We start from the raw sequence: 65,857 nt of genomic DNA, 5'->3' as shown, positions 1-65,857 counted from the left end.
CTGGTACAATGTTGAATGGAAGTGCTGAACGAGGACATCCTTATGTGATCCCTGACCGTAGAAGAAAAGTGATGTCTTTCACCACTGTATTTAATGCTAACTGAAGGTTTTTCATAGCTGTCCTTTATCAGGTTGAGGGAGTTCCCTTCAATTCTTAGTTTGCTAAGAGCTCCATTAGGAAGATGCTGAATTTAATCAAAGGCTTTTTCTGCACTGAGGTGATCATATGGTTTTTCCTCTCTTGATTTTGTTAATGTGATCAATTATCTGAATTGATTCTTTAAAAGTGTGGTAAAAAATGACATAAAATTGATCATTTTAATCATTTTATAGTGTGCAATTCAGTCTTTGTATTGATGAGTAGTATTTCACTGTATGGATATACCACATTTTGTTTATACATTTGTCAGTTAATAAAAGTTTGAGTTGTTCCCACATTTTTGCTATTGTTAATAGTGCTATTATGAATATTTGTAAACAACTTTTGGCTTGAGCACCTATTTTTGATTCTTTTGGATATATACTTAGGAGTAGAATTTCTATGTCATATGGCAATTTTATGTTTAACCTTTTGAAGAACAACCAAACTGTTTTCCACAAAGACTGTCTTATTTTACATTCCACCTGCAATGTATCAGGGTTCCAATGATGCAACATCCTGGCCAACACATTTTCCTTTTTAAAAAAATTATTGCCATTCTAGTGGCATCTCATGTGGCTTCAGCTTGCATTTCCCTAGTGACTAATGATGTTGAGCATCTTTCCATGTGACTGTTGGTTATGTCTTCTTTGGAGAAATGTCCATTCATGTCCTTTGCATATTTTTTAATTGGGTTGTTTGTCTTTTGGTTGTTGAATTATATGAGTTTATTATACATTCTGGATATTAGATCCTTATCAGATGTGTGATTTGCAGGTATTTCCTCCCTTTCTGTTGGTGGTATGTTCCCTTTCTTGATAGTATCTTTTGATGCACAAAAGATTTTAATTTTAATGAAGTCAAGTTCATCTATTTTTTTCTTTTGCTGTTTGTGTTTTTGGAGGTGATCTCTAAGAATTTATTGCCAAACACATGGTCATGAAGATTTATATTTAGGTTTAAGAGTTTCATAATTTTAGTTCTTACATTTAAGTTTTTGATCCATTTTCAGTTACTTTTTCATATCTTATGAAGCAAATGTCCAGCTTCATGCTTTTGCACGTGGATATCGAGTTGTCCCAGCACCATTTGTTGAAGTTAGTCTTCGCTTATTGAATAGTCTTGGCACCCTTTTCAAAAACAATTGATGATAGATATATGGGTTGATTCCTGAACTCTCAATACTCTTCTGTTAATTTATCTTTATGCCAATACCTCGTTCTTTTACTGTAGCTTTGTAGTAAGTTATAAAATTGGGAAGTATGAGCCCTTCAACTTTGTTTTTCTTTTTCAAGATTGTTTTGGCTATTTATGGTTCTTTGAGAGTCCATCTGGATTTTAGGATCAACCTTTCCATTTCTGCAAAATAATCACTGGGATTTTGATAGTAGTAACATTGAATCTTTAGACCACTTTGGGCTGTACTGCCATCTAACAATATTAGGCTTTTCAATCCATGAACACTGCATGTCTTTCCAGTTATGTAGGACTTCTTTAGTTTCAAAAATATTTTGTAGTCCTCAGGGTACAAGTCTTGTACTTCTTTTGTTAAGTTTGTCCTAAGCATTTTATTTTATTTTTTTTATTCTCTTGTAAATGAAATTGTTTTCTCAATTCCATGTTTGGATTGTTCATTGCTATGGCACCCCACTCCAGTACTCTTGCCTGGATAATCCCATGGATTGAGGAGCCTGGTAGGCTGCAGTCCATGGGGTTGCGAAGAGTCGGACATGATTGAGCAACTTCACTTTCACTTTTCACTTTCATGCATTGGAGAAGGAAATGGCAACCCACTCCAGTGTTCTTGCCTGGAGAGTCCCAGGGACGGGGGAGCCTGGTGGGCTGCCGTCTATGGGGTCACACAGAGTCGGACACAACTGAAGTGACTTAGCAGCAGCAGCAGCGGCAGCAGTGTATGGCGATACAACTTTTTTTAAAAAATTTATTTTAATTGAAGTATAGTTGATATACAACTATTTCTTGCTTGTTGACCTTGAACCCTAAAACTTTGATAAATTCATTTATTAGCTCTAAAAGTTTTGATGTGTAAACTTAAGGATTTTTGATATATAAAATCATTTCAGCTGTGAATAGAGGTCATTTCACATCTTCTGTTCTAATTTGAATGTCTTTTATTTATTTTTCTTGCCCAACTGTTCTGATCAGAACGTTTAGTTCAATGTTGACTAGAAGTGGCAAAAGCGTGCATTCTTATATAGGAAGATTTTTAACTACAAGTTTTATTTCTTTAATAGATATACGGGTATTCAGAAAGTGTGTCATTCAGGGAAATTTGTTTATAGACTTAGATATAAAACATAAAACTAGAGAAGGAAAACATCAGACAAAAATCTTTGTGGAGCTTCCCTAGTGACTCAGTGGATAAGAATCCACCTGCCAATTGCAGGGCACATGGGTTCAATTCCTGGTCCAAGAAGATTCCACAAGCTGAGGAGCAGCTAAGCCTGTGCACCACAACTAGTGAGCACAACCTGTGCACCTACACTCTAGAGCCCATGAGCCATAACTACTGCAGTGTGAGCCCACACTGCAGCCCTCACTTCTCATGCGCCAGTGAGCACACATGCTGCAACGCACATGCCCCAGAAGCTGTGCTCCACAACAAGAGAAGCCACCGCAACGGAAAGCCCATGAACTGCAACAAAGAGTAGAAGCCACTGCAACGGAAAGCCCATGAACTGCAACAAAGAGTAGCTCCTGCTCGGTGCAACCAGACAAAGTCCAAGCAAAGCAATGAAGACCCAGCACAGTCATAAATAAATAAGATTCAAAGTGAAGAAAAAAACGTTGTGATCTTGGGCTAGGCAAATATTTCTATATATATATAAAATACAAAAGTATGATCCATAAATAAACTGATAAATTATAATTCATCTTAATGTAAAATTTCCGCTCTTCAAAGTACTGTTAAGAAAATAAGAAGATATAGGACTTACCTGATGGTCCAGAAGTTAAGACTCCATGCTTCCAAGACTGGGGGTGGGGGACCCAGGTTTGATCCCTGGCTGGGCAACTAAGATCTCACAGCCAGAAAAAAAACCAGACTGGAAGGACATATTTGCATACTACATATCTGATGAGAGGCTTTAGTTAGAAACTATAAAGTATTAGGTTGATACAAAAGTTATTGTGGTTTCGGACCATGAATTATAAATCATTATAACTAGGCTTGAACACGTCTTTATTAGTTAAAATAGGAACCATTACAATCAACACATTTTTGCCAATGAGAAATAAGTTTGTTTATTTCTGTAGTGTAACAAATCCATGCTTCAGGATTTGACAAACTCTTGGAAAGCATTTTCTGCCTCCTGCTGGTTGTGGAAGCATTTTCTCTGCAAAAAGTTGTCAAAATGTTTGAAGAAGCAGTAGTCAGTTGGCAAGAGATCAGGTGAATATGGTGGATGAGGCAAAACTTCGTAGGCCGATTCGTTTAACTTGCGAAGTGTTGGTTGTGTGACATGTGGTTGGGCACATGCGCTGTGCCTTATCATGGAGAAGAAATGGGCCCATTCTGTTGACTGCAGGTGTTGCAGTTTTCAGTGTATTTCTTTCATTTGCAGAGCATAATTCTCTGATGTAGTGGTTTTGCCGGGATTCAGAAAGCTGTAGTGGATCAGACCAGTAGCAGACCACCAGACAATGACCATGACCATTTTTTGATGCAAGTTTGGCTTTGGGAAGTGCTTTGGAACTTCTTGGTCCAGCCACTGAGCTGGTCATCGCCGTTTGTCACATACAATCCACTTTTCATTGCACATCACAATCCAATCAAGAAATTGTTGTTTCATAGAATAAGAGAAGATGACACTTCAAAGCGACATTTTTTTTTTTTTCGGTCAGCTTATGAGACACCCACTTAACGAGCTTTTCACCTTTCCAATTTCCTTCAAATGCTGAATGACTGTAGAATGGTTGACATTGAGTTCTTTGGCAACTTCTCTTGTAGTTATAAGAGGATCAACTTCGATGATGGTGCTCAATTGGTCATTGTAAACTTCTGCTGGCTGACCACTGCATTCTTCATCTTCAAGGCTCTCATCTCCTTTGCAAAAGTTCTTGAACCACCACTGTATTGTATGTTCATTAGCAGTTCCTGGGAAAATGTATTGCTTTGTTGAGAATCGTCTCTGCTGTTTTACAACCCATTATGAATTCAAATATAAAAATCGCTGGAATCTGCTTTTTGTCTAACATCATTTTTATAGTCTAATATAAACAGCAAGTAATGTCATGAGCAAAAAAACATGAAGTGAGAAATATGCATTAAAATGATGTATAACATCATCACATTTATTTATGAACATATTCCAACATCAGGCTTCCCTGGTGGCTCAGATGTAAAAATCTACCTGCAATGCAGGAGCAGCAGGAGATTCAGGTTCAATACCTGGGTCGAGAAGATCCCCTGGCGAAGGGCATTGCAACCCACTCCAGTATTCTTGCCTGGAGATTCCCATGGACAGCTGAGCCTTGCAGGCCAGTCCATAGGGTCCCAGAGTCGGACATGACTGAAGCGATTTAGCATATGCACACAAAAAAATAAGCAATCCATTTTCAAAAAATATTTATTTATTTACTCACTTGACTGCACCAGGTCTTAGTCGCAGCATGCAGGATCTTTAGTTTCTGCATGTGAACTCTTAGTTGCTGCATGTGGAATCTAGTTCCCTTACCAGGGATTGAATGCCTCCTGCATTGGGAGTTTGGAGTCTTAGCCATTGGGCCACCAGGGAAGTCCCTCAAACAGTCCAACATAAATACCAGGTAAAAGCTTTAAATAAAATATAATAATATTATACTAATTTTATTTAATAGTATATCAATATTATTTTATTAACTGTGACAAATATACAGTATTAATGTAAAACCTTAATGGGGGTAACTGGGTATGGCATATATGGGAACTCTCTGTATTACTTTCACAATTTTTCTGTAATCTAAAACTCTTATAAAAAATAAAAATTTTAAATGATAAAAATAAAAGTTGAGCCTCCTCTTATCCTATGATCCAATCATTTCACCTCAGGTATTTACCCAAGAAAAAAGAAAACATGTATTCATACAAAGCCTTGTGCACAAATCTCATAGCAACTTTATTGGTAACATCCAGAAACTAGAAACAACCCAAATATCTGTCAACAGGTGAAGGGATGAATACATTTTAGTACTCAACACAATAAAAAGGAATGAACCATTGATACATGGAACAACATGGATGAATCTTTAAAGAATTATGCTGAATAAAAAAAGAATGAATATTGCATGATTGCATTTATATAAAACTCAAGACAATACATAAAACACATCAGTGGTTGCCTGGAGATTGGAGGCAGGCTGGGAGTTAAGGCAGAGAGGAATTACAAAGGGCACAAATAAATCTTTCACGTTACTGGAGATGTTCATTATCTTGATTGCAACGAGGATTTCCTAGCTGTACACATATGTTAAAATTTCTCAGACTGTAAACTTTAAATATGTGCAGCTTATTACATGCCAATTATACCTAAATAGAGGTACTTAAAAAGTATAATGCCTACAATGAACTGAAACACATCAAAAATATATAAATCCAAGAGTTTATTATGCTATCAAAAAGAGAATAAACACAAACCCATAGCTCATTAACTGCTTTTGGAGATTGCCAGCACAGCACTTCGTTTTTCTGAAAGCTGGTATATTAAGAGAAGCAATCAAACTTTGGTCTTACCTGTCCTCCATGAATTCTACCTATGGGCAACCAAATTGATAACAAGTGAAAGTTCTTTAAGAACTTCCAGCTAATGCAGAAATATTGAGAGGAATAGAACCACCACAACTTCAATTCCAAATAAAGTAATTGATTTAGATAAAGATCACAATGGATGCTAAAACCTGAGATGAAAAGCTGATTTGAAACTTTGTTATTAAAGAGTTGAGCTGACCAACACCTAAACCTGCTGATCAACATTAATGTCATTAAGAGGCAACTAGATGTGATGTGATATCTAATGTGATACACTGGGAATTTCCCAACATCATGTATGAAATATTCTTGCAAAAAAGTCATGTGGAATCTACTTAAGTCTCTAGATTGTGGTTTCTCGACTTGGGCTTTACTAAACTTTTTTGGGTGGATGATTCCTTTTGTGAGGGAGTGTTCGGTAACTTTTAAGATATTTAGCAGCATCCTTGGCTAAGTTGCATCAATCATGTCCAACTCTTTGTGACCATATCGACTGTAGACTGCCAGGCTCCTCTGTCCATAGTGTTCTGCAGCAAGAATACTGGAGTGGCTTGCCCTGCCCTTCTCCAGGGGATCTTCTTCAGCCAGGGATTGAACCCGCATCTCCTATATCTCATGCATGGGCAGGTAGGTTCTTTACCCCTAGCACTACCTACCTACTAGTTATTATTAGCACCCTGGCAAGTTGAGACAATACTTTGACCACCTGATGGGAAGAGCTGACTCGCTGGAAAAGATTGAAGGCAAAAGAAGGTAGCAACAGAGGATCAGATGGTTAGATAGCATCACTGACTCAATGGACATGAATTTGAGCAAACTCCAGGATATCATGGAGGACAGAGGAGGCTGGCGTGCTACAGTCCCTGGGGTTGCAAAGAGTTGGACACAACTTTAGCGACTGAAAAACAGCAAGTTATGACAGTTAAAAAAGGTCTCTAAACATTGCCAAATGGTCCCTGAGGAGTAAAATCAAGCCTGGTTGAGAACCACTACTGTAGATCTGACTACTAATCTGAGTAATAAAAGTCCCCAAGAGCAAGTTAAAAACCACAGGAATGCAAATGGATAAACCTACACCGAGATAAACTCTACAAAACAATACAATTCCTTCAATGACAACAAATTGCAAGGCAACAAATGGAGGGGAATGTGTCAATTAAAAAAGATTTAAGAAACATCCTTATAGCCAGTGAACTAGTAAGCTCCCCAAAGTTAAATTTCACAACATATGGATGGAGTGAGACCCTAAGACACCCCAAACCAAGAGAACTTCAAGTGTAAGTAAGATATGGACCTCTCATACCATAGAGACCAGCTACTTTCCCAGGATGGGATTAACTGAGAATCCTGTGAAGGAAATACTCTAGTTTGCATTAGAGAAAGGAAAGGAAGGCTCCTCCAAAATGCTAACTTGGAACGGACTCAGGTACAGGACAGACTGGTGGTTGCCAGGGGTGATGAGAGGAGGATAAAATGGGTGAAGACAGGCAAAAAGAAAAACTTGCAACTATAAATTAAGTCAAGGGGACGTAATGAATAGCAAAGTGACTATAGTTAATAATACTGTATTGAGGTTTGAAAGTTGCCAAAAGAGTAGATCTTAAAAGTTCTCATCATAGGAAAAAATTTTGTAACTAAGTGCTGAGCCACTTCCCTGATGGCTCAGCAGTTAAAAGAATTCATATGCAATTCAGGAGATGCAGGAGACATCAGTTCCATCCCTGGGTTGGGAAGATCCCTTTTAGGAGGGCATGGGAACCCACTCCAGTAATCTTGCCTGGAGAATCCTCATGGACAGAGGAGCCTGGTGGGCTCCAGTCCATAGCGTTGCACAGAATCGGACATGACAGAAGTGACTGAGCATGCGTGCACAGTATACAAATGTTAATAGATTTATTGTGGTGATCATTTCATAATACATACAAATAGTGAATCATTATGCTATGCACTTGCAACTAAGATAATGTTATATGTTTTACTTCAATTAAAAAAATAAAAGGAACTAGGACTCAAGATTTGTTTCACTGGTTTTCAACCCAGAGGAAAGGCAAAGGGTAGACCATCTCTTGTACAAGCCCTGTCAGCCCAGGCCCAGGAAAAAGGAGGGGTACGTTATGGGTAGTCAAGATGCTGAAAGTCAGGAGAACAAGAAAGGCATTGGGTGGATCTTAGAGAAGGAAATGCTAATTTCACATTTGAGCATAAGGAAAGGATCATTGGCACAGGCAGCTCCTTTAGCTGGATGATCCTCAGCCTTCAGTGGCCTCTGAGGGGCTGAAATTTTTAAGCAGAGACAAGTAATTCAGAGACAGAAACAGACATCCCAGGAAAATGGTGCATTCCCAAGATCAACAATAGTGAAGGTCTCCTTCCTTCCATGGCCTCCAGGGACCCTGTGTCCCATCCAGCACCAGCCAGGATGCACCAAGAATGCCAGGAACTTCAGGATGCCATCTCCATCTTTAGGACTGTCAACCAGAAAGCCTTACTCCAGTCCCTACAGAGTAGACAATTTTGTTCTAAGAAATGTCTCTGTTCAGTTTCAGTGACTCCATTAAATCTCAGAGAAGCACATCCTCTATTGAAGATTAACTGCTTTTCATTGTTGTTGTTCAGTTGCTCAATCATGTCTGACTCTTTGCGACCCCATAGACTGCAGCACGCCATGCCTCCCTGTCCATCACCAACTCTCAGAGTTTACTCAGACTCATGTCCATTGAGTCGCTGATGCCATCCAACCATCTTATCCTCTGTCTTCCCCTTCTCCTCCTGCCTTCAATCTTTCCCAACATCAGGTCTTTTCTCATGAGTTGGCTCTTCGCATCAAGTGACCAAAGTGTTGGGGCTTCAGTTTCAGCATCAGTCCTGTAAGGTATAGTTTGGGCCGAGGCAGAAAGAGGAAAGACGACCTCAACAGAAGTAGGTTACCTTTATTCAGGCAAGGAGGGGCGACAGTCGGCCTAACGACCAGGCTGAGCGTGGAGAGGGATCAGGGAGGCTCTATATTTATAGGGAGGTTTGTGGAAGCGATAAGGGAAACATTAATCAGGCGGGATGTTTTGGGTATTCTTTAGTTGAGATGGTGTTTGTAGTTGGGCAGGGGGTGATAAGTCTTCTGGACAGGTGTAGGGGGTGGAAGATTTCCAGACAGGGGATGATAAGTCTTCTGGGCAGGTGTAGGGGGTGGAAGGTTTCTGGACAGGGGATGATAAAGTCCCAGATAGATGCAACGAGCCTGGAGCATCAGGGCGGGACCTAAAGTTCTGTTTTGTTTTCTCCGAAGTTAGATGATTCAGCAAGGGCCTTTGAGACTGTTGTTTTCTTTTCTAGGCCCAAAAGACTCCCTCACAGTGGATGTTGGCACTTTGATCTCTGGTTCCTCTGCCTTTTCTAAAACCAGCTTGAACATCTGGAAGTTCACGGTTCATGTATTGCTGAAAGATTGTAGCTTTTGCATTATAGCAAAAACTTGGAAAACAACTCTAATGACCATCGACAGATGAAAAAATACATGTGTGTGTGTGCTCAGTCATGTCTGACTCTTTGTGACCTCATGGACTGTAGCTCACCAGGGTCCTCTATCCATGGAATTTTTCAGGCAAGAATACTGTAGTGGGTAGCCATTTCCTCCTCTGGAGGATCTTCCCAACCCGGGGATCAAACCTGCATCTCCTGCATTGGCAGGTGCATTCTTTACCACTAAGCCACCTGGGAGAGATCTGGAAAGATACACAATTTATGTTATATATGTATTACAGAGTATATAACAGAAAGCAATCTGTAGTAACCGAAAGCAGTGCTTGCTTAGGGCTGAGGGTTGTAGGCAGTCACAGGAGTTGACTGAGAAGCAGAATAAGAGAACTTTTCAGGGTAATGGATTTGCTTCATATTTTGGTGCTGACAGTCGCACAGGTATACACATTTGTTAGAACTCATGGGATTGTACACTGAAAATGGACATACTTTATTGATTATAAAATTTACCATATAAAGCTGATTTTTCAAAGACTTAAGAGACATGAATGTAATACAGAGAATTGTTTAGATCCTTATTCTAACAAATCAACTGAAAAAAATAGGACAATTATAAAAATTTGAATACTTACTGAATATTTGCTGATATTATTAATAATAGTTTTAATTTTTATCTATGATAATTATATTGATTATATTAAGATGGTATAAGAAATTCCTCTATTTTAGATGAATTTTATTCATCTATTTATAGATGAATTTATATGGTATGTAGAATCTACTTTAAAAGAATTAAAGCACAGGGCAATGATGGGGATGTAGATGAAACAAGTTTGGCCAAATATTGATAATTATTGAAGCTGGCTGATGGGGACATTGAGATTTATTATAAGTTTATTATTGTATTATACATTATTATATTAATTTTGTTATCTCTACATTTGTATATAATTGAAATTGTCCATCATAAAAACATTTTTTTAAGGAACTTAGGAGTTATATCAATCAAATGCAATGTTTTGACCTTGTTTGGATCCTAAGTAAGCAAACAGACAATAGAGAGATATTTATGGCAACTAGCTGGGCAAATCTGAATACTATGATGGATGACATTATGGAATTTGGAGGAGAAATTTTTGATGTTTTAATAATTTTGTGGTTGCATAAAGGAGAAAATGAAACTCACTCAGTCGTGTCTGACTCTTTGCGACCCCATGGACTATAGCCTGCCAGGCTCCTCTGTCCATGGAATTCTCCAGGCAAATACTGGAGTGGGTAGCTGTTCCCTTCTCCAGAGGATCTTCCCAACCCAGGAGTCAAACCCGTCTCCCTCATTGCAGGCATATTGTTTATTGTCTGAGCCACCAGGAAAGCCCAAAGGAGAAGATGAGAATTAAGGAGGAAAGGAGAAGTTGCAGTCATAGCAAGGATAGCACCTGGCATGTGAATCTTGGTTTCTTCATTTTCCTCTCAAAAGTACCAGAAGTTTTTGTAGAAATGGCTTATTCTTTCCACTGTCAGCTTTACTGAGAAATGAAGGACATATAGCATTGAGTAAGTTTAATGTATAGAACCAGTTGATTTGATACTTTCAAATATTACAAAATAATTGTCACCAAAGCTTTAGTTCACACATGTATGACATTAATCACCATCATTTCTTTCTTTTTTCAGTTGAAGTATCATTGACTTACAATATTCTGTTAGTTTCAGATATACAGCAAGGTGATTAAGTCACATATTTTTCAGGTTATTTTCCATTATAGATGATCGCAGTTTAGTTCAGTTCAGTTCAGTTGCTCAGTCATGTCCAACTCTTTGCGACCCCATGAACCGCAGCACACCAGGCCTCCCTGTCCATCACCAACTCCCAGAGTCCACCCAAACCCATGTCCATTGTGTTGGTGATGCCATCCAACCATCTCATCCTCTGTCCAAGATACTAAATATTATTCCCTGTGTTACACAGTAAATCCTTGTTGATTATCTATTTTATGCATAGTGTATTTCTGTTAATTCTATGCTTCTAATTTATTCTTCCACCCATTTATCCCTCCTCTCCCCCTATCCCCTTCGGTAACCACAAGATTGTTTTCTATGCCTGTCTGTTTCTGTTTTGTATATAGATTCATTTGTATTGTTTGTCAGGTTCCACATATATGTGATATCATATAATTATTGTCTTTCTCTGTCTGACTTACTTCACTTAGTATGATATTCTCTAGGCCCACCCATGTTGCTGCAAATGACAATATTTCATTCTTTTTTATGGCTAATATATCATTATGTATCTATATTACATATATCTCACATCATCTTAAATCAATCATCTGTTGATACTTGGGCTGTTTCCATGTCTCAGCTGTTGTAAATAGTGCTGCTATGAACCTTGGGGTGCATAAATCTTTTTGAATTAAGAGTTTTTGTCTTTTCTGGATATATGCCCAGGGGTAGGATTGCTGGATCATATGGTAACTCTATTTTTAGCTCTTTTAAGGAAACACCATACTGTTCTTCATAGTGGCTGCACCAATTTATATCCCCACCAACAGTGTATGAGGGTTTCCTTTTCTCCACACCCTCCCTAGCATTTATTATTTATAGACTTTTTGATGATTGAGAAATGACTTATTCTTAAGCCTGAAATATTTTGTTGTGCCAGAAAATGAGAAAGTGCTCAAAGAATGATGTGGACATAGGAGAAGCAGTTTTGATTCCTGGGTTGGGAAGATCTCCTGGAAGAGGAACTGTTAAGCAACTCCTGTATTCTTGTTGGGTATATCCCATGGACAGAGGAGCCTAATGGGCTTGCAAAGAGTCGGACATGACTGACCACACACACACACACACATTAGAAACACAGGAGCCAACTCAAAGGGGCTCCTACTGACCCAATCTTGGACAATATGAGCACTAGAATAAATAATGATAGCAAAGCACTACTAATACAATTCACTCGGATCAAATGAATCTATGAGTCTTGCAGATGGAACAAACATCCTATAGTAGAAAGCCAACTAATAAATGTTTATGGAAATGGAACTAGAAGATTAGCATTTGTCAACTATCATTCTAATGCCTGAATCATGTTATTTCTGCCAAAAATGTTTACAATGAATCTAACCAGGAGGAAACAAAGACAACTCAAATTGAAGGACAAAATAACTGACTAGTAATCTTCAAGACATCATCTTCATGACAGAGAACCACTCCAGACTGGAGGAAATCAAACAGAGAGGGTACTGAGTGGAATACCTAAACACATAATTTGGGATTTTCTTTCCCTCTATTGTTGGGACATTTGGTGAAATCTGAGTAAGTTATGTCAATTTGATAATGGTATTATATAAAAATTAATACACTGATTTTGATAATTGTAGAGTGGTGATGTAAATGAATGTCCTTATTCTTAGGAAAACATGAAGTGAAATATTTAGGGATGAAGGTTCATGGTGTGTGCAACTTACACAGAGTAAGTTTAGTTTAGGAGAAAGAGAAAAAAAGAATAAAGCCAAGGTGATAAAATGTTATAATTTAAGGAATCTGGTGAGAATGGTGAAAAGCCTATGGGAATTATTTATAATTTCCTGTAAGTTGAAATATGTCAAAATAAAAACTTGAAAAAATGAAGGAAAAAAAAACCCCTTGAAACTGAAATCAACCAATCAAAAAAAAGGAGCTTATTAGTGGGAATGTAAAATGGTTCAGTAGCTCTGGAAACCAGTATGGTGATGCTTAAAAAAACTGAAAATAGAATTACCATAGAATCCAGCAATTCCATTCCAGGGTATATATCTAAAAGAACAGAAAGCAGGATCACAAAGACATATTTGTACATCTGTGTTAACAACAGCTCTACTCATAGTAACTAAGGAGGAAGCAATCCAAATGTCCATGGACAGATGGATGAAGAAAATGCAATATATATATCGTATGACAGAATATTATTTAGCCTTAAAAAGGAAGAAAATTCTGACCCATGCTGCATCTGTCAGAACTTGATGAACCTTAAGAACATTATGCTAAGTGGAATAAGGATACAAAACTCTATAATTTCACCTTTGTGAGCTATCTAAACCAGTCCATTCATATTAACAGAAAGTAGACTGATGGTTGCCAGGGCTTTGATGAGGGAAAAGTGAGGAATTGGGTAATGGATATAGTTTGTTTTGTAAGATGAAAAAGTTCTGGATATCTATCGTACAACCATGTGGCTATACTTAACACTACTGAACTGTACGCTTAAAATGGTAAAGACCGTAAATTTATGTGTTTTTTACCACAAGATTTTAGAAAAAAGTTACGATTTACTGATGAAATAATACATGGGAAGGAATAAAGGTTATGGATGAAACAAGACTGATTATATATTGGTAATATTGATGCTCAGGTGTTGGTATGTGGAGTTGTATTAAATCAGTCTTTCTTCTCTTCTGCATGCTTGAAACTTCCTATTAAAAACATTTAAAAAATATCTCCACTTCAGAATTTGTAAGTTGCAATTTAGATTCTGTGAGATTGCCTCATATCTTTACTCAACTGATGTCTTTTGACCATTGCTGAGTTTCATAATTAAGTGGAGAATTAGAAGACCAGACTGTGTTTGGAGATCTCCAAAGATACTTAGTTCCCTGAGAAGGGAATGGCAACCCACTCCAATATTCTTGCCTGGAGAATCCCAGGACAGAGGAGCCTGGCAGGTTATAGTACATGGGGTCACAAAGAGTCAGAAACGACTGAGCAATTAACAAAGATATTTAGTGAAGTGTCAAGAAACAGAGGATCTCCAGCACAAAGTGCTATATGACATAGTTCAGACTTTAATGATAATTTTTAATATTCATGCTTAAGAATAAGTCATGTATTAATACAGGAGCAAGCATGGCTGCAGAATGATCTGGACCAGTTCAGTTCAGTTCAGATGCTCAGCTGTATCTGACTCTTTGCAACCCCATGGGCTGCAGCACGCCAGGCCTCCCTGTCCATTGCCAACTCCCAGAGTTTACTCAAACTCATGTCCATTGAGTTGGTGATGCCATCCAACCATCTCATCCTCTGTCATCCCCTTCTCCTCCTGCCTTCAATTTTTCCCAGCATCAGGGTCTTTTCCAATGAGTCAGTTCTTCACATCAGGTGGTCAAAGTATTGGAGTTTCAGCTTCAGCATCAGTCCTTCCAATGGATATTCAGGACTGATTTCCTTTAGGATGGACTGGTTGGAGCTCCTTGCAGTCCAAGGGACTCTCAAGAGTCTTCTCCAACATCACAGTTCAAAAGCATCAGTTCTTCAGCATCCAGCTTTCTTTATAGTCCAACTCTCACATCCATACGTGACTACTGGAAAAACCATAGCTTTGACTAGACGGGCCTTTGTCGGCAAAATAATGTCTCTGCTTTTGACTATGCTGTCTAGGTTGGTCTTAACTTTCCTTCCAAGGAGTAAGCGTCTTATAATTTCATGCTACAGTCACCATCTGCAGTGATTTTGGAGCCCCTCAAAGTAAAGTCTGTCACTATTTCCATTGTTTCCCCATCTATTTGCCATGCAGTGATAGGACCAGATGCCATGATCTTAGTTTTCTGAATGTTGAGTTTTAAGCCAACTTTTTCACTCTCCTGTTTCACTTTCATCAAGAGGTTCTTTAGTTCTTCTTCACTTTCTGCCATAAGGGTGGTGTCATCTGCATATCTGAGGTTATTGATATTTCTCCCAGCAATCTTGATTCCAGCTTGTGCTTCATCCAGTAACTTGTATAAATTAAGCATGTAAGTAATTTTGCTGATGGCTACATTAGGAAGGAGCAGGAAGGAAGGAGGAACTAGTTGGGAAGAGTGCCGGCAGAGGCATTGAAGTCTCCAGGAACCAAGTAAGTACATCCACGGGTGATCACAAAGGGCACATAGTGTGTTCAGTAGTCCTTCTGTCTCTACAAAGCCTGGAGTTGACATTTAAGGCTGGTTTGTTAAAGTAGGGAACTGTACAGCTCTTTTCAGCACCTGAGGCTGCAGCTGGGGTAATGAGGAAGAGGAGTGAGATGAGTGATGGTGGAGTGCTGAGCTTGCACCAGATTGTGCAGGGCCTGAAGTTTCTCTTTTCCACACTACTGATAAATGATTATATTTTCATCATAAGAATGAAACCTACATCAAAGTATTCCTGTGCAAAACTGAGATTGCCCTTCAGTTTAACTTTGCTTCCACTCCCCACCCACTAAGGGAACCCACTGTTAGGGGCGGCTCATCTTTCCTTTCTTTTTTGACCTTCAAATTTCAAATCAGAAAGAAAAAATCCTAAAGATCCGATGGTGGTTCTTCCCCCGCCGCACCTCCCCCCCCACCCCCGACCCAAGCCTGTGTTTAAATGTCACAGCACCTATCACTCCGAGAAAATGTCTGACCATTTCCCATCTGTTGGGCTCCTAGATTGTAATCTCCCCATGGCCAGAGCTTGGGTTTTAATATGTTTTGAAGTCTGTTTACTTAGGGTGACTGAGTGGAGGAGTGGTAGGCTGCCTGGATAAACTGGGTTTGCCTTTCTCAATTTGGTTCATACTTGCTGCTACTGCTAAGTCACTTCAGTCCTGTCTGACTGTTTGTGACCCTGTGGACTATAGCCCGCCAGGGTCCTCTGTCCATGGAATTCTCCAGGCAAGAATATTGAAGAGGGTTGCCATGTCCTTCTCCAGGGGATCTTCCTGACCCAGGGATGGAACCCAGTTCTCCTTAATTGCATACAGATTCTTTACCGTTTGAGCGACCAGGGAAGCAAGGGACATTGAAGGGACCCAGCCTCCAAGTAGAGACCCCGTCACGTCACACAAACTCTGGTGGCCTGAGCTGAAGCCTCCAAATGACAGGAAATGCATAAGAAATGTACGGAAACAACATGGCCTTGTGGGGAAGACCCTGGACTGGCAAGAAGGATGCAATAAAGCGGTGGGTCTTAATGTTACCTCTCCAAGGCTACTGATAACGGGGCTTCATAACACCCGCCGAGCCTTGGAGAAGAAACTTGTGCAGAATGAATCAGGAGGAGCCAGGTTGCGCTGCGACCACCCGCTCGGTGCTCCTGAAATCCGGGCTGCCAGTCTGCGGTGACCCTGTACACGCGATGGTCCCTTGGTTCCATCTGCTTCGCCTCCGGACCCGGCAGGAGCTGCGCCAGTCCTGTGTCCTGGAGACGCGCCGCTGGTGGCCGCGAGCGGGTAGCGCGGCCCCGGGCCCCTGGGGCTGCGCCGCCGTCCTGCTGCCGCCCTCCTGTGGCCGCTGAGAGGCGACCTCCGGCCGTCCTGCGGGCCTCCTCCCTCGGCCGGTGACATCACCGCATTCCCGTCCCGGCTCCTCCCGCCTGCAGCCGCAGTGACAGGCGAGCCGGGCCCGGTGGCGGAGAGGAAGTGTGGGGCCGCCGCGCTGAGCCCGTCCCCGCCGAGGCCGAGCGGCTCCCCCCGGGGTGCTCGGGTGACAGTGCCGCGGCCGCCGGGCGCAGCGCGGGGCACGCGCCGGGCAGAGCCGAGCACCAGACGGACGCTTCGGCAGAGACGCGGGGAAAATGGCTGATGACTTTGGCTTCTTCTCGTCGTCTGAGAGCGGGGCCCCCGAAGCGGCCGAGGAGGACCCGGCGGCTGCCTTCTTGGCCCAGCAGGAGAGTGAGATTGCGGGCATAGAGAATGACGAGGGTTTCGGGGCACCTGCCGGCAGCCAGGGGGGCCTCGCGCAGCCGGGACCCGCCAGTGGGGGTGAGTCAGCGCGGTGGCCTGGGTACTGGGGGTTGGAGGGGGGGATCTGGGGCTCGCACCCGGGGTCCTCGGCCTCCGGGCCCTGCGGTAGAGCGAAGAAGGCCTGCTTTGGCCAGCCAGAAGCAGGCCTGGGGCTGTATGTGTACCTGAGGGGGACCTGGAGAAGGAAATGGGAGGGCGATCTTGTTGCGTTCCCTATGTGAGGCCCCGCCTGGGGCTGAGGATCTGGTGGCTCCCGGCATAGAAATTCGTCATGACATTTCATTCCCAAGCCAGCTCCACCACTGCCTGGCTCTGGAATCCAACGCAGCCCAGCCTTGAGCTTCCCAGTAGGCTGGCTGCCTCCGGCTGAGCCCTGCAGGTGGGCACAGGACCTCAGACCTCCCTGACCCTTGGACTTAGCTCCCTCCTTCAGCTGGGAAAGCAGGAGGCACTGGGTGCTCTAAGAACTTACAGACTTTCCTGGAGGATCACCTGCCATCCTGCGGTCACTGTTCTAGGCACTTTACTTAACATTTCATCATTTCGTGTGCATTATACACCCATTTCAGAGATGGAAGAACCGAGGCTCAAAATGTACACTACTGAAAGAACTAGCAAGTGGTGGAGCGAGGGCTAAACCGTTTCTCTCAGACTGAATCCTCTTCCCCTGGCCGCATCGCCTTCCATATGCCAGGCTCTGGGTCAGAGACACCAGTATGGGGCAGGGGCACAGAGGGCTTCAGTCAGATGTGATCCTGCCCTGCTGGGCTTGGAGCTTAGTGGTTTTGCAAAGGTGGTCCAGGGCTATTGGGGTTTGGGGCCTGGTCCTTGCAACAGCGTGTTTATCAACAATGTTCCTGCTTTAGTTCTGCCTGAAAGAACAATTTCTTAAAGTTAAAAACTAGCTATCATTTTCATGGCTGCATCCGAAACAGCCCTTGTTTCCTGTTAATGTTGTCATTTTAGTGGGGGTTTATGGGCCTGTCAGAATAAGTGGTAACTTACATATTAAAAAAAAAAATGTTTACAGGTAAAGCTCCTTATAGTTATATTTGTATTCAACATTTACTGAGCACCTACTGTGTGCCAGACACAGTGGGGATACAGATATGAATAAGACAGTTCCTGTGGCTTGAGGGGCTCGAAGCATCTCTGTATCCTCTTCGTGTGAGAAACATAACAAGCCCTTTGTCACATGTAAGAAACTGGAAGCCCAGAGAGCCTGAGTGTCTTGCCCAAAGTCACACAGCCATGAGTGACAGATCTGGGACTAGATCCCAGGCCTCTCAACTCTGGGCTCCACATTCTTTCAAATGCTGTGGCAGTCACCCTGGGAAGTGATGGGATGTGGAGGTGGGGGAATCTTTTGCTACCTAACCAAGTCAGCAGTGGATGTCTTCTGAAGGAGCAGCAGCTTCTAGCACTTTGGCACAAACCCTCACACACCCCAGGGAATTCCTAGAAAATATGGGCCTACATCTTGAGACTACCAGCTTCCCCAGTCAGGTTGGCATGGGAGAGGCCTGCTGGGAGAACCCATGTCAGAACCATCTAAGAGAGAAGCAGGGAGAAGTCAGGCAGAGGGCTGCAGATGTGGCTGGGGTTTGAACAGGCTGTGACCTCTCCTAGGACGGTGGGACTCCAGGGATTTATGGCCTGGATGGGAGGTTCACTCTCTGGCAGGGGTGATACAGGTTGGCCCCAGACCGGAGGTGGCAGGGAAAGAAGCAGGGACATGGCCCTCTGAGGTCTCCTGGACTCACAACCACTAAAGCTGCAAATGCTCAGCTACCCTGCTGAGTGGAGCACAGGGATCTTAGAGGAGTTATGGGATGCGGCTCAATAGGTGGCCAGATAGGATAGAATTGATCTGACCCTCCTAGGTCTAGATGGTGATGAGTAAGTAATCCCCTGGAGACTGGTGATGAGTGCCAGAAGCCTGAATAAGTTGCAGAAAATGTGCCTTAGGCAGCTGGGAGCTGGACGGAAGCTCCTGCAGCCAGCACCACTCATCACTTCTGAGTCTTGTCTCTTAAATGATGCCCTTGTGCTGAGTGCCCTGACTTTGGGGACAGGGGGTGCTTTCTGGATGGCTCAGTGGTAAAGAATCCTCCTGCAATGCAGGAGATTCGGGTTCAATCCCTGGGTTGGAAAGATCCCCCGGAGGAATGCATGGTAACCCACTCCAGGATTCTTGCTTGGAGAATCCCGTGGACAGAGGAGTCTGGCGGGCTACAGTCCATGGGGTTGCACAGAGTCGGACTCGACTGAGCACGTGCATGCATGCATGTACCTCAGGGGAAACTGTTTAGAGTAGGCCTGAGCCTGAGCTTCTTTGAGCCCCTCCTCTGGGCTGGAGGTGTGGCCAGCCTGAGCAATGGATACTTTGTTTCCATTCATCAGCCTTGGGTAGGGCCCAGGAGGTTTACATTTTCACACCCAGATTTCTACCTGCCCCACCTGGCTCTGCCCTTGACTTGCCCAGTCATTTCCTGGGCAAACCCATTTCCCCCTGATGGGACTCAGTAAGCTCCCAGGAATGTTCTGGACCCCGTCTGTCCTTGTCCCAAAAGGGGATTAGCGATCTGAGGGAAGTTACACCCACAGCTTATCCCTGGGACCCATATCTGCCTCACTCCTGTTCTGCCGGCTTTGGACTGTGGGCACGCGATTATTAACGTGCCGTGGGCTGGTCAGAAAGCACTGTGAGGACAGAGACTCGTAATTTCATGTGTGGGTGTGTGTGGATTCCCAAAGAGGCTGAAGCCTCATTTCCAAAGGGCAGCACCCATGGGACTGAGAGACTGGGTTGCAGAGACCTCCTGAAGGACAGGGTGGGCCCCTGGCCACTCCTGCGGTTGAGGGGTCTGAGACTGGGACTGGTCAGGGTGGCGTGTGGGAGGGGGCACAACTTCCCCTCCAGAAATGCCAAGTGCACACACCGGCATCGTGAATGGACCCCGGTAAGTTCAGACTCTGGTAGAGGAGACGCCCCTGGAGAAGGTGCTGCCACTAATTTAGGGACCAGGCCACCCGTGCAGGAGAAACCCCATCTAAATGAGCAGGGAGGACAGCTGATAACTGTTGGCTAAAATTGATCACTGTTTGAAAACAAAATTGATTATAATTTATATCTGCTGGGGATTGTTTCCATGGGGTTAAGGATCCCTCCCTTTAGTCCCCAAGCTGAAAGCACTGTCACTGTGACTCACAGCTCTGTCTGGCTGGTGAAGTGTACTTGTCCATCTGGGATGGTCTTATACAGCCTCCTGTGGCTCCTGGCTAAGAGGCATTGCAGTTTCTGAGAGTCCTCAGGCCTTGCAGACAACAGCGGGCCCCCAAAGAGCAATTCAACTTCCATTTAGCCAATACTGACTGTTCACCCATAGGAGCTAGCTGAATGGGATACAGAGCCTGATAAGGGAATGCATGACCCATGGGAGGTCACAGTAATCATGTAAGAGGGTAGGGGGTGCTATACAGTATTTGGGGATACTCCATAGTAGTTGAGACCTTCCATCAGCGCTCAGGGTAGAAGAGGAAGCAGTGGAGGGCTTCCCAGAGGAGGTGAGTTGTGAACTGGGCTTTGGCAAACGACTGGATCCCCAAGAACATTCTTTGGTGAGGGAAGTAGGAAGAAAGGCATGGAATGTGGCATAGTGTGTTTGGGGAAGGCGGAAACCAGAATAGGGTTTGTGGGAAGGACTGGTGGGAAGTGAGGCAGGAAAAATGGGCAGGGCCAGATGGCAAAGATCCTCATGAGTTATGGTCCGAGGTTCAGTGTATTCATTCAACAAATATTTATTGGGCCCCTGTTATGTGTCAGGCACTGTTCTAGGTGCTGGATCCCAGTGATGGACAAAGCAAAGTCCCCGCCCTCCTGGAGGGCTTTCAAGTGGGGTAGATAAGCAATTAGCACGTACAAAAATAAATCTATCAGGCCTTGGTAGATGATACAGACAAAGTACTGTATAGGGGAGGAGAGGGGTGCAGAGGACAAATGTCAGGGATGGTCAGGGAAGGCCTCTAATAAGGAAGTGTTTGAGCAGAGGCTGAAGGGCTTGAGGGAGCAGGAGAGCCTTCCAGGGAGAGGGAGCGGCACCTGTCAAGTTCCCAAAGAAGGAGCAGACCCTATGGGCTGCCGGTTTGTGTTCATTTTATTTTTAATTAGAAGAGTTACGTAGGTAAGTTTATGCTTTTCATCAGCCATGGCAGTTGGTTTGAAAGAGGTTTGGGAGAGGGTGAAGATGGAGGCAGAGAGGCCTGTGAGTGGACAAAAGCCATTTAGTCCATCTTTCTTTAGTGCGTTGATTAATTTGCTATTCAACAAATATTTCTGAGCGCCTCCTAAGTCGTAGGTACAGTACCCAGCTCTGGGGAAGACGGTGGGAGGGTTTGGACACAGGTGTGCCCCTCCAGGTGCTCACTGCCACTAGTGGGGCAGACAGACCAAGTAGCTGTGCAGGCGGGCCTGGCGGGGGGCAGAGGGACCCCCAACCTTGAGGGTCCCTGCTGCAGCAGAAGTCACGGGAATTTGTGAAAAATCAGGTGTCAGGGCAAGGGACCAGGAGGAGTCATTGTTGAGGTGAGGGCTGCAGCAAATCCTTCTGGGAGGGGCAGGAGGAGGAAAATCAGGCCAAGTGCTGCCTGGTAGGGGCTGATTCCTGCTCTCCCAGGTGAAGCCGTTGCTCAAGGCACCTCAGGGACAAGTGGAGACGTGCAGTCCCTTCTTCCTGAGTCCTCGCAGACCCGCCCTGAGCCTCCAGCTCCTCTGCTGGCTCACTGGGCATAGGCTCCATAGGAAATCAGGCCATTCCTAACTGCAGCCGAGGGGAAATTAATTTCAGGTAGGTGAGGAGCTATTACTGGCTGGCGACCTTGGGCAATCACATAGCCTCTCTGGGCCTCAGTTTGAGAATCTGTAAAATGGGTTGATAACACACCTTGTGCCTTTCAGCACAAGGCTATGGTGAAAACTAGATGTGATAACAGCTATGAGAAGGCTTTGTGAACAGTCAAGGACTGAACCCAGGTTATTTATGTGTACATGATGTCTGTATATGTGGAAGTCAGTACACACACACGGATATATGCAGAGGTTGGCTCGGTCACTAATGTAGGACCCTGCTTATTATAAGCTGAGCAATGAGTAATGCTGTCTTCTTGTTCTCTTTCTATCAGCTTCTGAGGACATGGGGGCCACGGTCAATGGAGATGTGTTTCAGGTAAGCAAGATTCTGTCCTTGCAGCGGGAGGGACTGACAGCCTGGGTCTCAGTAACTTTTTGGCCCCCATCATGGGTAGGAAGAGGGCTTCAAGTTCTGTTCATTGGGATGGGAACATTAAGAAAGTTTTTGACACATTTTTTTTTTTTTTTGGTTGTGTAGGAGAAGGGGATGAAGAATAAGGACCACACAGATAGGGATCGATGGCGTATGGCCTCAGGTTGCCCATGGTAATGTCTAGCTTGCAGAGAGAGAAAGAAAGTGGCTCGCAGTGGCATGGACTAAAGGAAACACAGGGCCCTGCACGTGTTTGCCACTGGTGGGAGGCTGAACCCAGTGGTCGTCTCCATGTCTGAGCGTTTTCACTGGGTGGGACCCAGTTAAAAGAGATTTCACTTCTCAGAATTTTCCTAAAGAAATAGCTGGACAGAGACACTCAGATTCTTTATATGATTATTTATAGTAGCAGAAAAACTGGAAATAACCCAAGTGCCCACTCTTGAGGACCTGGGTAGGTAAATTGGAAAACCATGCCGTTGTTACAAAGAGCAGTCAGAGCTTTCTGTATGGACATGAAAAGATGCCCATAATATAATAAATGGAAAAGCAGCTTGCAGAGTAATATGCACAGTATGGTCCTGTTTTGTATTTTAGAAATATGTTTGCATGAAGATCTGAAAGGATGTTTACCAACTGTTAGCAGTGGTTAACCCCAAGGTTGTGGGAGAAGGGAGGGAAAGGAAAAGCTTTCACTTTCACTGAGTTGTTTTAAAATTCTTTGTAATGATCCTATAACACACACACTCTCTCTCTCTCACATTCCCCACCCCCAGCCCCGCCACCGAAAAACACAGCTAGTAAATACCCACTCCAGTATTCTTGGGTTTCCCTAGTGTCTCACACCATAAAGAATCTGCCTGCAATTCGGGAGACCTGGATTCGATCCCTGGGTTGGGAAGATCCCCTGGAGGAGGGCATGGCTACCCACTCCAGTATTCTTTCCTGGAGAATCCCCATGGACAGAGGAGCCTGGTGGGCTATGGGGTCGTAAAGAGTAGGACACGACTGAGCGGCTAAGCACATCAAAGATATTTCTAGTTAAAAATGTCTCTCCACACTCATCTAAGCCCCCTCCATTCCTACATATACAGATCATATTAAAAGTACTTAAAGAATTTGGAACACAAATAGTATACTCAGGACCCCACAGATGCAACAGTCTTCACCAGATGAACTTTAATTCCCACTGGACTGGGTCAAAGACCCTTAACTGCTGCAGGATCTCCTGAGCTCTGCCTTGTGGAGGAGCTGGCCTCCTAAATCCTCAGGGAGAACAAACAATAGTTTCTTATGTAAGAGGGATGGGCTGGTACCTTACACAGGGCAACTGGCCAAGTCTCATTTCTGGAAAATTATTCAACTACCAGCAAGCTAGAAAAGTTAGTCTCTAGGACTTTAAGAGCTTCGTGTCTCCTTGGGCCTGCCTGAGAGCTCCAAATAAGCAGCACTGATGCCTGTCCAGTTCGGCAGAGCATAGAGACTCAGACTGCCCCTGCCCTGCACATACTCCAAAGGACTTGGCTTGACCCGAAAGGTCTGTGCCCTAAAGTGGCCCTGGAGCTGAAGATATACTTGGGACCATAGTACCTAGAACACCAGGAGCAAGATAATTTTCCCTTTCTACATATTAGCACCTGGAGGCCTTCTCCTGTCCTGCCCCCTGGCCTCACTTTGTATTGAACGAATCTGAGAAACCCTAGGCCTCCTCCCCAATCTCAGTGGGAATTTTCTTTCTCACTGCTACCAAGAATAACCCCAGGTATGTTTATTTGTGAATCATTTGCGGTAGACCTGGGTTTGATCCCTGGGTTGGGAATATCCCCTGGAGAAGGGAGTGGCTACCCACTCCAGCATTCTGGCCTGGAGAATTTCATGGTCTGTATAGTCCTTGGGGTCACAAAGAGTCGAACACGACTGAGCAACTTTCACTTCACATGTGCGACGCTAGCATCCTTACAGGCAGGGAAGGGGGTCACAGATGAGGCAAGTCACTCAGAAGCTTAGTGGCCAATTTCAGGTTCATCTGTATGTATGCAGTGTATGCTAAGTTGCTTCAGTCGTGTCCGACTCTTTGCGACCCCATGGACTGTAGCCCACCAGTCTCCTCTGTCCATGAAGTTCTCCAGGCAAGAGTACATGAGTGGGTTGCCACGTCCTTCTCCAGGGGATCTTCCCGACCCAGGATTGAACCCGCATCTCTTCAGTCAGTTCAGTTCAGTCGCTCAGTCATGTCCGACTCTTTGCGACCCCATGAATCACAGCATGCCGGGCCTCCCTGTCCGTCACCAACTCCTGGAGTTCACTCAGACTCACGTCCATCGAGTCTCTTACATCTCCTGCTTTGGCAGGCAGGTTCTTTACCACTAGCGCCACCTGGGAAGCCCTCAGGTTCATCTAAATCTCCTCATCTGGTGCCCTTTGCTCCACCCCCTTGTTGCAAGCTGCCCACAGGGGCCAGCTTGCAGGTGGGAAGCCCCTGCAGATTTCTCTTAGGATGGAGCACAGAGTAGGATCTGACTTTCAAGGATCCTGGACAGAACTTTCCTGCTACCTTACTTGATCTTTTCTGGAAGCCTGTGGGCCACTGGGAGCTTCCCTGGTGGCTCAACGGTAATGAATCCGCATGCAGTGCAGGAGCCACAGGAGACATGGGTTCGAGCCCTGGGTCAGGAAGATCCCCTGGAGGAGGGCATGACAACTCACTGCAGTGTTCTTGCCTGGAGTATCTATCCCTGGACAGAGGAGTATATATGGTCGAAAAGAGTCAGATACGACTGAAATGACTTGGCATGAGCCACCGCGGGGTCCAGCTATGAACCTGGACCTAAGGCCTAAGGATAAGCCTACCCAAACCTATTCTAATTCTTTCTGCTGCTGCCAGGGGCAGGAAGGCCCCAGCAGGACTCACTCCTCCTACACAAGCTCTCTTCCTTCCCCATCCGCGTGGCCATCATCCCCACTGAGCTACTTAGAGGAATCAACAGCTCAGCTCAGCTTAGCTTTAGCTGGTCAATCCCCAGGATCAGCTGTGCCTCATCCTCCTGGCTCCCCATGGTGTCACAGCACGTGCTGGGCCAGCCTGGCCTCCGAAGCCCTTGTGGTGGTCTCCTGTGTCCAGCGGAGGGGTCCCTTGGGAGAGGGGTGCCACCAGAGAGCTGGGCCAAGACAAGCCTGGCCCTGATTGTAGCCTCCTGCCTTTTGGTCCCGGCCATTCCCAGGTGCCTTCCCTTTTGAGCTTGGGAGGGGCTCCAAACGTTCCTGCAGCCTCGGGTGAGCCCTCCCAGGCTACGGGCTACAGTGGTTGCAGGGCAGTTATCACATTCAGGCCCCACTTCACACCTGGAGTGGGATGTTGTCACTCCCATTTGATAGGTGACGACACCTAAGGAGAACAAGGAGGGGATTTCTTAAAGGTCATACCTCCAGTGAGTGGCAGGAGGGGACTTGAAGCCCAAGTCCCTCTGATGCTGTGTCCCAGGCTCTCCCCATGCCCTCCACATTGCTTTGCAGGCAGCCCCTCATTCCTTCATTTAGTCAGCTCACATTCTGAGTGCCATGCGCTGTGCTCAAGGCCTTGGATGTAGAGGCAAATGCAATGGCTCTTGGTTCTCAAAGAGCTCAAGTGCAGGACAGCAGGGGCTCAGGTGTGGGGCTGGTCTCAAGAGCCAGGAGTCTGAGTTCTTATTATACATCGAAATGGAAGTATCAGTCACTCAGTTGTGTCCGACCCTTTGTGACCCCATGGACTGTAGCCTGCCAGGCTCCTCTGTCCATGGGGATTCTCTAGGCAAAAATACTGGAGTGGGTTGCCATTCCCTTCCACAGGGGATCTTCCCAACCCAGGAATGAACCCAGGTCTCCTGCATTGAAGGCAGATTCTTTACCATTTGAGCCACCAGGGAAGCTATTCTGCATTGGGCACCACCCAAAAGCTTTAATGGATTAACTCATTTCATCTTCCCAACACTCCTATCATGTAGGTTCCATACATTATCCCCACTTTACCCATGAGGAGAAGGAGGACACACAGGGAGGTTTAATAGCTCTAGTTACACAGCCCGGAAGAGCTGGGACCTGAAGCAGGTTCAGCCGCTAGATGCTGCACTGAAGTCAGAGAGTGCAACAGTAACGGATGCTGGAAGTGGGTTCCAGGCTGCCCAGGGAGAGGTGGGTGGTCCTGGCTGGGAGGACAGCATGTGCAAAGGCATAGAGGATAAGACGCTCAGTCTGGGGCTGCTGCAGGGAAGGGTGTGCTGGGGGAGCCGGAAGAGACCACAGGTGCAGGGCCCTGTGCTTCCAGGTGGGAGGCATAGGGGTGTGTGTGGGGCGGGAACAGCTCCCAGCCAGAGCCTATCAGTGGGCCGCGTTGGTGGAGGAGGCAGGCTCAGCTTGACCGGGCTCTCCACTCAGAGCCTGGGGCACAGCCATCTCTGGGCACCATCTGCTAGGGCCACACTGAGTGATGTCTCTGGATGTGGAGTGCAGCTGCTCCAGGCTCCTCCCATCAATCCTCCTAACCTCCCTCCGTCCCCAGCATCTACTCCAGCTGCTTCTACACCCAGACTGAGGCGCTGTGGTGAAGTCTGGATGGAGTCAGACAATCTGGGCTTCATTTCTGTTTTTTCCCAGCTGGACGACCTTGGACTAGTCGCTGCTTTGAGCTGGATTTGTCATTTGTAAAATGGGGATGAGAAGCCCTCCCTTGCTGTCCCCACAGGTCTGTTGAGAAGAGTCCTCTATAGCCTTAGAAGCTTCTTATTCCTGAGCAAGCTACTAAGTGAGCCAAGGAGGGTATGAAGGCAAGTGTGAGAGAGACAGGGAGTGGGCCTTGGGAGTGGGAGGACAGGGCACGGTCTCTAATCTTGGGATGCTAGACGTGTTAGGGAGGAAAAAATCACGTGACACAGAAGTGACTTTGGCCCCTGTTGGCTATGTGTGGCCGGGGTGTTACACCCAGGAATTCAGTTTGAATTCTGGCTCTGCCATTTGCTGGCTAGGTGACCTTGGGACTTTGAAGCTAGACTTTTTCCTACCTGTAAAACAAAGATAATAAAACCCACCTTGAAGGTTTGTGAAGGCCAAAGAGAACCATTTAATTGAAGGTTCTTTGCCAGTTTGTAAGCACTCTAACCTGAGTCTTAATTTTAGGGCAGTCTTGAAGGAGATGGTGGGGCTTCCCAGGTGTCTCAGTGGTGAAGAACCTGCCTGCCAATGCAGGAGACACAGAAGATGCTGGTTCGACCCCTGGGTTGGGAAGATCCCCTGGAATAGGAAATGGCAACCCACTTGAGTATTCTTGCCTGGAAAATTCCATGGATAGAGGAGCCTGTCAGGCTACCGTCCATGGGGTCGCAAAGAGTCGGCCACGACTGAGCACGCACGCACTTCTAAAGGAGATGGTGAGTCCTGAAGGACACCATGGAATGACTTCTAACCCTCCAGCCCACCTCTCTCAACCCATCTCATCCACACGTGGCAGCATGTCTGTACTCACATTTTCCCAAAGGCACCAGCCTCATGTGGTCCTTACGCTGCCAACTCTTGATCTGAAATGTCCTTCCCCTGTCTCTTCCCAGCCTACTCTGCTCCTAGGCTAGAAAGGTCATACCCTCCCTTGTCCCCCCTCTTTTCATGACCCATGTTATGCACGTACCCCAAGTCATGGTCTTCATTTGTGAAGAACTCCCTCTGTCAAGCTCCTGGATGATGGGCCAACTTGGTCATCTCTGTCCCCAAGCATGAACATATGTTAATTCATTCAAGAGATGTTCTTGAGCTCCTCTTACAGCCAGGCCCTCCCTGTCCTAGGTTCTGTACAGAGATAGTCTCTGTCTGCATGGAACTCACTTTACTGGGGAGGGGTGGGGGGCAGATAGTAAAGAAAGTCAGAAAGTGTTAGTTGCTTAGTCATGTCCGACTCTTTGCAACCCAAGGACTGTAGCCCACCAGGCTCCTCTGTCCATGGGATTTCCCAGGCAAGAAATACTGGAGTGGGTCACCATTCCCTTCTCAAAGGGATCTTCCTGACCCAGAGATCAAACCCAGGTCTCCCGCATTGCAGGCAGATTCTTTACTGTCTGAGCCACTAAGGAAGCTCGTCTTTTAAGATATCATGAGTACCAAGAAGAAATAAAATGTAGCACCTGGATAAACACATAGACACCAAAGTAACTGCACTTGTCTGCAGATGGGACATTCTATAGGATTGGCTAGAGGTCCTGGTAGCCTGGCCTCACGACAGGGTTTTTCCCAGAACTGGACAGGGTGGGGCTCACCCTACATCGGTGATCAACTTGTGTTGTCGAGATTAGGGCCCTGGAAAGGCCCCTTGAGATGTCAAGAGAGACTTTCTGAATTGAAATATAATGTTGGGCAGGAAGGAGGAATAAGGGCAGCGCCCCAGCTGCCCCACCCAAGGGTGGGTCTGATCCGAGGAGCCAGGCAGCACTGCCTCGCCCTCAGCCTGCCCTTCTCTCTCCCCAGGGAGATGCAGCTCTTACGTCCATCTGCTTGTTCGTTCACCTTGCTGCCCACAGCCCCTTGGACAGACACCCAGCACTTCCTCTGAACTGGCACATGCTGGTCCCAGGGGGGATCTTCATCCACACGGCCCCTGCTTGTTGAGCACCAGCTGTGTGGGCACCATTGGACAGACGCTGTTGGGTGGGGAGAAGACATTAAACAACACTGGGATTAATGACAGTTTGATGAGTGCTTGAGCAACAGAGCAGTGAAAGGAGAGACAGGTTCATAGGGCTGTAAACAAGGTTCTGCCCTGCTGACAGGGACCTCGCAGTCCAGCCAGGAGACACACTTGGGAGAAGGCGAAGGAGCACAGGGAGAGGAAGGGCTGTGAGATCTACTTGGGGGTTTGGAAATACCCCAGAGCTGGTGACTTCTGAGCTAGAAACTCGTGGGATGGAATAAGATTTCATCAGCTGGAGGAAGGAGGGGAGACAATTGAAGGCCGAAAGCACGGAGGAGACAAAGGCGGGGCAGCGTGGATGTGGGATGGGTGGAGACAGGAATGCACGGGGCAGACAGATCATAGAAAAGCTCTGGCTCTTCGAGAACAGAGGGAAGCCCCAGCCTGTCTGGGCTGAGCTCTCAGCCTGCCATGCTTAGAGTCCCCTACCCTGGCAGGCAGCCTGGAGAATTGGGCAGAGCCCTGGCCTGGAAGTCAGAGGAGGCCTGGACTCTGGCCCAGGTTCTGCCCCAGTTTCCGTCCCCTATAAGATGACAATGAATAATAATAATAATTCTAGCTATCATTTACTGAGCCATCACTCCCTGCCGGGCACTCTTCTAAGTTTCTTACAAGTACTGTTGCATCAAATCCTCACACCAGCTCTTAGAGGCAGTTTTAGTATCATCTTCATTTCAGATGAGAACACTGAGGTCAGGCAAGGTTGAGTGGCACACACGTAGTAGGCAGTAGAGATGGGATCTGAACCTGGATGGTCTGGCCCCTGAGTCTGAGTTTCCCATCACTGCACGATCTTAGCTAAGCCCACCCTGCCTATCTCAGGACTGTTCACTCAGCAAATAGTTACAGAGTACCTGCTCTGTGCCAGGCACTGTGCTGGGTGCTGGGGACACAGCAGGGAACAGGACAGGCAAATCCCTGCTGTCATAAATGTGACATTCTGATAGAGGAGACAGACAATGGACAAGTAAATATATTATAAAGTGAGGCCATCAGGGGCTGTGTGTTATTGGGTGAATAAAACTAAGTGCTCAGTCGTGTCTGACTCTGCAACACCATGGACTGTAGCCTGGCAGGCTCCTCTGTCCAAGGGATTCTCCAGGCAAGAATACTGGAGTGAGTTGCCATTTCCTCCTCCAGGGGATCTTTCCCACCTAGGGATCCAACCTGACTCTCCTGTGGATCCTGCATTGGCAGACAGATTCTTTACAATTGAGCCATGTGGGAAGCCCACAACTAACAGAGTGGAACTTTAATGATAGAAACACAGGGCACTCTCTGTGTACCAAGAAGTATTTGAAGTTCTTCACACTTTTAAAATTCATTCCATCCTCATATTTACCCTATGGAGTGGGTGCTATTTTGTAGCCTGTTTTATGATGAGGAAAGTCAGGCACAGGGAGGTTGAGTAACTTGCCCGGGGTCACAGAGGGGGAAGGTGACTGGTGGAGGGCACAGCAAGTGGAAAGGCAGGGTACAGTCACAGGAGACAGTGGGCATGACGTGGTTTGAGATGTGAGCGGTTTAAATAAAACCGATGTGTAGGGTTTTATTGCTTAAAGAAATGACAACACTTTGACCCAGAAGTGGCTAAAGAATAAAGAGAAATTAGTGGCCTCTGTAACTGGAAAGGAGTAGTCAAGGAGAAGAGACAGAGGGGCCGGTGGACAGGCTGGGTACACTGCTGTCTGTCTATGTCCTAGGAGGCCAACGGTCCCGCGGATGGCTATGCTGCGATCGCCCAGGCAGACAGGCTGACGCAGGAACCCGAGAGCATCCGCAAATGGAGAGAGGAGCAGCGGAAACGGCTGCAGGAGCTGGGTGAGGACAGGGCTGAGGCTGTGAGCTGGGCTGGGCCCCCTGCGTCGGGGCTTCCCGCTGGGGTGGTGGTTTGGGACCATCACCATGTCGGGTGGGCAGCCTTAGAGTACCTGGGGCTCCTTAGTGTGGGAACTGGCTGAGGACGGGCTGAGGGGAGAATCCCCCAGGGCCCCTGTGCCTCACCTTCCTCCTGGAAAGCTGCTGCTTATTCACCTGTTGGGGGTTGCAGATGCTGCCTCCAAAGTGATGGAGCAGGAGTGGCGGGAGAAGGCCAAGAAGGACCTGGAGGAATGGAACCAGCGCCAGAGTGAACAAGTTGAGAAGAACAAGATCAACAACCGGTGAGCAGGGCTATCAGGGCGTGAGGGGGTGGTGGGGACATAAGGGGGTGGGGGTGGGGACATGAGAGGAGCCATGGTGTGGAGGACTGTCACAAGGACGGGTGATTTGGTGGCAAGAACACAGAGGAAGGAGAAGCCAGACCCCCAGGGCTGTTTCCTCAGTGGCCTGTGGAGCTCAGCACCCTGAATGCTGCAGAGCTGGTGACTGTAAGCTCTCACCTCCTCCCCATGACAGAGAAAAGCAAGTCTATCGGTCGATGGACGAGGTCCTAGGACCCACTGGAATGTAAGCCAGATGACCCTGGAGCCCAGTGGCCAAGAGCTGGACCGGGGGCCCTGTGGCCATGGTTAGCATCACAGAGAACACAGGCCTGGCTGGGAGGGAAGAACCAAGCCATATGCAGGGTTTTCCTGCCTATCGAAGTGACAACACTTTGACTCAGAAGTGGCTGAAGAGTAGAGGGAAACTCGTGGCCTATGTAACTGGAAAGGCCAGGGGGAAGCAGGCAGGCACAGTGGACTTGGGCTGAAACAAAGTCCATCAGCGCTCACTTTTACTGTCTCTCGGCCCTGCTTTCCTTCCCCGCACCTTCACTCTTGGGCACACACTCCAGGGATGGGGCCCAAGGTGGCCGCCGGCAGCTCCAGGCTCCTGCTCTATTTTCTTGGCAACTCCAGTGAAAGTAAGCCTCTCAGCCCCAGCAGCTTCAGCTGGTCTGGTATGGGGTTATGTGCTGGTCCCAGGCCCAGTGACTGTCCCAGGAGCAGAGACTCTCTGATGGATACAGACTGGGTCTCATTTCTTGGGTTGTGCGTGGGGTCCAGTCCCACACAAACCACAGGGACTGGGTGGGGGCAACTGATGCTTTACAGGACAACCAGGATGCCCATCCTGGAAGAAGAAGCACAGGTGTTGAGCAGGAAAGACAGTGGAGATCCACCAGAGAACCCCTTGCAGAAACGGTCTCTGCCCAGAGAGCGCCCTGAAGCCCCTGCCTTTGAGGCTGTGCCCTTAAAGGCACCAGACCCGCCAGGAAGGGGAAGGCTGGCTCTGGGAAGCCTCCAGCTTCCGTTCAACAAGCTGCTGCCTGCCAGTCCCTGGGCTGGGCCCTGGGGAGGCGGAGATGAGAAAGACCACATCTATGTCCTCAAAGAGCTCAGCAGTGGGCACCCGCATGCTGGGCTGGTCTTGGGAGCAGGGCCTCTGTAGGAAGGCTGTGGAAGCAAGGGATATGGGCAGGGGAGGGGGCCTCCAGGTCTGGGGACCTGGGCTTTGGAGGACAACTAGGAGACCAGGGCACAGCAAGATGTGAAATAAAGGCCATTGTCCTTTCTTTCTGTCCAAGAAAGGCTTGGGCAGCAGGGAGAGAGGTGGGAGGTAGGGCCGGAGTGAGGGCCCACGTGTACAGGGCCTCAAATGTGAGGGCTGGGAAGACATGGGCTATGGGAGCCACTGAAGATTTGTGAACAGGAGGAGTAACAGGATAAGGGCTGAGTGTTAGAAAGGGCCCCCTCCTCGGGTGGATGGAGGATCCCCGCTCTCCTCTCTGGGCCGTGGAGAGTTGCTGAGCCTTCCAGAACTGTGCTTCCTAACACGTCTCCAGCTGGAGGTACTAATGCTGATTTCTCTTTCTCTTTAACCCTCTGCCTGTCTGTCCATCTTGCCCTGCTGTTCTCCCCTCACCTAACCCCCTTCCCCCAAGGATCGCTGACAAAGCATTCTACCAGCAGCCAGATGCTGATATCATCGGCTACGTGTACGTGTCTCCTTTGCTCCTTTGCTGGGGTCCCTGTGTGTGGTTGGCAGTTTCTTGAGTCTCTCACTGGTGGGGTATGAATGAGTGTGGCTGGGCCCGAGGCAGTGATCAGAGAAGGAGGTGAGCCTGCAGGGTGGACACAAGCACCAGCCTTCATCTCCATCCCCCCAGCAAAGGTGTACTGAGCATCTTTGAGACAGATTTGCCAAATCCAAGCAGAGACAAGGAAAGAATGCTGTCCATCCCCAGGTGAGAGAGGCAAAGGGCCAAGCAGCCCAACTCCCCCCACCCTGAAATGGCTCTTGGGGATGGGAGGTGGGAGGTGGGGTGAGTCTTTTGTTGAACAAAACAAGCATGGAGTGCCAGATACTGGAGGTATAAAGCATGCACTGCCATCCCCCACCTCCTGCCTTAGTGCGCTGTCCCTCTCAGAGCTCCAGCCTGAATTTGGCTGCGAGCCCCTGGCAAGACCACCATTGGCCTGTCTCATGTTCCTGGTTTGGGGTCTAGCCGGTCCTGTGCCTAATCCAGATTTATTCTCATAGTTAGCTGGCTGGTGTGTTGGGAATTGTGAAGCTGAAGGAGAAAAAAAAAAGCAGTGATGAGTGTCTGATGACTGCCTCGTGCGTATGTGCCAAATATTTGCTGTTCCTCGCTCTGGGTACGCCCTTGGCAGCCCTCTCATGCTGTCTGGGCTAAACCTCCTCTCACAGAACCTGGGACACACCAAAATAACAGCCTTCCACTCCTTCCTCTGTCCACTCTCCTATTTGTCCAGTACTTATTGGTGCTTACCCAATGCCAGTCTCCGGGTCAAACAGGAATAAGACGCACACAGTCCATCCCCTTAAGTTGCTCATGGTTGGAGGTGTGTTGTGATAAGAGCTGCTCACAAGGACACACAGGGCTTCCACAGAGCCACCCTCTGTGGGGGAAGCTTCAAAGATGCGGGACCGCCCCTGGCCCTTAAAGCATGAGATGGAGTTGGCTGTGTGGCGAGGGTAAGAAGAGAAGGGTGTCCTCGATGGGAAAAGCTGCTGGGGCAAAGGCTATGAGAGGGGAAATATCTAGTGGCCTGCAGTGGCTGGGGTGGGGGTATGGGGGGTGAGGAGAAAATCAGTTTGGAGCCAGTTGAAGAAAGCCTGAATGTGATGTTTAAAAGCTCAGACCTGATCCTGAAGGTAGCGGAGAGCCATGGGAGGTTTCAAGCAGGAGAGTGGGGATGGCAGAAGGGCACTGATGCTGGAGAACACCACAGGGGGTTCGTTGCTCCTATTGTGCCTGAAGAGGTGACCCAAGGATCACCCAAGGGAATCCTGAAGAGAGGAAGAGTCTAGACCAGCGCTTCTCAGACCTGCATGTACCTAGGAATCACCAAGGGCTCTTGTCAAAATGGAGATTCTGACTCAGAAGGACTGAAGTAAGGCCATGATTCTGCATTGCCAACAAGCTCCATGGTGATGCGGTGCTGCTGGACCATGAACCCCACAGCAAAGTTAGAGGGGAGCCTCTTGACCTGGATAGCTCAGTTGGTAAAGAATCAACCTGCAATGCAGGAGACCCCCGTTCGATTTATGGGTTGGGAAGATCCCCTGGAGAAGGGAAAGGCTACCACTCCAGTATTCTGGCCTGGACAATTCCGTGGACTGTATAGTCCATGGGGTTGCAAAGAGTTGGACACAACTGAGTGACTTTCACTTCACTTCACTTTTTGAGCTGGAAGATAGAGCTTCAAAGATCGCTCCCCTCAGCCCTGCTGGTCAGCCAGCTCCACTCAGAACCTTACATTTTCCCAAGCCCACACACATGTTGTGTTGCTGGGTTCTCAGACCAGTGAAATGGATCAGCAAAGAGGAGACACTGCTTCTCACTTTATAGATTAGGAAATGAGCACCCATCAGGGAAGCAAGATCACTAGGGAGAGGCTGGGTCGCCTGATCCAGAGCCAGCTCATCCTGGATCCCTCTGGATCACCTGGAGAGTGATCACCCGCCATCAGCTAGTGCCTGGCACTTGGCAGAAATGGTCCTGCTTGCGATGCAAGGGGGACTGCTAAGGAGAGAGGGGCTTTAAGGACACTTGCTGGTCAAACAGAACACAGACCCAGCTCTCCCCACCCCAGAATCCCTTATTGTCTTTCTCTTAATGACTCCCACATTTAGTTTTGTCCACAAAACTACATTTATTATACTTTATTTCCCCATTGTTCCTTCATCAGTGGCTTCTGTAACTATCAGCCAGAACTTCTGATGAAGAAACGACCACTTTCCATCCTAATCTGATTCTAACCAAAAGCAGAGACTCCAGTGGAGCATTCCCCAGGCTGATAGAACAGTCATTCTGTGCTAAAAAGAGTTCTGTAGTGAAATACGGGTGATTTGATTTGAAGATCCTCTTTAATTGATTCTTTTACGCATCTTTGACCACAACCTTTTCTGAAGAACACTCACGAGACAATGAGTCCAGAGAACCCTGAGGCAATGCCGAATCAGAGATTTCAGTTAGGTGGTTAGTAAACGTCCTGTCCAGTTGGGGAAGTGTTGAAAATAGCTGAGGTATTACATTGATTCCTCCAAGGGCCTTTAGGTGTCAGGAGCCCCAGTTTGGGAACTCTTTTTCCTTTTTTTTCAATTGGAGTATGATTGCTCTATATTGTTGTGTTTGTTTCTGCTGTACAAGGAAGTGAATCAGCTAATGGTAGTTCTGGGAAAACTGGAAAGCTGCATGTGAAAGAATGAAATTAGAATACCACCTAATATCATACACAAAAATAAACTCAGTGGATTAAAGACCTAAAGGCAAGACCAGATACTACAAACAGAATACTCTTTGACATAAATCACGGTACTGTTTTTTTTTGATCAGTCTCCTAGAGTAATCGAAATGAAAGCAAAAATAAACAAATGGGACCCAGTTTGGGAACTCTTGATGGAGAGATAATGAACAGAGAGTGCTGGGGCAGGGGTAGGCTACTTGAGCTTCGGTGGCAGGGGAAGACCTTTCTCAGGAGGTAAGGCCTGCACTCAGACCTGAAGGACAAGAAACAAGCTGTGAGCGGGTCTGAGGGAAGACTCAAAAAAGGCCCTGAGGTAGGACCCAACGAGAGTTCCTCTGGGGGCTAAGCTGTTCCTGGGAGCCTGAGGTCAGAGGTCATGGAGCCGGGGAGGAGATGTCTTGGTAAAGTACCCCTTAGTAGGCTGGGTGAAACAGCCTTGCTCCGTGGGAGCAGAGCATCACTGATTCGGGGAAGAGGTAGACCGCTCTGAAACCTCTGTCCTGTCTCCACCTGCAGGGCATCTGAGGAGGCTTTTGTGAAGGAATCCAAGGAGGAGACCCCGGGCACAGAGTGGGAGAAGGTGGCCCAGCTGTGTGACTTCAACCCCAAGAGCAGCAAGCAGTGCAAAGACGTGTCCCGCCTGCGCTCGGTGCTCATGTCCCTGAAGCAGACACCGCTGTCCCGCTAGGAGTCTGCCAGCAGCATGGCCGCCAAGCAGGGGCCGGGCCGGGCAGAGGAGGAGCAGCTGCTTTGGCCAGGGGGCGGAAATGCCTCCCACAGCTGCTACACAGCCTATTCCGTTCCTCCCCATCTCCCGGGGCCGGGAAGGGGAACCCTCACCCCCTCACCCGTCATTCCCTCACGGCCCAAGGGCCCAGCCCCTCACACCTCCTCTCAGTCCACAAAATTGTGACTGTCCTTCCTGATGTATTTTTTTTTCTTGGCTTAAAGGGTGTGTTGTTAACTCTTTTTACATTTATTTATTATCATTCTCATTTCTCTGGAAGCCACAACTGGTGTCAGGGCTTGGTTTGTGCTTAGAACCTCCCCAGCTTCATGGACTAGAGAGAAGGTAAGGCTGTTTCCCTGGTAACCCAGGAGCTCCCAGCTGGAAGTGAAGGAACCCATCTATGTCTGCTGCCTCCAGCTCCAGGAGGAGACAACCAATCTCTCACAGGATGCATTTGCAACTTCAGTCCTTTCTGATTGAACAAGCCTGTGAGATAAGGATTTGGGAGAAACAGTCAGTGACTATACCTTCTCTCCCTTCAACAGAGGTTGTGCACAGGTTACATTCAAGCCACTGTGATCTGAAGTGTTTAAAAAGACTTAATTGCCAACCTTATTAGTTTCCTAGAACTGCCATAACCACATTGTCTGAGTTAAAACAACAGAATTTATCATCTCACTGTTCTGGAGGTCATTAAGTCTGAAACCATGGTGTCACCATCCCTCTAAAGGCCCTAGAGTAGAAGCTGTGTTCCTTGACTTGTACATACATTATTACAATCCTGAGTTTATCATCACATCCCTTGTTCTCTATACATGTCTGCTTTTGTGTCCAGACTTCCCCTTTGTATAAGTACACCAGTCATACTGGATTAGGGTCCACCCTACTGACCTCATTTTAAATTGATTACCTCTGAAAAGACCCTATTATCAAATAAGATCACTTTCTGAAGTACTGGGGTTAGGACTTTGAACTAACCTTTTTTTTTTTGGTGGGGGTTGGAGGGGGAGGAACATAGTGGCCATCCTCTCTAGAAGTGCCATAGCCCTCACCACTTCATGTCTGTTCCGTGTGGAGACCAAGGGTCACCACAGCGTACTGCTTTACACTTAGAATCTCTCTTACAGCTGAAAGACCTTGATGGGGGGCAAGAAGCTTTGCTGGTCTTAGTCATACAGATGGTGTTGAAACTGAGGGAGCCATGGATGGAAGGAAACAGAATCTGAGTCAACACTTTAGGGATGATTGCAGATCAGGAACACCTGTTTGAGATTTTAGATGAATGAGAAACTCATGAGGTGCCTCTCTTCTTGAGTTTGCTCAGATCTCCAGCCTCCTTTTCTCCTTAACCATAAAACACTAGGTACTGCCACAAATCATTGGCAAGCTTTGGGATTACCCCGTGAGCTGTTTCTGTTACATCAAGCTGTGGCTCTAAGCCTCAGTTTCCTGTTCTGTAAGATGCATCAAGAACCAAGCTGAGATGGTCTAGATCAGCCTTAAGTGTTCTCAGGAGATGGTACTGGAGTCAGGATCAGAAGTGGAGGGCAGAAGCGTGGCAGGCCTCATAGGAAGGAAGGTTTTCTACTTAAAGTTTGAAAATTGTTGGAAAGATCAGTTCCCACCCCCGAGCCTGGCCCCACATATAACATTGCTGTAGAGACTGTCTTGTTGTTCAGTCGCTAAGTCATGTCAGACTCTCTGCTATCCCATGAATATAGCAAGCCAGGTTTCCCTGTCTTTCATTATCTCCTGGAGTTTGCACAAATTTGATTATTGAATCAGTGATGCTATTCAACCATCTCATCCTCTATCACCCTCTTCTCCTCCTGCCTTCAATCTTTCCCAGCATCAGGGTCTTTACCAATGAGTTGGCTCTTTGCATCAGGTGGCCAAAGTATTGGAGCTTCAGCATCAGTCCTTCCAGTGAATATTCAGGGTTGATTTCCTTTAAGATTGACTGGCTTGATCTCCCTGCTGTCCAAGGGACTCTCAAGACTGCCTACTTTTAATAAATACCTCGGGGTGACTGTTGTCAGGAAAGTTTGAGAATCAGTAGACTACTGGATTTCTAAAAGACCCTGCAGTCTTTAGTCTGTTTTCTCCTAAAACCAAAGACCAAAAACCATGGCGGCGAGACTGGGAATGAATTCACTAAACTACAAGTGAATCAGAGTTTATTAGGTAGAAGTGGCCAAGGTGCAACATAAACAGAAGTAGGGAACACGCAAACTGAACCGAACCTGAGATTCCAGTGGGCGGGGCGGGGGGATCTGTCGTTTACACAATTCGCCACTTCCACCCGCACTGATACAGGGCTTGTTAGGGGAAATGAAGGAGTTATTTTAGTGGTAGGACCGGTGGTTCCGAAATGCTGTATACACCATATCCGTGAAGCTTTCGAGGTGAGGCCACCGGCTCAAGGTCGAGATTTCAGAGTGGATGCAGCCAGACCCACCAAGATGGCAACGATCGTGAAGCCCTGGGCGGCGATCCGGGTACGCATCATGAGCTGGGAGCGCTGGCTCTGTCCCCGGTGGAAGCAGTAGAGACCATAGGTAAGGGCGGCCGCAGTGCCCAGGCAGCCTGAAGAGGCGACAAAGCAGGTGGGAAGTGGCAGGCAGGTCCGGCTCTAGAGGGCCCCTCCCCTCTTTGGTCTTCCCTCTTCAGGGTCAAGATATTCTTAAACAGGAGCTGAGGAGAGCGCGCTGTGGGTTGGGGCCGAGGTGGGAGGGGTGGGCAGAAGGAGGGCCGGGGCAGGGGGGTGGTCCTCGGAGTTAAGAGTCCGCCGCGTCCCAGCGCCCCCAATCCAGTCTAGCTCCTTCTCCAATCACGTTCACCCCTCACCGCCCGGCCTCTTCTCATTCGGGTCACCCAGCTGGGGTCCCGATCCTCCCCTATTTCATTTCCTCTACATCACTGCCCTCTTGGTCTACAGTTCCTAAAGCTCCCACTTGCTTACCTATGGGTACCAATGGGTTCTCGCGGGTCTTACGAATAAACTTTTCCTTGAAGCTTTCCGAAGTGCTGTATACACTGGGGCTAAAGCCTTCAATGACTGGGGGCTGCGATGGTTCAAAGGGTGCCTCCGGAGTGACACGGCCAGGAGTCTCCATGTTTCAAGCAACAGCAGAAGGCGAAAATTCGGACGCTAAGCCCCGCCTCCTGATGAGGTCCTTAAAGTGGGGCAGGGAAAAGGGCTTTGCTGAACGTTGTACGCAGGCGCGTTCGCTCATGGCATTCTGGGAGTTATAGTAACCAGCCTGTGTCGCTGAGAAGAAGACTACATTTCCCGAAAGCCTGCAAAACCACGTGCTCCACTAGCCGGAAGGAGTCGCTACACGCGGTAGTTGGAGTGAGAAGCAGAGTCTAGTACTCCGTGCTGTGGTCAGTGCAATGCCCAAAGCCAAGGGAAAGACTCGGAGGCAGAAGTTCGGTTATAATGTTAACCGGAAGCGTCTGAACCGGAATGCTCGACGGAAGGCAGCGCCGCGGATCGAATGGTGAGGAGACTGGGGTTTAGAAGGCAGGAGACCTCGGCCAGGACGGCTAGCGAGATGACAGTCCCGCGACCGCCCTCTTTTTTTCCCCGTAGCTCACACATCCGACATGCCTGGGACCAGACCAAATCGGTGCGGCAGAACCTGGCCGAGATGGGTTTGGCTATGGACCCCAACAGGGCAGTGCCCCTTCTTAAGAGAAAGGTACTGACATGGTCCCGGCCTTGCCCTCCGCCGCCACACCATCCTGAGCTGGCTTAATCCTGTCTGTTACCTCCCTCAAGCCCTTCTTGGGTTTGTGACTTCCCTACAGCCAGCTGGGCCAGCCTGACTGCGTTGAGATTACCTTTAGTATCTCCCTTATACTGCCTCCCTTAGCACACATTGGACCTGGGTTGGAGCTTCCGTTTTCCTTCGGCACTCACTTTTTCTTTCTGAAATTAAACTATTTGGATCCCTTGGCATCTCAGTTTTCCAGAATTTATCTTTTTCTGCCCTTAACTTTCCTAATAAGGAGTTTGGAATCTTACTGTCCTCACTCCTTTCCTAAGTTATCCAGTCGTCCTTGGTCTGAGGCTTCCCTTAGGCTAGTTTCTCCGGAATAGTTCTTTTTCTGGACCACTTTCAAAAATAGCACCCCCTTTCCCTCAGTAACTTCTTTTCTACTTTAATTCCTTGGCACTTGTAAATACTTTATGGCATGTCATGTGGTATATTTATCTGTTTATTGTCTGTGCCTCTTTCCCCCAACATAATCTGCTTGGGGACAAGAACTCTGTGTTCCATTCAGTACTAAGCCTCACTCGGTGGTGCTTAGGATGTGACTAGTGGTCTATAGTTAATGAATGGGCTTGCTGATTGGGTTTGTCCCGTTGCCTTCAGGCAAATTTCTTATTATCTCTTTATGCTAGAGGAACAGGGCACTACTGTTTATTGAATAAATGTGAAATTATAGCCAAGCGCTGTCAGCCTGCTCCTTGCATAAGAGAAGGCATCTGACCTCTCTCCCTCATTGAAGTCTTAAGTGCTTTCATGTGCATTGCTCCATTTGATAATCACACAGTGAAGTGAGGCAGGCAAGGAATATTCTGCCCATTTTATAGATAGACGCAGAAAGATAAATTGCTTACTTGAGCATCTTGGGAACCAAAAAGCATCCAGGGCATTAGCTCTTTTGGTCATCTATTCTTGCCTGACCTTGTGGAGGGACCCTTATGGATAAGGCAGTTGTGCTGGGATGGGCAGGAGCCTTTAGGATTTTCCCTCATCCAGGATATTTCTTCTGTCTACTGTTCTCATGGTCTCTGTTCTCTGCAGGTAAAGGCCATGGAAGTGGATGTAGAAGAGAGGCCTAAGGAGCTTGTGCGGAAGCCTTATGTGCTTAATGGTGGGTGTGGGCCACAATTTCTCTAGGTCAGCATCCTATACAGGGCTGGAAAGGACCCTCAGATGTTCTCATGGTACAGATGGAGAAACTGAAGTTCAGAGGGAGGAAGTGAGCCGGTCCAGGGCTCAGCTGGCAGAGGTAGAACTGTGTCCTGGCCGAGACATTTTCAGTCTACTGACTAAGTTCCAATGTGTGAAGGGAGGCCAGAGATGTTCGGGGAGGACGTAACCAGTGCCTGAGAGGATAAAGGAGAAAACAATAAGTCTCAAGCATGAATTCAGCTTCTCATGAGTTTAAGGATGAACAGATATTTTTTTTTTTTTAGAGATTCCACCATATAATCTTTGCAATGAGGATGAGATAGTTGGATAGCATCACCGATTCGATGGACATGAGTTTGAGTAGGCTCCAGGAGTTGGTGATGGACAAGGAAGCCTGGTGTGTTGCAGTCCATGGGGTCTCAGAGCCAGACATGACTGAGTGACTAAACTGAATCTTTCCAATGATAAATCAACTTTATGTATTTTAAGGCTATAGAGACTGAATATTAAAACAAGAGGGTAAATTCTGCAAAGTTTGAAGATTTGAATGACCAGACATTTAAAAAATATTATTTATTTATTTTTGGCTATGCCTTCATTGCTGCTTAGGCTGTTCTCTGGTCATGGCAAGCATCGCAGGCTTCTTATTGTGGTGGCTTCTCTCGTGGAGCACAGGCTCTAAGAGCACAGTCTTCAGTAGTTGCAGCACGTGGGCTCAGTAGTTGTGGCTTCTGGGCTCTAGAGCACAGGCTCAAGAGTTGTGTCCACGGGCTTCGTGCTCCACTGCATGTGAGATCTTCCCAGATTAGGTATCGAACCCGTGTCTCCTACCTTGGCAGGCCAATTCTTTACCTCTGAGCCACCAGGAAAGCCCTCTGACCAGACATTTGATATAGAATTCCATGAATTCTTGTCTGTAGTCTATTTTAGTGATTCTTGTAAGAGTTACTGCACAGGATTGTATATACAAAATCATGTGTACTTAGTGTAGTGAAAGCTAATCTTAAGTTTTACTTTTAATTCTTTAATTAAAATTTTTAAAATTATGGTTAAAAAAAATCCCACAAAATTTACCATTAAAAAAATGTAAATTGTGGCAAAAAATAAAAACCCTCAAAATTTACCATCATAATAATTTAAAAAATATATAGCTCAGTAATGGTGTGCGTGTGTGTTCAGTCACTAAGCCATGTCCAACTCTTCTGACCCCTTGGACTGTAGCTCTCCAGGTACTCTAAGGATAGGTTTTCCCAGGCAATAATACTGGAGTGGATTGCCATTTCCTTCTCCAGGGGATCTTCCCCATCCAGGGATTGAACCTGCATCTCCTGCATTGCAGGCAGATTCTTTACTGCTGAGCCATCAGAGAAGCCCAGCTATTTTAGGAGTGAGGCCATATTGACTCCAGAGTTTGGTTTTTCCCCTCATGTGGAACAGTGAGGTGCCTTGGGCCCTAGTTCCTACAGCTCAAGTTCTCATTTATTCACACCTTTTCATTTCACATATTAACACTTTTAAGAGGTTCTCAAAGAATTTTAGAGCTGGAATGGAGCCCTGCATTGTGGACAAGCAATGTGTCTTCATCTCTGTCCCTAGTACCTGGCACTAAGCAGGGATTTTTAGTTTGGTACCTTCCTTTCACCCATCTGAGACCCAAAGAGAGGTGACTTATTGCCATGCTGATGGATGCTTGTGCCATAGGCAGAGCCTGGGACCTGAGGGGCTAATGAGGAAGGTTCTAGTACTGAATTTGGAGAAGAAGAGGGGAAGGTCATCACTTGGCCAGTGTATTAACTCTTGTGGCTTAGGATTGACTGCGCAGCTCAACTTATGCAGGAAGCAAAGCTTCATTCCCTGTCTCTTGGCTTCTCTCAACCCAGACCTGGAGGCAGAAGCCAGCCTTCCGGAAAAGAAAGGAAATACACTGTCACGAGATCTCATTGACTATGTTCGCTACATGGTGGAGAACCATGGGGAAAACTATAAGGTAAGTGGTTCAGGCCTGGCAGGAGGAACCACTTGGGTCCTTGGAGAGGGTACCCTGGACCATTTGGGGTCTGATCTGCTTGGCTAGTGCCTGTTTCCTGAGATTGAGTGGAAACAAAGAGGAAAGATACCCTAGGAAATGGATCCCTTTGACAGAATGCTTATAATTGGGTAGACTGAAGAGCCTGTGGTGTGTATCCCACTCATAAATATATATTGTTTGCTCACATGGTATTTTTAATGAACTGCAGGTGACCCTTGAACAACCTGAGGTTAACCTGTGTATAATTTACAATTGGTCCTCCCAGTCTGCAGTTCCTCAAATCTCGGGATTCAACTGACCATGGACCATGTAGTGCTAAAGTATTTACTCCTGAAAAATACCCATTATAAGTGGACCCATGCACTTCACATCTGTGCTGTTCAAGAGTTAACTGCTGTTCAGGGGTTAACTCCCATTTTAATTATGGGAGGTCTCAACTCCTTTTTTTTTTTTTGGCTTCTCTTAAAAATGGAAAGATCTGGCTACACTGGGACCCTGTGCCCAGGTGGGATCAGTTGGTGATGGACAAAGAATGAGCTACTCAGCGGGTCTCAGCTCCTGCCTAGTCTCTGAGGGTACTTGTACCCATTTTCCCACATACACTATGACTTTTGACACGAGGAATCTGAATCTCAGGGATGGGCAGTACCTTGTCCAATGCAGGGCTAGGGATTTGAACTTGGCCTGTCCAGCCTTCTTCATTCAAGTGGCCCTTTTCTTTCCTTAGGCTATGGCCCGGGATGAGAAGAATTACTATCAAGATACCCCAAAACAGATTCGGAATAAGATCAACGTCTACAAGCGCTTTTACCCAGCAGAGTGGCAAGCCTTCACTGATTCTTTGCAAAAGAATAAAATGGAGGTTGAGTGATGGTTTATGCCTGCCCCAGGTTGAGGCTTCCTCTTGGACCAGAGAAGCAAGGAGTGGTGTGCATCTACAGATGAGGCCAGCCAAACCCCATGGAATCAAAGGGTTACAATGCACGTGCACGCGTACACTCTCTCTCTCTCTCTCTCACTTTTCACTTTGGAGAAGATACTGTCTCCCAGAGGCTCCAATTTATATTCTTCTGGGGGCTCTGGGAAAAGCCAGAACCTGCTGTTTTCTGAGCGCGTGGTTTGTTTGAATATAGTCTGTGTACAATAAAATAGTTATTTTTACTTCTCTGACAGTTTTGTATTTGCCCTCCCAGCCAAGCCCTGGGGCTGCCCCCTTCAGTAACCTCCTCAACCAAAGTAAAGAGGCCAGTCAGTCCTTTGCACATTCATGTACCCTCCTAGGCACAGCTGCCCTCCCTTTTCTCCCCTGTTCTGGTTCTACTGCTTGCTACCTTGGTTTCCTGAATAGCAGTTCCACTATCACTTCTACAAAAAAGTGAGTCAGTCACTTAGTCACGTCTGACTGTGACCCATGGACTGTAGTCTGCTAGGCTCCTCTGTCTATGGGATTCTCCAGACAAAATACTGGAGTGGGCAGTCATTCCCTTCTCCAGGTATCTTCCTGACCCAGGGATAGACCCTGGGTCTCCTGCACTGCAGGCAGATTCTTTACCATCTGAGCTGACTAATACTTTTACGGAAGCCTGGGCTGCTTGGGAGAGGCCTCCAGTGGTGGCCCCACCCCAGGCTGGGGGCTGGTGAACTGGTTTTCTGTGGCTCTGGTCTGAAGCCCGTTGTGGCTCGAGTGCCAGCGGATAAGATGCTATATAGCTGCCTCCTGATCTGCCTTCAAGTGACCTGCCTTTGCTGCTTGTCTTTTGAGTCTGAAGTCCCCAAACCTGCTTTCTGAGATGTCTGTTGGACTGCTGAATGCAACTCTGCTGTGTACCACGTCCTGGGCTGCACACTGCATGGCATTCCTTCGGGCCTGGCTTGTGTAATTTGGTGGCATGATTGGTATGTAGCAGGATTATAGTCACAGTGAGGTGGGTGCTGGGCATTTTGATTCATTATTGTCAGGTATCAATAATATAAAAACCTTCTGTTCCTGAGGTTTCTCCTTAAGTCACATAAAACTTGTCTCCCCTCACTGCTGTAGGAAAGGAGTTAAGTATTTTTACATAAAACATTTCACAAAAAACCCACACAGTTGTGTGGTTTTATCTTCTCACTGGTAAGGAAACAGGCTTGAGAGGCATTAACATGGGGTTTGAAGTTACTCTGTCCAATGACTACGCCTAGACTTTCGCTTGCTGGCCTTCTCTTCGGCCACTGAAAGCAGCCCACTGTCTCACACCATTAAGGCGGGCTGGAAACTGGACAGAAACCTGCCTTTTGGACTCGGCTTGCTAGACTCCAGCAGTGACCGTCACCGTGAGCGAAGGCTTTAGGAATGAAAGCTTTAGGAATGCAGAAGTCCTTCAGAGCATTCTGAAATCAGGCCTGTGACCGGGCCAGGCCCTTAACCTTGTTTCTTCACCCAGTTCAGCTGCCATACCACAGGGCTTTGCGGAAGCCTTCCATACCACCTTCCTCTGCTCCCAGGCTGTGTCAGTGTCCTGGAGTTCCCCCAGCCCCGACTTCTGTAGCCAATGCCAGTAACTGTCTTTTAGTCTGGTTGGACATCCCCTACCAGACTGGGCTTGAATCCAGCGACCTTGTGAGGGAACCACAGAGCCCAACCCAAGGGCAGGTGTTGGGGGGGACACTTGTGGAATGGTGCCACCTCCATTCTGACCTCTGGTATGGAGGCAGTCAAAGCTGTTCTCCAATTCTGTAAAGCAATTATTCTTCACTTAAAAAACAAAACAGCATTGCTAAAATTAAAAAAAAAGTTCTCACTTCCATTTTCATGCCTAGCTCTGGCCCTGTCAGCTAGAACTCCTACAAGGAAGGGTTTGGGTATCTCCCCAAAAGTACTGTTAGGCCAAAGCTGATGTACCCACCCACCCCAGTGTGGACTGAAGGGATTGGGATTTGCTGTGGGACGTGTTCTGGGACCACCCTCCATAGCTGTCCCTCCCTGGGACTGCTAAGCACCAAGCACGTTTGTTCCTCAAAATCAGAATTTATATGAAACCACCACCAAATTTTTGGCATTTATTGTACACAGCCACCAACACTCCATTTTATGCAGTTTGTGGGCCTGGGTTCACAGGGCATGGGCTGGGACAGCAAGGCTCCTTTACTTCAGATCTGATGGCAATCTTCCCCTTGTCCCTTTATGGGCCCATCTCCAGGAGGCAGCAGGGAAAGCTGGAGGTTTCCCTCTAAAGAGTTACTAGAGAAGACTTGGAGAAGGTGACAGCAGTCGGCAGGGGTGAGGCAGACTGCTGACTGTGCAGGTCTGAGGTCTGGGGCAGCTGTGAGAGGACGAGGATAGACGCCATAGACGAGTTTCAGCCGCTGGTTTGAGATGCTGGCAGTTGCTACTAACCTAGCCTAAGAACAAAATATTTTCCAAAGGCAAGTGGAAACATTTTTCTGGAGAATCGGGGGTCTCATTCAGACATGCTGGAGCTGTGAAATTTTTCACCAGCACTTCTGAGGAGGGTCCGGAGGCCCGGAGGGACCAACTTCACCTCCTCTCCAGTCCTCACAGCTGGATACCACTGTGTTGGCACAAGCTTACAACGGATGGTTCCAAACACCAGGAGGTGCCAGAGGAGGCTTTTTGGGATAGGCAGCTGGTCCAAGGTGGTAGTCCCAGTAGCCTCAAGAGCCCTCTTGCCTAGACCATCCACGTGTTCAAGCTCTGGGCCAGGCTGACCTCTCTTCAGAAGGACAGCAGCATGTCAGAAGCCATGATTTCATTCAAATAACTTCAAGAGCAGAAGCCCCCAGTGTCAGCGTGCATGATTCACAGGTTCAACCGGCACACAGACGCATGAGCTGCCTTCCCAAGCATGAAGTGGGCACTGTATGGTCTTCATGAGAGTGCGAGAGCTGCCCGGCTGTCCATTCGCTAGTGCCAAGCTCAGGTGGGGCGGAGGGGGAAACATGGTGTCATCCCGGTTAGTCAGGAGCTGCACTTGAGATGAACAGGTTCCCCAAAGCAGCCACCTAGGCTCTTGAGCCAAAGTCACATTCAGGAACAACTACATAAGAGCGCAAGGCAGTCAGCGGTTCTGAAAAAAGGCCCTTCCGCGACTCTGCCCAGCCTGGTCCTGGTAGGAACCGGGACACAAGCACTGTCTGGCTCCCCGCCTGGAGGACAGGTCAGCAGAGGAGTGCTGCCGTCAGCCACAGACACGCGCACACCCACAGGCTGACAGGACGTCCATACGGCCTGTACAGGCACCAACGGCCACCGCCCCGGACCTTCAGTGCTCCTCGGTGGTGTCTCCTCGTGTGCCTCGGGACCTGTTGGCTCTGAGACTGGTCTTTGAAAGCTGCTCAAGTACGTAACTCTATTCTCACCTCCTGACAGTGGGGACTTTAAAAACTGTACTACATAGTGATATGCACTAGACCAAAGGCAGAGCTTAATTAGTAGAAAAGGGCGCCCCTCTCCAAAATGTTGGCTCCAAGGCTAACTTTCAAGTATTAACGCTAGAGGACAAGGTGAAGTTCACAGAACAGAGAAGTAAAGTCTCCTCACTTTCTGCCAGCAAAATGAAGTGTCAGCAGAGTTTCAAAGGCTACTCTAAAACCCAAGTCATTCCCAAAATATTTAAAATAAAATCAGTCAAATCACTTAAGACAGAAAGTTAATCGGAATTTCAAAGAAAAGTGATTCTATTCTGAGACACCTTCCCGGCCCACCCTTCTTGCACCCGCCACAGTATGAAACTGTGGCACGCTGAGTAAATGTCAAATGAAACAAAGGCACATAATCTCTATTCTCAATTAAAAAGCAAACTGAGTTGGTTCCCTCCTCAAAAAAAAAGGCCCATTTGTGGCTGTCAACTCTTCAGTGGCCTCTTGACAGACAAAAGGTTCCTTCTGCCTGCACTGAAGAGTCAGTACAGAGATAGTCTTTAAACTGGCTGATCACCGGAAACAGGAGAATCACGGAATGTGTTCTGGAGAGGACACCAGCTATTCTGTCCAGCTTTGCCTTAGCTGCACAATCAGCAGGTCCAGGAAGGCTGTGCGATATACTCAAGGCTACCCATTGGTTGGTCTGCTAATTCTAATTTCTTTGTAAGAGTAACTATGATGAAATTGCCTCTCCCAGAGTCATTTGTTACCTCTACAGAGTTTGTGTACCTTTGACGTATTAGGCCAAGTATTGGAGTTCAAGTTCATATGGGTCATGGTGAAATTCTATGACATCAAGTACAGCCACAAAGGGTTGGGGGAGGAAGAGCTCTGTCTCCATTGACACGTGTAGCTTACCACACTGTCATTCATGATTCCAGCTATTTTCCTCAAAGATCCAAATTTTCCATGACAGTCATCTAGGGTTTGGATAACAGCACCTAGAAACAGAGCCTAAAACTTGGGCCTGTTCCTTTTATAAATAAATAAATAATTAAATGCAGTCTGGAGGCCAACATCCTGCTCCCCTGACAAGTCTTCCCAGGAACACAGGCAAGCTCCTTCCTTCCCCAGACTTATGTAAACATGGGCATTGGCACAGTTAAGTGTAAGAGTAGCAGCTTCTGACTCCAGATTGGGGTGGGTGTGGGTTTCAGTCTCTCTGATTAGGGGGTGAAGACCACTTACTCTCTATTTAAGAGGTTAGCAGGCTGGACCTCAGCCTTGGGAAAGCAGGGAGGTTTCAGGAAGCTTCTTGCCAGGATCTCTAGATTCCTCCTCAAGCTTCCTATCTTTATAGGTTGGTTAGAAAGCCACCACCTAAATCACCTCTCTTTAAAAGGGATGGCCCAGAGAGGCAGGGATTGCACAAGGCCACGAGCCAGCTGGGGTTGGAGCATAAGGCAGGACAGGGAGTCTGAGCTCGTGGCTTACGGCCCAGAACCTGCCCACACGAGAGGGTGCAAAATCACCAGAAGGGATCAGTCTAGGGTCAGGGCGTACTTCGGACACCTACACCAGTCCTCACCCCTTGGGACCAGCAGGGCGGGGAGAACTGAGCCTGCTGGGCAGCTCGCTGTACAGGTCAGAGGATGAGGCTGCCTTCCTTGGTGAAAGTGGGATCCACTTGCTGCTCAGAATTAGCAAGACACTGTCCTCTCCCACCCTTGGCCTCAACTGCCTCCTTGCTTCAGCCTCATGGCTAGCTCACTGGGAGGCCTCTGTGTGGTTCTTGGCCTCACCCAGGCCCTGCTCTTGAGGGTGAGGAGGGAAGAAGGGAAGAGATGTTATGTAGACCGTGCCCCAGGCCCAGGCTGGAGATGAAGAAGCAGGAGGAGCAGAACTGAAGTCTCCAGGGCTGGCTAGTGAGCGGGTGGGCGCCAGCCTAGGAGAGAAGCTCCAGGAGCAGTTTCCAGATGTGCACGGTGCCAGGATTTTCAAAGCTGGTTCCTGCAGGGGCGATGCTGGCTGCCAAGAGGAAAACTTCCCGCTGGCTATCGACAGCCTGCAGGCCCAGCTCCTGTTGCAGCTCCACCATACTCATGGCTTCGCTCAGGTCCTGGGATGAAACGGAGACGTCAGGCTGGATTGAGAGTGTGTCCCAACTACCCACCCTTGTCATCTGTGAAATAAACTGTTCATCGGCTCCCTGGGGGGAACGCTGGAGCCTGAGTTCTCTCTTGCCCAGTTGGTCTAAACTCACTTCCTCATCTCTGACTTTCCTTGGTATCAGCTTCTTTCCACCCCCTCATTCTCACCCATAGCCACTGTGCTAAGAAACAGCACGTCCTCTAAGTCAGGCATTGTGATAGGTACTCATCTCATTTAACTCACTGTCCATACTAAACTGATGGGGAAATCAGCTCAGGGAGGTGGTATCATTTAGCAAAGGAAACAGTGACACGTGGCAGAGCCAGGTTTTAAACCCAGGTTGGTTTGATGACCAAGTTTATGACCTTTACAGAAATCTTAGCTCAGTTTCCTAAATTCAATGGTGGAGAGATCTTATGGTAAGGTCACTTTCAGACAAAGGCCTCACCTCCCCTAGACTCCTAGAAACCTGTTGAGGAAAAAACAGAGGCCACTACTCAGCATGGCTGGTGATGGTGCATTTAATTTCAAGCCTGGCCCAAGATTAAAAGGTTTCTTCTTGAAGCAGTTCATAGAATGATGGGACCGTAGGTGCTGTCTTCTGTAAAGTTTAAAATCACTATAAACCATAGTTTATATATAAGATGACACGATTCATTGTCCAAACTGGGTTACTTCTGAGACTCAAAGTGGGAACTAGTATAGTTGTATCAGAGCAACAGGCATAGCTGGGGCCTGTCATAGGCAGACCAGAACATAAGGTTACCCTGTTTGTAACTGTGCCAGATATTTCTTGATAGGCAGAGGAAACCTGAGGTCTAAGACAGACAGAATGTCTCCAAGCCAGGCTGGAAACATGTCCCACAGCTCTCAGGGCCATGGGCCCATGCCACCTGAAACACAACAGGACTCTGTACTGCGGCAGAGAATGGCACCGTAAGTATGTGATGCCAAGAGTTACTGGGCCAGGAGACGTATATAGCATAGAGTGAAGAGCAGGAAATCTGAGGAGGATCTGAGCTCAAGACCTGGCTTTGCCACATAGCAGCTGTAACTTTGGGCTAACGTCAAGGCCTATAGTGAGGTCATGATTACAGTGTGCTTAGCATGCTGTGAGCACACAGTAAATGTTAGTTATTAGTATTTAACTTGTTAACTTCTTACCACTTCCCAGCTATAGCTCTCTGATCTAGAGTCAGAGATCATTAGGGACATAGCAGAGTGGAAAAGGTGCAATTAGAGTAAAACTTCCCAATTTACTATTTTCAAGGTGTACAAAATCTCTCTGAGCTTCAGATTCCCTGTATGTAAAATGAAAACAGTATCCCATAGCTTACAGAGTGAATAGAAACATCATATGAAATATTATTCAAAACCACACCTCAGACACAATGGACACAGAGAAATTATTTTTCTCATTCTTCCAGGATGACAAATGACAGGGAGGCAGAGAGGATGAGGGATGAGGAATGAGGACACAGCACAGGTACCAGAGGGGGCGACAGTATCAGCTGTGTGCTGCAGGTCATGGGTCTAGGCCCGAATCCCTCTCCGGTGCTCCCTGCCCCAGGCATCGTGGATCAAGCCCAGCTGACCGCAGCCAGCCTCCCATGGCCCTCACCTGCTTGTTGGCCACCACCACAACAGGCAGGTCAGGGTCCTTGTCCAGCAGCTTGTGCAGCTCCTGTCGGGCCCACGGCAGCCGCAGCCGGTCAGCCGAGTCCACCATGAACACCAGCACATCCACTTCATTCACAAACTCCTTCCAGTAGAAGCGCAGATTCTGGCTGCCGCCGACTGAGGAGAGGCCAGGGGCCAGCTCAGAGCCTCCCTGGGCCCGGACTCTCTACTTACAGCCCACCCCCACGTCACTTCCAGCCTCCCAAGGCTCCACTGGCCAATGGAGCAAGGGAAAGTCCACGGGTTCCTGAGCCAATCGGACCTGGGTGCAGCTCTAGCTCTGACAGCTATATCTCCCTGAGCAGGTCGACACCTCTGAACATCAGTCTCTTCCTCACTCAACTTACCTAACAGGTTGTAGCAAAACCCCAAAGTACTATACACAATGTACCTTTCACAGGACTGGGGTATAAGATGTCCTCAAAACACAGTACTCTGGTTCTTTGTCCTGGCCTGTCCTGCCTCCTCCCAATCCCTAGCTTCCTCCCAGGTCAGTGGCTGTCGTCAGCAGCCAGGACCCCCTGTGCTGCCTGAGAACAGCCATTCTCCATTCAGTTTTTCTTGTTCAGTCTGGTTGCCCCATTTTCTTTCCTTGGAAAGGCCATACTCAATCCTGCCACCGTGTGGCTGTCCAAGTAGCACCTCCCCCAACCTGGGTTGCATTCCTGTTCCTCTGTGTCCCTCTGCAAAGTCCTCAATGGTCACCCCTGCATCCTAGTGTTTCTGATTAGACTTCTGACACTTACGGACTCTCAGCTCTTTGAGAGTTAGAGCTATGTATCTCTGGATCCCCCCAAAGCCCTCAGCACAATGCCTGGCACATAGCAGGCACTCAACAAGTATATACTGAGTACTTACTAGGTGCCAAGCACTGATCTGGGTGCTGGGGACACAGAGGTCAGCAAGGCAGGCAGGGGAGCCCTGCTCTCAAGGAGCTCCCTCTGTAACCAGGACCAACACAGCAGTAACACAAAAACACATTCCACAAGGGAAGGAAATAAAACAGAAAAAGTGAAAGTGGTGGGGCGGGGTGGGGGTAGTGTCTGCTGGTGGCTTTGGATTGGGTGGTCTGAGAAGGTGGCCTAAGGAGGTGGCATGTGAGCTGAATCTGGGATGATGACAAGGAGCTGGTCATGAGAAGAGGCAGAAAAAAGCGTTATAGGCACCGGACAGGGCAAGATCCATGTGTTCAAGAAACAGAAGGCATTCAAGGTGGCTGAGGCGCTGCCAGAGGGGGAGAAGGAGCCACGACCAGCAGGGCTGGACCACACAGGGCCTGTAAGGCCACAGAGAGGCTGTGGGGAGCCCCAAAAGCATTTTAAGCAAGAATGACATGAAGTGATACGGATTTCTGAAAGATGCTGCTGGTCAACATTGAGGACAGAAGTGGAATCAGGAAGACCAGCAAGGAGACTGCTGTAGTACTGATAGGTGACCGTGGATTGGGACAAGCAGGCAAAGATGGAGGTGGGAAGAAACAGACAGATGCAAACTCTATTGGAGGATAAAGCTGACAGAACTAGTTAATAAAATGGATATAGGAGATGGGGGTGGGGAGGGGAGGGAAAAGTCAAAGATCCACAAGGGGCTCATTCTCAGCCGGGCTCCAGGCCAAGCACTGTAGGTGACCATAGCAAACTGAGTGGTGTGGCAGGGGAAAGGCCCCGGACATGAATGGGAGATCTGGGTTTGAATCCAGGTTGAGTGACCTTATTGAGCCTGGATACTGTCTCTGCCAGACAGAGTGGGCCTCAACTGCAGAACCCCCATCTGAATTTTCTGTGTCCTGGGCACGAGAGATGGAAACACAGAAAGCATGCTAAAAGGCCTGAATCTCAGGTGAATATCAATGTTTGCTACAATCAGGGAAGAAAGATGTAGCCAGGGCAGGCTAGCAGGCAAGGCCCTGAGACCAGAGGAACTGGGCCCATTGAGGCCAACGGCCAGGCCTTGAGTCTGATCCCACCACTTTGGCACTTAACTAAACCCACTGAGTCTTTATGGTCTGAGTAATATGGCGGGCAGAAATCCACCTGTTCCTTTCCACTGAGTCTGTGACTGGACACAGGGGTAAAGTACTGCTGCCCTCTCAATACCCTCTCTCCTAGCCTCTCCTGAAATCCCAGGAAGCCTAACATTGAGGGCAGGAGGCTATTCAGATCCTCCTTTGATCACTCACTCAACAAGTGATCTTCCAGGTACCTGACTGGGGCTGGGCCCTAGGGGCCAGAGCTGGATCAGATTTATCTGTGCCCTAGATGCGCAGTCCGGGACTCAGGGAGGTATGTGGCAAACACAGTAGCAGAAGGGGAGCCCAGAGCAAGAACTCTTAAGCTAGCCTGGGGGTCAGATAAGGCTTCATGGGATATCACCTTTGACCTGAACCTTGAAGGATGAACAGCAGTTCATAAAGGGAAGAAGGGCTTTCCAGACTGGGAGAACAGTGCATACAAGGCACAGATGATAAGAAAGAAAAAAGCAAGCACCCTTCAGAAACCCTGGAGAATTCCATGGGTTGAGAAGGCTGACAGGCTACACAGTCCATGAGGTCCTAAAGAGTTGGACACGACTGAGTGACTATCACTCATTTCAGAAGCAAGCAATGTACAGGGTGCTTAATATCGAGAGCCCAAGCTAGACAGCATTAACAGACTGGCAAGCTGCCTGAGCTTGGATAAATTATTTAACTTTCTGGGCCTCACTGCCTCATGCAAGACATATATAATGAACGTAATAACTCTTTCCAGTTTTATGGAGTTGTTGGCAGGGCTTTTTAAAGTGCTGTCTGTCAAGTGCTTGGCATACAGGAAACTTTAGCTGTGAGTCTATCAGGGTTAGGCACGTGGGCTGCAGTAAGGTCGAGGGACAGGCGGCGACCAAACCAGAGAACAGAGCAGTGTTGGACTCCATCCTGTACCCCAGGGACACATGGGAAAGATTTTCCACAGGGGCGTGTCCTGCTTAGATAACAAGCCCCAACTTGGGTCCAGCTGAGATGATGGGGGAGACGGGCGCGGGGGGAGGGGGTGTCTGCTCACTCTCCAGCAGGTCCACCTCGAAGTTCCTGGTGGGCAGTCGCACGGAGTTGAAGCCCCAGGTGGGGATGTGGCCTTCCAGCGGCGGCTTTCCGGCCAGCACGCGCAGGAATGTGCTTTTCCCGGAGCCGTCCAGCCCCAGCACCAACACCTCGCGCTGCTCCAGCTCCTCCAGCGCCGGCTCCACGTCCTCCTCATCCTCGGGCTGCGGAGCACGGGTCAGGCTGCGATCGGCACCCTCCGGCCTCACCCTTCCCCCAGGGAAGACCGAAAGCCCAAAGCGCACATCCCCGCCCTCCCGCCATCAAGGGACTGCCAGGCCCGCTCTGGTGCACACGAGCGCTGCCAATAGAGTCCTGAATTCCCAAAAGCCGTTCTTCTAGCCTTCCCTGGGTGACCTCATGCAAATTCCTCCGCTTCCCTTACTCAGCCTCCCTAGACTGACAATCCCTCCTCACTCCATGGAGGCAAGAAGCGCCGAATCCCGGCAACAAACGAAACAGCGGCGGGCCAGCGGGAGGGGCCGGAGGGCATCCCGGGCTGGACGCACAGCGCAGGCGCCAGCTGGGCACCGGCTGCACCCGGCGCTGGCGGGACAGCGCTCCCCGACCGCGCGCTCGCGCCCCGGCCCCCGCGAGTAAGCCGGAGGCCTACAGCGGCGCAGCACAGCACACGCCCCCAAACGCCCAGCGGTTCCAGGGTTCCGGGACTCCCAGTCGCCCGCCACGCGCCCACCAGCGTGACGCCTGCGGCGCCGAGCTCTCAACTCGCAGGGCGGCGGTCACACCCCCTCGGCTGCACGCGCGGAGGCGCCGACCCTCCTCGGGCACTCACGTCCCACTCGTCCCACTGTGGAAGGCCGGCAGGCTCAGCGCCCCACCAGGCCTCGCCTCCGTCCCAGCGTCGCTCACGTCCGCTGCCGAAGTAGGTCTTCCAGAGGATGAAGAGCACCGAACCGAGCACGGCCGCCGCGCCACCCAGCGCCAGCACCAAGGGGCTCAGCGGCCGCGGCGCCATCGGGGCGGGCGAGGAGCGCGAGTGCCGGTTGCACAGGCCGAACCAGCCGGCCTGTAGAAGATGGCCCCGCTGCGACTGCCTCGGCCGCGCCCACCCACCCAACCAACCCAGCCCCGCACTACAAGCCCCACAATGCACCGCCGCTGTCGCGACAGGCGGCGGGAGCTGGGGGCGCGGCCCGGAGCGCGGGGTCCTCCCGCCCACTGCGCTAGGTGCGGTGTAGAGCGAGAGGCTGTGCCGGTGCAGGACAAGACGTGGTTACATTGGCATCTACCGAGCACTTACTGTTAGGGGGTTAGCCCAAGACGTTTTAGGTTACCCCTTAAAACAGTGCCCCTTGTTAGGGAAAACAGGCCCTATTCGCACCTTCTTGTGTGGGTGCAGCCTGCATTCAACCACATGTGGTATGCTTCCTGGGTATCCCTCATGATCTCCGAGAGGAATTGCAATGGGATGGCAGGTTATGGACTGGCAGGGGCCGGATTGGAACCCAGGTCCCTGACTTTTAGTACTGTCTGCCTTCTGTTGGCTGCTGCCTGGCTCCCAGGGGTTCTGCTCTCTTGGAGTCTCTTGATGAAGCGTCCTGATGAAGCCAGCCGGGGCAGGGAATCAGTGTTTAGACCTGACCACTTTGTCCCGTGACCCCCAGTGACTGCCAAAGTTTCCAGGGTGTAGCACAAGGAGGAAAAGCAGGAGAAACGGGCCCGGACTACTCAAGAGGAGGAACCCCATGAGAAACTCTGGGGTGAATGGGTTTATTTTTATTGTAAATCGCTTCAAGCCATTTTATAGACCAGGGTGCATTCTGGGCTTTTTTCTAGTCACCCACAGGTATGCTCAGATCTCTCCTGTTTCCTCTGCCTCTCCTTTCCATTTCAGACCCACTTCTGGATAATGTGCATTTTCTATTCCTCACTCCCACCAATCCAGAGAAACTATTCTTAACAGGGTCTCTAACAAACTCATTAAATCCCTTGGTAGTGAAATAAGAGGGGAGAAGATGTTGCCAGTGTTGGTGGTTTAGTTGCTAAGTGGTGTCCCACCCTTAGGACCCCATGGACTGTAGTCCATTAGCCATAAGACATGACAAAGACTGGTTAGAACCAGCTAGGTCCAAGATGGTGGAAGAGTCGACTTCCAGTAGACCTTGAGCCTCATCATATGCTCAGCCATATGTTAGCATATGCTAAGTGATATACCCACCAGTACCATGACAGTTCTGAGGCTACCCATAAAAGGCCAAAAAGTGGATAGTGGCTTGATTCCTGGAAATCCCTGCCCCTTCCCTCCCAAAACTGGAATAATCCTTCCACTCATTAGCCTATGAAATTATGAAGCCCATAAAAACTAATACTGATACCATGCAGGGGCCACTGGGGCTCCTGGGCACAAGACTGTTCTGTGTCCCCCACTTCTTTGATTATAGGAAACAGCCTTCATTCAGCCTCCATGACCCTCCCTGAGTTCCAATGGGCAGATTCAAGCAGTTGTTAACTAGAGAAGGGAGGGGTTTCGATACCAGGGAGAAACAGTCAAGAGCAGCCTTATGGCAAGGTCCTGTTTCCCTATCAAAGGATACACACAACCCTATCTTTGAGGTATTTTGCAGATAATGAAACCCCCTCAAGGTGGGAAAATGTAAGTAAGATTAACATGGTATGCTGCCTACAAGGATGTAGACCCCAAGACCAGTTGTGTTGCCGAAATCTTGGCTCTATGTGCACCAATGCCAAACAGAAATATGGAGACACAATTATCACAATTATGGAGGAGAAGGAAAGGGTGGCTCCATTACTTTGCTAGGCAAAGGGGGAACACAGTAGGCTAGGGACTCAAGAACTGTACCCCATCCTGGTGAGTAGGAAAAGGTTATATAGTCGGCAGGAGTATGTGATAAGGAGGATCAAGGCAGTAATAGTCTATTCTTTCTTCTGCAAAGTTTCAAAAGGGTGGGTTTGCTGACAAGATTAGGGTGTGTGCAGGGTCTTAGATGGTCTAGTCTCCTAATCTTGAGGAGCCTTTCTGGTCCTTTAATCTTGCATTAGGTGGTTTTGTTGCTTTCTCCTTTATTAGCAACTGTTCTGCTGTTTGGAACTGAGAGAAGGTCATGAAGGCTGGAGTCTTGCCTATAGGATATGGGGGACAAAAGGACCTTCATGCCCAGGAGCCCCACAGGGCCCTGCTCAGCATCAGCTGGCCGTGGAGGTTGATGCTGCTGACTCCAACTTACTTCACCATCAACCTATCAGAAGAATGTCCATGCTCTTTGAACAATTACTATAAAACTTTTACTTTCCCTAAGTTGAAACACATAGATTTGAGGGCATTAGCCCACTGTGCCCCCCTTTTCCTGGCAAAGTAATATAGCTTCTCTTTTCTGGTGGTGGTGGTTTAGTCGCTAAGTCGTGTCCGACTCTTGTGATCCCATGGACTGTAGCCTGCCAAGCTCCTCTGTCCGTGGGATTCTCCAGGCAAGAATACTGGAGTGGGTTGCCATTTCCTTCTCCAGGGGATCTTCCCGACCCAGGGATCGAACCCAGGTCTCCTGCATTGCAGGCAGACTCTTTACCAACTGAGCTACAACTTTCCTGGTGGCTCAACAGGTAAAGAATCTTCCTGCAATGTAGGAGACCTGGGTTCGATTCCTGAGTTGGGAAGATCCCCTGGAGAAGGGAATGGCTACCCACTCCAGTATTTTGTCCTGGAGAGTTCCATGAGCTATACAGTCGATGGGGTCACAAAGCGTTGGACACAACTGAGTGATTTTCTCTTTTCTACTTCACCCCAAAATCTCTGTGATTTGATTCAGCACCAGTGTACAGAGAAGTTGAGCTTTTGGTATCAATAGTTCAAGACTCTCCCTCCCCTTCTCCTTCTCTTCCTCTCTTGCCTTCCCAGATGGCCCACACTCTGTCTGTGGGATGTGTTTCTGCCTAAATAAATTCACTTCTTACCTTTCACTTCATCTCCAAATTCTTTCACAAGGAAGCAAGAACCTTAAATTCACTAGCAACAACAAAAATCTTAGTTCTTATCTTGCTTGACTTCCTGGAACCATTTAATAGTGTTAAATCTTAGCAGATGTCTTAGTCTTCTTGGGCTATCATAACAATATACCATAGAGAGGTGAGGTGATAACAGGAATTTATTTCTCACGGTTCTGGAGGCTAGGAAATCCGAGATCAAGGGGTCAGCAGATTCAGTTCCCTGCTAGAGTCCTCTTGGCTTGCTAGCAGCCACCTTCTCACTATGTCCTCACATGGCAGAGAGCAAGTCCTGCTCTCTCTGTCTAATATGGATGCTAATCCCATGATAGGGCCTCACCCTCTTGACCTCATCCAAATTTAATTACCTCCCAAGAGCCCCACCTCCAAATAATATCACTAATATTTCACTGGGGGTTGTTGTTGTTATTCACTCACTAGTCATGTCTGACTTTGTGACCCCATGAACTGCAACACCCCAGTCCTCCCTGTTCTTCACCATCTCCCAGAGTTTGCTCAAACTCATGTCCATTGAGTCGATGATGCCATCCAACCATCTCATCCTTTGTCATCCCCTACTCTTCCTGCCTTCAGTCTTTCCCAGCATCAAGGTCTTTTCCAGTGAGTCAACTCTTCACATCAGATGGCCAAAGTATTGGAACTTCAGCTTCAGCATCAATCCTTCCAATGAATATTCAGGATGGATTTCCTTTAGGATTGACTGGTTGGATCTCCTTGCTATACAAGGGACTCTCAAGCATCTTCAAAAGTAATTCCTCAGTGCTCAGCCTTCTTTCTAGTCCAGCTCTGGCATCAGTACATGAGTAATGGAAAGACCGTAGCTTTGACTATACAGACCTTTGTCGGCAAAGTGATGTCTTTGCTTTTTATATGCTGTCTAGGTTTGTCATAGTTTTCCTTCCAAAAAGCAGTCATCTTCTGATTTCATGGCTGCAGTCACCGTCTGCAGTGATTTTGGGGCCCAAGAAGAGAAAATCTGTCACTGCTTCCACTTTTCCCTCCTTCTATTTGCCATGAAGTGATGGGACCGGATGCCATGATCTTAGTTTTTTAAATGTTGGGTCTCAAGCCAACTTTTTGCTCTCCTCTTTCACCTTCATCGAGAGGCTCTTTAGTTCTCTTCGTTTCTGCCATTAGAGTGGTATCATCTGCGTATCTGAGATTGTTATTTCTCCTGGCAATCTTGATTCCAGCTTGTGCTTCATCCAGCCCAGAATTTTGCATGATGTACTCTGTATCAGTTAAATAAACAGGGTGACAATATACAAGCTTGATGTACTCCTTTCCCAATTTGGGATCAGTCTGTTGTTCCATGTCTAGTTCTAATTGTTGCTCTTGACCCACATACAGGTTTCTCAGGAGACAAACAATACCAATGGGTTTGGTATTCCCTTCTCTTTAAGAATTTTCCGTAGTTTGGTGTGATCCACACAGTCAAAGGCTTTAGTGTAGTCAATGAAGAAGAAGTAGATGTTTTTCTAGAATTCCCTTGCTTTCTCTATGACCCAACGGAAGTTGGCAATTGGATCTCTGGTTCCTCTGCTTTTTCTAAACCCAACTTGTACTCTGGAAGTTCTTGATTCAAGTTCTGCTGAAGCCTATCTTGAAGGGTTTTGAGCATAACCTTACTGGCATGGGAAATGAGCACAACTGTCTGGTAATTTGAACATTCTTTAGCACTGTCCATCTTTGGGATTGGGATGAAAACTAACCTTTTCCAGTCCTGTGGCCACTGCTGAGTCCCACATTTGCTGACACATTTGAGTGCAGCACTTTAACAGCATCATGTTTTAGGATTTGAAACAGCTCAGGTGGAACTCCATCCACCTACACTAGCTTTGTTGGTAGTAATGCCTCCTAAGGCCCACTTGACTTCACACCCCAGGATGTCTGGCCCCAGGTGAGTGATCACACTATCGTGATTTTCTGGGTCATTAAGACCTTTCTGTATAGTTTTTCTGTGTATTTTTGCCACCTCTTCTCAATATCTTCTGCCTCTGTTAGGTCCTTAAAGTTTCTGTCCTTTATTGTACCCAACCTTGCATGAAATGTTCCTTTGGTACCTCCAATTTTCTTGAAGAGATCTCTTAAGTCTTTCCCATTCTATTGCCTTCCCCTATTTCTTTGCATTGTTCCTTGAAGAAGGCCTTCTTAACTCCCCTGCTATTCTTTGGAACTCTGCCTTCAGTAATGTATATCTTTCCCTTTCTCCCTTGCTTTTTGCTTCTTTTTCCTCAGCTATTTGTAAAGCTTCCTCAGACAACCACCTTGCCTCTTGCATTTCTTTTTCTTGGGATGGTTTTGGTCACCACTTGTACAATGTTGTGACCCTCTGTCCATAGTTCTTCAGGCACTCTGTCTACCAGATATAATCTCTTGAATCTATTCATCATCTCCACTGTATAATTATAAGAGATTTGATTTATGTCATACCTGATTGGCCTACTGGATTTCTTCAATTTAAGCCTGAATTTTACAATAAGGAGCTGGTGATCTGAGCAAAAGTCAGCTCCAGGTCTTTTTTTGCCCGCTGTATAGAGCTTCTCCATTTTCACTTGGAGAGAATGTAATCAATTTGATTTCAGTACTGACTGTTTGGTGATGTCATGTGTAGAGTCATCTCCTGTGTTATTGAAAAAGGGTGTCTGCTATGACCGTGTGTTCTCTTGGCAAACCTCTGTTAGCCTTTGTACATTGGGAGTTCAGTCAGTTCAGTTCAGTTCAGTCGCTCAGTCGTGTCCGACTCTTTGCGACCCCATGAATTGCAGCACGCCAGGCCTCCCTGTCCATCACCAGCTCCCAGAGTTCAGTCAAACTCACGTCCATTGAGTCAGTGATGCCATCCAGCCATCTCATCCTCTGTCGTCCCCTTTTCCTCCTGCTCCCAATCCCTCCCAGCATGAGAGTCTTTTCCAATGAGTCAACTCTTCGCATGAGGCGGCCAAAGTACTGGAGTTTCAGCTTTAGCATCATTCCTTCCAAAGAACACTCAGGTCTTGTCTCCTTTAGAATGGACTGGTTGGATCTTCTTGCAGTCCAAAGGACTCTCAGGAGTCTCCTCCAACACCACAGTTCAAAAGCATCAATTCTTTGGTGCTCAGCTTTCTTCACGGTCCAACTCTCACATCCATACATGACCACTGGAAAAACCATAGCCTTGACTAGACAGACCTTTGTTGGCAAAGTAATGTCTCTGCTTTTCAATATGCTGTCTAGGTTGGTCATAACTTTTCTTCCAAGGAATAAGCGTCTTTTAATTTCACGGTTGCAGTCACCATCTGCAGTGATTTTGGAGCCCAAGAAAATAAAGTCTGACACTGTTTCCACTGTTTCCCCATCTATTTCCCATGAAGTGATGGGACCAGATGCCATGATCTTAGTTTTCTGAATGTTGAGTTTTAAGCCAACTTTTTCACTCTCCTCTTTCACTTTCATCAGGAGGCTTTTTAGTTCCTCTTCACTTTTTGCCATAAGGGTGGTGTCATCTGCATATCTTAGGTCATTGATATTTCTCCTGGCAATCTTGATTCCAGCTTGTGCTTCTTCCAGCCCAGCATTTCTCATGATGTACTCTGCATATAAGTTAAATAAGCAGGGTGACAATATACAGCCTTGACGTATTCCTTTTCCTAGTTGGAAGCAGTCTGTTGTTCCATGTCCAACTGGAACATGTTGCTTCTGACCTGCATATAGATTTCTCAAAAGGCAGGTCAGGTGGTCTGGTATTCCCATCTCTTGAAGAATTTTCCACAGTTTATTGTGACTAAGCCAAAGCCTTTGACTGTGTGGATCACATTGGGAGTTAGGGCATCAACAAATCCTTTTTCAGAGGATACATCCATTCAGTCCTTAACACCTGGTTAATAAAGAATGTTTCCTGTCTCCAAGTTTAGAACTAATGGAGAAGTAAGACAAAGAAGATGTTCAAATGGAGAGAAAAAATGTCATCTTTGTTGTCAATAAATGCTGGATTGGAGAAAGTGGCTTAGATGTGGGGTTAAAATAGACTTGCTAATCCTTTTCCATGAAACAGATGGATTACCCACCAGATTAATGAGATAGCACATCAAACAAAGGCAGGAGAATATTAAGAATATTAACAGCCAAGATGGCAGAGGCACCAAAGAGAAGGGATAGGCACTGATATGAGAATAGAAACTCTCTAGGAACCTTACAGGGCCAGTCTCTTCCCCAGCAGAGGGAGAGCATCATGACCCACCTACAGATGGGCAGGGCAGAAGAGCCCAAAAGCATCTGGATTGAGCATACCTACTGCTTTCTCCCAAACCCCTTTCAAACAAATGACTCCTCTGGGGAGAAGTGAATAAGGCTTAGCAGGGGAACCTAAGAGTATGTCTCCAGTCCTGTGTTTCAAACTGTAGTTTAAGGCCATTAGTGAATTGTGAAATCAATTTATGGCAGAGTGGATATAGCCAAAGGGCAAATAAGTATGAGGATCACGTTGAGAAAATTTCCTAAAAAGCATGAAGAAGATATAGGTATTTTTAACATGATAGATATTAAAAATTTAGATATAGAAATATAGATGTTTTAAAAATATAGATTTAAAACTTTTGTATTAAGTGTGTGTGTGTGTGTTTGTGTTGAGGTACCAAATCCATATCTATATATATTAAAAATAGATGTCTATATCTTCTTCATGCTTTTTAGGAAATTTTCTCAATGTGGTCCTCATATTTGCTTATTTGGGTCTTTGGCTGTATCTGCTCTACTATTTACTCCACTCTTTGAAGTCTTTATTTCATCTAAGATATTTTTCACGTCTTGCGGGGAACTGCCGGTGAGAATGGGGTCCTTTGTCCGAAGGACACAGCTCTGGGAGCTGCCTCAGTCCTTGAGGGTTTGCTTGCAAACATAGCTCTCTGTCCCGCCACCCCAGAGATTAGGCGCTTATTTACTGCCGGCACCTGGAGTTCTGTGCAAACTTCTCACGAACAGAGAAATGTTATCTGGTGTAAGAAATAATAACAGGGTGCCATTCCCATGCTCTCAAGATTTCTTGTGACTATTTGTAAGATGTATAGGCCAACCAAGAAAAAATGTCAACTGTCTTGTCTTTCTCACGCTTTTCTGTATAAATATAAGATGCTGAATAAAGTTGGGGTCAGACTGCGTCCCTTCGTGGAGACGTGTCTGAACCTCTTGACCCCATCTTTGTTGTAGTCTCTTGCTTTAGTTTCTTACTTAGCCCCACCGTGCACGTTCTCGGGACCTGATCGACTTTGCCGGCTGGCACCAGCAATGTCTGATTCTATAGTTGGTTCTTCTGTGTGATTCTTGTTCCTCCTTCATATTTCCCCAATCCACTCTTTTCTTCCTCATTTATTTATTTTTAAACATTTTATTGGAGTAGAGTTGATTTACAATGTGTTAGTTTCAGGTGTACAGCAGAGTGAATCAGTTATACATATACATAATAATATATCCACTCTTTCTCTAGATTCTTTTCCCATTGCAGAGTATTGAGTAGCGTTCCCTGTGCTATACAGTAGGTTCTCATTAGTTACCTATTTTATATATAGTAGCACGTGTATGTCAGTCCCAGTCTCCCAATTTATCCCTCCTCCCTTTACCCCCTGGTGACCATAAGTTTGTCTTCTACATCTGTAACTCTATTTTTGTTTTAGCGATAAGTTCATTTGTACCTTTTTCTTTTTAGATTTCAGATGTAAGTGACATCATAGGATATTTGTCTTTCTGTGTCTGACTTACTTCAGTCTCTAGGTCCATCCGTGTTGCTGCTAATGGAATTGTTTTGTCCTTTATAATGCCTTTTAGATTAGAATACTACTTAAAATGTGTATTTTCATTTCCTGTCCTGCCTAGTCGGTTAACTCTGCTGTTTGTGGATAAGGTTTCCCTGTGTATTGTCTTTCTTTGGCTGGGTGTGTGTCCCTCAGCTGTGTCTCTTATCTGGCCTGTGGCTTCTGTTTCTTTGGGGCCAGAACTGAGAGCCTGAGGGAAGCAGCAAAGCCCAAGTGTAGCTTGAACTTATTTTGGTGAGTTGAGGAGATGCTGGTGTAGTCTGGTCTATTTGGTCCTGAGCATCTCCGGAGAACTTCCCCGTACATCTCTCTGTCCAGATAAGACTCTTCCTAGAAAAGCTGCCACTCACGGCTGCTGTAACCTGGTACCTAGGGTACTGGGAGGGGAGAAAGTGTGGTGGAGAGAGGCTAAGGCACAGGCCAGCCGCTGCCCTGCAGTTGTTTTTGACACGCGTACCCCCCAACCTCCTGAAGCTTGAAGCCACCCACAACCAGCCAGTACCTTCTCAGCCTGCAGTCATGATATGGTGATAGCTATGGGGCTGGTCAAGGTCTGTCCCAGGCAAGGTGGGGAAAACAAAGGTATATCTATCTGAAAACTCTGATAGGACTCTGGGTTCTGCTCCTGGGCTACCATCATCCACACCCTAGCCTGGCCCTCTTCAGGTAACCACAGAGTTAGTTTCTCAGATCTGCCAACTTCCCTGCGACTCTCAGGTATCCTCCTGACCTAGGACTGGATTCCGCTATCTACCAACTTGTCAACTTACTTCCACCTCCTAAAAGAAAACAAGCCTGGAGAGAGGAAGTGATAAAGGATGCAACTGGGGTTTGCACCGGGTCTGTGTGATTTCAAACCCATGCTTTAAATATCCTAGATCCTCCCTTATAGTTGCTGGAACCTAGGTTCACTCATTTTATCAGACTTTTCTTCTGAAAAAGAAGCGAAACTCACAGTTTGAAGTCTCTTGTGTGTCGGAAGAGAGAAGAGTAGCAGGGTTAAAAGTTATTAGAGCATAACAGAGTTATGTAAAGAGCAGTTAACAAAACGACTTCATAGGAGGGGAGGCAGCTGACTGAGAAATGCTGAATGTGATGAGAATTCAGGAGGGCTTCTACTGTCTAGGGGACAAAGATTGTTAAAGGGGAATCTCACAGTAATTTTCTTGGTGCTCTTAACCAAAAGGGCAGCGGCTGTAATGGCTCTAATGCCAAGGAGAGTATTCCATGCCATAGGATCCAGTTACTGGCTATAATACCCTGAGGGTCAATGGTGGTCCCATGTTTTTGGGTGAATATCCCCAGGGCATCCTCCTTTTTATATTACAAAAAGAAAAGGGAATCTGGTAATTGCAATGTCCAAGAGCAGGTG

The 65,857-nt window shown here is 47.4% G+C and overlaps 4 protein-coding genes across 4 annotated transcripts; 2 read left to right on the top strand and 2 right to left on the bottom strand.

Annotated features, from left to right (window-relative positions):
- The first annotated feature begins 16,685 nt into the window (after positions 1-16,685).
- On the top strand, positions 16,686-36,731 carry CLTB (clathrin light chain B). Its single transcript, XM_005892574.2, has 5 exons — positions 16,686-17,094; positions 22,258-22,301; positions 30,771-30,888; positions 31,118-31,229; positions 36,279-36,731. The coding sequence occupies exons 1-5, from the start codon at positions 16,908-16,910 to the stop codon at positions 36,448-36,450; spliced, it is 633 nt and encodes a 210-aa protein (XP_005892636.1). The 5' UTR covers positions 16,686-16,907; the 3' UTR covers positions 36,451-36,731.
- Positions 36,732-38,652: 1,921 nt separating this feature from the next.
- On the bottom strand, positions 38,653-39,659 carry HIGD2A (HIG1 hypoxia inducible domain family member 2A). The gene is made up of 2 exons (XM_005892575.3): positions 39,455-39,659; positions 38,653-39,078 (listed from the first exon to the last, which is right to left on the bottom strand). Exons 1-2 carry the CDS (start codon positions 39,606-39,608, stop codon positions 38,912-38,914), a joined length of 321 nt encoding a protein of 106 aa, XP_005892637.1. The 5' UTR covers positions 39,609-39,659; the 3' UTR covers positions 38,653-38,911.
- A 148-nt stretch (positions 39,660-39,807) lies between these two features.
- On the top strand, positions 39,808-44,464 carry NOP16 (NOP16 nucleolar protein). The gene is made up of 5 exons (XM_005892576.3): positions 39,808-39,995; positions 40,088-40,196; positions 41,310-41,379; positions 43,301-43,407; positions 44,177-44,464. The coding sequence occupies exons 1-5, from the start codon at positions 39,889-39,891 to the stop codon at positions 44,318-44,320; spliced, it is 537 nt and encodes a 178-aa protein (XP_005892638.1). The 5' UTR covers positions 39,808-39,888; the 3' UTR covers positions 44,321-44,464.
- Positions 44,465-46,457: 1,993 nt separating this feature from the next.
- On the bottom strand, positions 46,458-55,797 carry ARL10 (ARF like GTPase 10). The gene is made up of 4 exons (XM_070374113.1): positions 55,512-55,797; positions 54,681-54,882; positions 51,584-51,759; positions 46,458-49,930 (listed from the first exon to the last, which is right to left on the bottom strand). Exons 1-4 carry the CDS (start codon positions 55,692-55,694, stop codon positions 49,757-49,759), a joined length of 735 nt encoding a protein of 244 aa, XP_070230214.1. The 5' UTR covers positions 55,695-55,797; the 3' UTR covers positions 46,458-49,756.
- Between the last annotated feature and the right edge of the window lie 10,060 nt (positions 55,798-65,857).

The sequence above is a fragment of the Bos mutus genome, chromosome 7 (assembly GCF_027580195.1).
Source record: "Bos mutus isolate GX-2022 chromosome 7, NWIPB_WYAK_1.1, whole genome shotgun sequence".
Taxonomy (NCBI): domain Eukaryota; kingdom Metazoa; phylum Chordata; class Mammalia; order Artiodactyla; family Bovidae; genus Bos; species Bos mutus.
This window is presented reverse-complemented; position numbering and strand designations above follow the sequence as displayed.

Excerpts from the sequence above, each read along its gene's own strand:
- CLTB (XM_005892574.2), top strand. The coding sequence starts at position 16,908 with ATGGCTGATGACTTTGGCTTCTTCTCGTCGTCTGAGAGCGGGGCCCCC. Across the intron at positions 22,302-30,770 it reads TCAATGGAGATGTGTTTCAG|GAGGCCAACGGTCCCGCGGA; the intron begins GTAAGCAAGATT and ends TCTATGTCCTAG. Across the intron at positions 31,230-36,278 it reads AAGAACAAGATCAACAACCG|GGCATCTGAGGAGGCTTTTG; the intron begins GTGAGCAGGGCT and ends CTCCACCTGCAG.
- HIGD2A (XM_005892575.3), bottom strand. The coding sequence starts at position 39,608 with ATGGAGACTCCTGGCCGTGTCACTCCGGAGGCACCCTTTGAACCATCG. Across the intron at positions 39,079-39,454 it reads GAACCCATTGGTACCCATAG|GCTGCCTGGGCACTGCGGCC; the intron begins GTAAGCAAGTGG and ends TCGCCTCTTCAG.
- NOP16 (XM_005892576.3), top strand. The coding sequence starts at position 39,889 with ATGCCCAAAGCCAAGGGAAAGACTCGGAGGCAGAAGTTCGGTTATAAT. Across the intron at positions 40,197-41,309 it reads TGCCCCTTCTTAAGAGAAAG|GTAAAGGCCATGGAAGTGGA; the intron begins GTACTGACATGG and ends TGTTCTCTGCAG. Across the intron at positions 43,408-44,176 it reads ACCATGGGGAAAACTATAAG|GCTATGGCCCGGGATGAGAA; the intron begins GTAAGTGGTTCA and ends TTCTTTCCTTAG.
- ARL10 (XM_070374113.1), bottom strand. The coding sequence starts at position 55,694 with ATGGCGCCGCGGCCGCTGAGCCCCTTGGTGCTGGCGCTGGGTGGCGCG. Across the intron at positions 51,760-54,680 it reads CGAGGTGGACCTGCTGGAGA|TCGGCGGCAGCCAGAATCTG; the intron begins GTGAGCAGACAC and ends GCCTCTCCTCAG. Across the intron at positions 49,931-51,583 it reads TGGTGGTGGCCAACAAGCAG|GACCTGAGCGAAGCCATGAG; the intron begins GTGAGGGCCATG and ends GTTTCATCCCAG.